Here is a 70,948-nt window from a genome sequence, read left to right on the forward strand (position 1 = left end):
GTGTCAGTAGTACTGATGGTAGTAGTGTCAGTATTGTCAGTTGTACCTTTCTCTTACTGAAACAGGAAGTAGAAAACCAGAAGGGACTTCGAGCCTGCCGTGATGTCGCCATCGTCACCGAGACGCTGAGCTCCACCCTCCAGAGGCTGGGCGGCGTGGGCGCTCTGCCATTGGACCACAGGTGATGATGTCAACAAACCTTTAACAGTAACAGAAAACCATCCACTGAATCAGGTCCGGTTGAGTATGTTGGTTCCAAATGTTATTTGATTTTGAGTATGTGAGAAATGTCCAGACGTGCAGATTAACGAGAATGTTTTCAGTATACGGTGTAGCATCATGTTTTATAACTATTCCCGCCCTACCATGCTGTGATTGACTGGTACTCCTTGCCTTGTTGCATCCTGTAATTGGATGCTAGCTGTGTGTGTGAGTGTAGATAAACAGTTGGGGGACGATGGTGGGTGGATGGAGTCAGTTCTGATTTATTTCATACTTAGTTGACTTTTTATTCTCAGGGCTTTTTATTATTATTTTCAGTTTTAAATCAAAGTTTGGAACCAAAACTTCTTGATGATATTTTTAGGTTTGGATCAAAACAGACTTTTCTTTACAACATTAACAACATGTTAGAAAGTCTTTCTGACATCATAAGGACGCGTCGAGGTAAAGTGTGAATGGACCTGTCTCTGCTTCTACCAACCAATCAAAGCCTCACACGTGCCTCAACACATTACAGGAAGTAATGAACAAGCCTAAAACTTTAAATAGGAGTTATTGTTGAGTGTTGGTTTTTGTGGAAAGAAACCTGTCAGTCAAACTGAGAGGGACAGCAGGGTCCAATCACATTGCAAAGATTTTGGTGGTGGGTGGAGCGTGTTGCTCAGATCAGTGACGGAGACGTTAATGAGATTTATTTATTGATTCTGTTTTTATTGCTACTATAAAGCAGTTTGTAACTCTGTTTTAAAAGGTGCTACACAAAAACAAATACAGATTATTATTATTATTTTAGAACTGGCCATACTGGTGCTGAGCTCATGTCTCTATATCAGAGATCTGGATGAAGGTTTGATCAGTCGGACCAGGAGAGACGGTCTGATCCAGACGTGATCCTGATCACTAGACTGAGCATCCCCCCTACAGGCACATAAACCTTCTCCAGGTCCACAAAGGGTGTTTGTTTGTTTGTTTGTTGTCCAGAAGGGAGACGTCTTGGATGTTTAACATCGACCAGAACACCTCAGAACAAGTCCTCACACCTCTGCTCCGCTTCCTGTCTGCAGGTCACTGCTACAGGTGGAACAGGCGACAGGTGACTGGACGCAGATGGAGCTGACAGGCACCGGAAGCTGTGACATCATCAGCCTCAGGTCTGCAGTGGGCAGAGCTTCAGACACATCAGCATCCTATCTTGAACTTCCTGTCCGATCCTCCCTGAAGACGAGAGATAACTGCTCGCTCCCCTCCTCTCCTTACCTAGGGGGAAGGAGGAGGCTCCCCTGCTCTCTGCCCTGCTCCCCTCTGCTGGGGGGAAGACACTGGAGGTCCTCCCAAATCCCCCCCTCTCCTCCCCCGGGTTTGTCCCGACTCTTGGTTGAAGCAGCTCTGCAGAGAAGCAAAAACATCCGACCCTCTCCGCCATGTTCCCCACAGGTGAGACAGGAGGAGCAGGAGGAGCAGGTGAGGAGCAGTTTGGGGGAGACAGAAGAGGACGGTGAGGAGGAGGAACAGAGTGATGAAGACAAAGTGAGCACTGTGAAGATTGTTGGGATCAGACTGTCGGACACCGTCATCTTCAGACCACTGACCTCTTCCAGTGTCTGCGGGAGGGAGGAGGAGCAGCAGGAGGAGCAGGAGGAGGAGGAGGAGCAGGAGGAGCAGCAGGAGCAGGAGGAGGTCTTCAGGTACTGCCTTCTGACTCCCTGCGTCTGTTTCAGGTATGAAAACTTCATTCAGGTGATTTTCCTGTAAATAATTGAAAGAATCTCTGATGAAATGTCGTCAGTTGATCATCTGTAATATTGAAATTGACTGTCGCTCTTTAATATCAACACTGACTCTGATGGACTTGTTCTGAGTTGGACTTGAAGTTTTTTAGCTCTGAAACAGCAGAAACATTCACCTCCTCATGATCAGCTGATGTTCTTCAGACTGAAACAAACAATTTGCAACCAAAAATCTAATCTCCCGTCAGGTGTCCCAGCGCTCCTCCGTATGAGGCTCAAGTTTTCTCAGCAGGAGACGTTCAAGCTGTCTCTTCATTCAGCTCCGAAGATCGAAAACACAACAGGAGTTTAACTCAGCTGTCTCACAGGACAGACATCATGAGATCAGACACCATGAGGACAAACGAGCAGAGGACAGAGGGGGGGAGTGAGCAGAGTTTACACAGAGACAGAGCTCCATGGTGCGATGAAAGTCCCCGTCTCTACCCCAGTTTGACTCTGTGGAGGGCAGACAGTCAGGTGAGACAACTCGTCTCTGAACGTTTCCGACTTTGAGATGTTTACGCTGTAAAGTGTTTCCCGTGTGACCTGAACAGGTACGTCTTTCTTTCTCAGACTGAACTGAACAGGAAACAGGAAGAGGAAGTGAACTCCTTCGACTCCCCGCTCGGACCTGACACCATCCAGTCCTGTTTCCATGGCAACAACACTGATGTTCACCTGCAGCAGCTCTGTGAGGTGATCTCAGGTATTCCAACACACACAGGAAGCTACCTGTCTCCACCTGTCCTCACCTGTCTTCATCCATCATCTCCTGTCCTCACTTGTCTCCATCTGTCCTCACCTGTCGCCACTTGTCCACTCCTGTCCTCACTTATCTCCACCTGTCCTCACCCATCATCTCCTGTCCTCACTTGTCTCCATCTGTCCTCACCTGTCTCCATCTGTCATAACCTGTCCTCACTCGTCTCCACCTGTCAGGTGTATCAGGTGAGCTGCAGACTCTCTGCTCCGCAGATCTGAGCTTCACCCTGAAGATGTTTGAGTCGACCACCTGCAGTAAGAAAACAGGTGGGAATCTTACAATTACTAGACATTTCTTCCTTTATATACAACTGATCAATGATATATCTGAGTCCAGGTGTTCAGGTGAGATGCAGGTGAGTTGAGTCCAGCTGTAACCTGTCATGTCATTTGTGTTTTAGCAGCTCCTGACGACTCCTGCAGCTTCTGTTCAGCCAAACTCAGCATCCAGAACAAGAAACACCTCTGCAGAAACTGTGACCAGGTAAATACTGACCAGGTGAACCCTCACCTGTGACCAGGTAAATACTGACCAGGTGAACCCTCACCTGTGACCAGGTAAATACTGACCAGGTGAACCCTCACCTGTGACCAGGTAAATACTGTACACCTGTTCTTTGTGTTTCAGGTGTTCTGTGGTCGCTGTTTGTGTCACTTTGTCTCTTTACTTCGGAATCATCAGTTCAGTCAAGCTGCTGCAGTCTGAACCTGTAGGTCACCTGTCTCATCCAGGTGTTCACCTTCATCAGGTCATGAATAACTCTGTACTGTTTGAAATGATAATGAAAGCTTGAAGTTAAAGCAATTAAATGTTTAATTATTAAGATCCACCACATGAACTCTACTCTGCTGCCTCATTACTCTTAAAATAAGAACAAACGATCCTTTAAATGTCTCAGCGATCAGGGCCGAAGAAGAAATTTCACCTCTGATCTCTGAAGATTTATAGATCGTTTCTACGTTTCTATCAAAAGTTGTTCATGATGTAAAGATGAATAAAGATCTGCAGATCTGATGGATCACCTCCACAGTTAAACGTTTCTATTTTTGTCTGTCGTTTTTTCCCCGCTAAATAATAAAAGCCTCCAGCTGAGGGATCTTCTCAGGCTTTTAAGTCTCCTGGTGCTTCTGCTTCTCTGTCCAACAATAACTGCTCAAAAATGAAGGAATTAATTAATTAATATCATAGAATCAAAGTTGTGAGGCTGGACAGATTCTGTTTGTATCAATTGACACTTAACTCCCATCATCTGATGCAATCATCATCTGTCTGTTTGATCACTGTCAATAAAGTCTGATCAAAGCAGCGACACAGTCCTGATCAGTTTGTCCAATAAGAACGATCGTCCAACATGACTTTGTTTCTTATTTCAGGTTATTGATGGAGAGAAACAAACAGAGACCAGTACGACTCAATTAGAAACGGTAGAACTCAATTAAAACCGGTTGAACTCAATTAGAACCAGTACGACTCAATCAGAACTGGTAGGGCTGTGTATAAACCAGTAAACCATACTAATGATCCAATTCAGGATCAGTTTAACAAGCATTTTGATCAGTTACCAAATTAAAACAGACCATTTCCTGTTTACACAATAAAAGCCTTGTGATGTTTCAATGAGTTTTATTTTTTATTTCAGACATTTTAGACTCAACAAAGTTGACATTCTTTAAAAAATAACAGATTTAATTCATTAATTCTGTTTCCTCTCTGGCACTTCCTGTCCAGATGGAGGCTAATTAGCATGAAGCTAACAGTTGTACCGTGGTTTTATTATGAAACTTAAACTAAATAAATAAAATCAACCTGAACCAACAGAAACCAGTAGATTCCAGTAGTCAGCCTGAAGTCCAGCTGACCGGTGCATGATGGGTACTGTAGTGCTGAGCTGTGACCCGACGCAGAGGGAGCGCTCCTTTCGTGGCGAGGGACATCCGGCTGGGTCTCGCAGAGTCTGCTTTAAGACCAAACCTTCATTAATGCCAGCGGCTGAACGTCCCACTGAGCCAGGACACCTGAACACAGCACAGCTGAGGAGAGAGAGACACACACAGGTGAGAGTAAAGCCTGATTTATGCTTCTGCGTCGCGGCGACGGCGTAGCTACGTCGTCGACGCAGACCCCTACGCGGACCCTGTGCCGTAGCCTGACGTGCGCCTCCAAAAAAATCCTGACTATGCGTCACGTCGACGCGTCGAGACGCGAACGGCAAGGACTGGGATTGGTCAGCTCAGACCGCCATTCCGGCAGTTGCTTTTCCGGTCAACAGTATAACAACACCGCCAGTTACTTCTGCTGCTTGCATGCTTGTCTCCTATTGCTTGTGAACTCCATGCTTTGTGAGATCCCAGCAGGGCAGGAGGAGTATTGGTGTTGTGCAGCATGTAGCTTGTAAGCTCCACACTGTGACCAGAATGCTACACAGCATATCTGCTCTGACCGCAACTGCAGTGCAAGAGAGCCAGAACCCCCCGAAACCAATCCCCCCCCACCCCCCCTCGCGGCTTGGCGGTGAATTGCAGACCAACACGTTCCCTCGACGCAGAACTTCGAATGCTCAATGACGGCGAAGGGTCGACGACGTAGCTACACCGTCGCCGCGACGCAGAAGCATAAACTAAGCTTTAGAGAGGGACAGGTGAAGCCCCTGACACACCGGGCTGTAAATCAAATCAGAGAGCGTCTGTGTCACTGCCACTAGTCGGTCCTTGTTGGCAGCTTTTTGGCCAATTGAGCGTATTGAATTGGCTCAACTGTTAGAGAAAGCACTCTGATTGGTTGTTCAGCTCAGCGAATCAGAGGAAGAGAACTGTTATTCATGACTATTCATGACGCTGCTTCATCTTATCAGTTAGTTTATCTTCTGATGATGAAACTGACTTCTGCCACCTGCTGGTCTGGAGGTTCACACATATCATACCAGCTGGTTGGTCGTCAGCTGTGGTGTGTTCAAGTACAACTTTACTGCTGAGACACAGGAGACCTTCATCACTGTTGCTTCTTTAATGTTCGTTTGGTGACAGCTTGCGGGCGAGTCTAACTGACGAGTGAGTCTACCTGATGGATGAGTCTACCTGACGGGTGAGTCTACCTGACGGGTGAGTCTAACTGACGGGTGAGTCCACCTGACGAACGGGTGAGTCTAACTGACGGGTGAGTCTACCTGATAGGTGAGTCTACCTGACAGGTGAGTCTAACTGACGGGTGAAGCATCACTGTAGAATATAAAGACTGATACAGTTAACCCAGCTGCTTTGTTTACCTGTGTGTGTGTGCGTGCGCGTATGTGTGTGCTTGTGTTTACCTGTGTGTCTCTATGACGAGGTGAAGCTCATTGGATCCACCTGGTTTATCTTCAGGTGGTTGTCGAGGATCTGAAAGATCTCCTGGATGTTCGGGACGTAGCCCGACTGAAGCTTCGACCACAGCGGGACGTCTGAGAGATACAAAATACACTGTTACACCAGGAAGTACCTCCTCCGCCTCCTTCTCTCCTCTACTTCGTCCAGTCCTCATCCAATCAGAGCTCAAAGTGATGTTGTGTTTTGGACCAATCAGAACTCACCGTTCAGAGTGACCTCGAAGGCTCCTGTAGACAGGAAGTGAGTCTCCATCATGTTACAGAGGAAGAAGGCCATCAGACAGGAGAAGATCTGACAACACAGACGATCAATCCATCAATCAATCCATCCATCAATTAACACTTGAAGGTGAAGAAAGCCAAGCACTCTGTGACATCACAAGAAGCTTTGTGGACACTGTCAGGTCATGCTGGATAACATGAGTCAGCAGGTTTTACACTAACTTGTGGAGTCCATGCAGCTTGAGTGCATGAAGGGAGATATTCTGACTTTCAGGAACATTTTTCAGAAGAGTCAGAATAAATGTCAGTAATGGTTTTAAAGAGTATACTTTTATTTTGTTCAATAATCTTTTGTCCTCATCGTACAGACGCCTCCTCACCAAGCACTGTGACACACAAACCTCTCAGCAGGTGGAGCAGCTTCACCTGTCTCCTCCTCAGGTAAACATGTTACCTTGTTGTCCTGACTCCAGGTCCAGGCTCGGGGAGTGTCCAGGCCGAGGAGGATGAAGGGATTCTGACCGCTGACAATGAGGAGGATGGAGAGGAGCTTCAGGTAGGAGACCAGGTTACCAACACACCTGAGGAGAGACACAAGCTGTTACAGCAGGTGTGCTGGTTTCAATTCATCAGTGATGTTTTGATATTGTGAGTTCCTGGGAGCCACCGGTGTCATCTGAGTCAGTCACCAATAACATTTGTGATTTCTGACAAAACTAAAGAAATATAAACAAATAAAATACCAAATGTGGAAACAGAACAATGACACATCTACTGATGAGTCAGTCAGAGCACGGGAACAGGATGAAACATGGAAGCTTTCAAAGGGATCACGTCTACATGAGGAATATATATATAAAGGGAACCACAGATATACTTTTAGATCAGCTGCTGGATGACTTAATAAAATCCAACCAACCATCCATGTGATGGTGTTTAACAGATGAGAGAAGCTGAATGTATGTGAGCTGCTGTGAGAGACGCAACGTGTCCCCTGGGATTTCTGAACCATGAGCAGGACTTTAATCTGTCTGAGGCTGCAGGTAAAACAGAAGTTCAGTGTGATGAACTGAAAACAAAAAAAAAGACAAATAGTTTAATCTTTTTTTTGAAAAGCCAAATCTGACTGATAAAATCCTAAATAAAGTCGTCCTGCAGCCTCGTCACATCCTGCTGATACTCGTGTTTCTCTCTTTGGTTTCGACACGTCAAGTCTCCTGATCAGTAAATCATCATCTGTCATCATCGTCACTTGTTCAGTGTTTCATTATCAGGGATAAAATATGGTCGACCCCTGGACACATCGACGGTGAGGTCACTGCATGCTTCTGGAATGTAAAGGGTTCACCTGTTGTTACCTGCTCATGGTGTTCAGATGTACACAGGTGTTACATTACTTGCCTTTTGCTTTTTTGATTGATTGATTAAATTTTTAACGCATTTTTTCTGAATGGGAGCAGGAAGAGCTAAACTCAGCCGACTTCAAAATAAAAGTCAACATGGGTTTCACCAGTTAATGCTTTTAATGTGAAGGTGGAGGTGGAGGAAATGTTCCTTTTGTTTTAACACACCCTAACCGACCCGTTCTACAGATGAGCTCACCTGTATAAGGGGGTCATGATGTCAGAGCTCACCTGTGTAAGGAGGTCGTGATGTCAGAGCTCACCTGTGTAAGGGAGTCGTGATGTCAGAGCTCACCTGTGTAAGGGGGTCGTGATGTCAGAGCTCACCTGTATAAGGGGGTCATGATGTCAGAGCTCACCTGTGTAAGGGGGTCGTGATGTCAGAGCTCACCTGTTGAAGGGGGTCGGGGGGTAGTTTTCCCCCTCGATGCGGATGTCCGGGTACAGCTGGCTGATGGCTCGAGAGTACTCCTGGAACACTTTACTGTAACCTCAGGAGATGCTGGAACATACAGAGAGGACACACCTGTCAGGTAACATCTAGAGCAATCATTGATGGTGACATCACTAACTATGGTGCTGAGATGCATCAGAGGTAACAGACGATTATTAAACGTCTCAGATGTTAAATGATGAGTCTGCTGCACTGATATCAGATCAATACTTCTGGTCAGTTCTGGCTCGAGGACTCTGTCTCCACATTAAAATACTTCCTGATGTAAAACTTTGTTTATGTGATGACCAATAAACACACAGGCGTTGTTTGTCTCTGCTAACTGTTAGCCTGTTAGCACAGTTAGCAGTTCACCGTCGTGCTCACCAGTACTGGAACTTAAGCACAGGCCCGGTATACACGGAGGACTTGGCGGGTTTTCCGGGGTCTGTGTCCGGCAGGGTGTCCGGAGAGAGGTCTGGGCTGTCGGCCGGCTGGTGACCGCGCTGCGGGCTCGATCTGCCGAGATAAATGTCCCGGACCGTCAGAGCCGTGAAGAGCAGCAGAGCCGCCAGGAGGCCCGCCTGGCTGTACTCCGCCATGTCTGCTGTCTGACAGGGAGGACTGGAACCGATCTGCCCGGAAACACGATTTCCCACTACACCACTTCCGGGTAGACGCTTCATAATAAAAGAGCGGTCTGTGGAGGTTTTGTCTAAATAAATACATTGACTCAAGTTCAGTCTTTGAATACTGTTTTTATGTACTTATACTGCACTTGTGTTTTTGATGCTTTAAATTCCCACTTCAGTTCAGTTCAGAGTGAAATATTGAATTTTCCTTCACGACATTTGTCTGTTAGCTTTATTCAGTTTCATTACATGGTGGATTTATTGTCATTGGACACAAATATTTAGAATGAAATAAAATAAAACAACAACAGAAATGTACAAACACATTATATATGCAGAGAAGTTACAAAATGAGATTGAACAATGAAGACTTTTATATTTTTATATATTCAGATTATTTAAACTAAGCATATGAGTTTATATAATATGATACATTTTAATAGATTAAACCTCACACAGTGCGTTGAGTTTTTTAAATGACTTCCAGCCACAGGATTAAAAGGCTTCTTACACATTTCAAAACTCTAAATAATCCAATAATATATGTTAATATAAATCAGTGTGCTTTGTAATGAGTATATTTGTTGCTTTGATACTTTAACTTAATTCAAGTATATGAATATTTCTTCCACTTTTAAATTTGTTCCATTTGTGTCGTCTTCACGTCCTGATCACACCAGATGGTCACCACAGAGGTTAATGTAGACAAATACAACTTCTGATTCAGGGATTCAGACTCTTTATTTGCCACGTTCACAACAATCACGTTAGAACACTTGTTGGCAGTGAAGTTCTTGTTTTTATCCTCCAACACGCTCAATAAGAAAATCACACGAAAACATGAGGAAAGATAATCTTAATATTAAGACAGGTATAAACACATTTGATGAAAAGGATTTTTACGTTTAGTATCATTTAAACTGAATATCGACACAGAATATTCTTTTATTGTGAAGGTACGGTCGTGTATTTCCGATAAATCTTCGTCTGTCAGCTGATTATTTTCTCTGAAACTTGAACGAGGTTTTTATTTTCTCTATTTATTTATTATTATTATTGTTGTTGTTGTTGTTGTTGTTGTTGTTGCTTTAGTGACAAGTTTTCTTTTCTCTACGGCATCTCTGACGTCAAATTTGCCCGACACGCGGTGGTAAACAGTGCGACGTCATATCTGTGGGACGCAGTGCTGCCCGTGGATGGAAGAATGAAGGTGAAAGAATGAAGAGGAACATCTGAGTTCTGATCATTTGTTCTGATACTGTTGGTACAGCAGAGACCCGGGTACACGTCACCTGACGGCTGACGTCACACAGGTATGTTCAGGTTTTGTTCTCAGCTGTGGACTCATGATTCAGTCCGGAGACACCCGGCGGCGTCTCGTCCTCAGGTTCACCCAGTGTCGGCAGCGGGAGGACGGTCCGCTGCCTCCGGAACCTCCCAGAACCTCCGCTGCTCTGATCAATAAATGACATGTTTTCTTGTTTGTTGTTTATTTTTCATGAATATATTTAATGAACAGAAACATCTAACACGTGAACAGAATATTAACATCAACACGTCACGTGTGAGATAAACAGTCGACAAACAACAACACTTTAGTTGAACTGATTGATTCTGTATCAGCACTTTTTACAACCTGACAGGTGAGTCGTAAAGAAAGAAGGTGCACAGGTGTGTTTGGAACGTCACAGTAGCCCCTTTTAGTTAGAAAATGCGCCACATTTGCAGCCAGGTAACGGCTGCAATCTGCCGCCTTGTCTATGTGAAACGGAGGTGTAATAATAAAAAAGCCGCCACTGGGGTATGCGTAAACATGTGACGTGACGTGAAGCACGAAGTTGGGCGTGTACAGTGACGAGTGATCTGGTTATTGACAGTTCTCTCGGCTGTGATGGTTAGCATCTCCTGGATCTCAGCGGCTTTCCAGTTGCTCATCTTGACGTCCGCGGATGAAGTGATGAACTGACTGCTGTGATCAGCTGTTTCCTGCTTATAAACTCCCGGTTGTGGGTCGCACAACAGTGCACGTCATCGACACCTACGCCCATCTCACGCAATTGCCGGTGTTGTGCCAGAAAACGACTGCTTGCCAAAAAACGACTAACTACCTAACAACTAACCCTAACCCCAACCCTTACCCCATTCCCAACCCCATGGGCGTTCCCATTGGGGAGTGTTTTTTTGGCAAGCAGTCGTTTTCTGGCAGGACACTGGCACATCGATGACTTGGATTTACATAGCAATGGAGGTGGCAGGTTGCGGACCTAGCTGCAAAAAGGAAAGCCAAATTGGCGGGTTGCTGTCCAGTATAAAAACGCTTAGTGAAGCCTGTTGGTCTGATCACCACACAATGACACATGTTGAAGTGTTGTTGGTCTGTGCTGGTCTTTGTTGGTCTGTGCTGGTCTTTGTTGGTCTGTGCTGGTCTTTGCTGGTCTGTGCTGGTCTTGTTGGTCTGTGCTGGTCTTTACTGCTCTGTGCTGGTTTTTGTTGGTCTGTGCTGGTCCAGTCTTGTCTTTAGTTTCTGATCAGTTTCAGGATCATGAACTGGTCTCTAACCTTGTTGTCTCCTCATGTTTCAGAGGGTCACCATGTTGACTGTGGGGTCATCGCTGAGGTTTGGCATCCTGCAGCTTCCTGTACAAAGAATCTGTCCTGCTGTGTTCAACAGGAAGTCACCTTTACCTGGTCACACCTGCTCTGCACCTCCGTCTGCTGGACTGTCTGCTGTCTGCTGTCACACGTTACCTGTCAGGACGCTGTCAGATTGTTCGACCAGGTCAGGTCTGAGGACACCATCAGGTGTCAGGGTACCGTCAGGTCCGTGGAAATCATCAGGTCCGTGGACACCATCATGTCCGTGGACATCATCAGGTCCGTGGAAATCATCAGGTCCGTGGACACCATCAGGTCCGTGGACATCATCAGGTGTGAGGAGGCTCTCAGGGGGTGGTGGTAGTGCAGGAGAGGCTGGATGGTACAGCAGCCTGTCGGACTCTGCCCCGGTTCACCTGTGTGAGCACTTCCTGGTGAGCGTTCAACAGGTGAGCGGGCTGCCGTGGTGGCTGAGCATCGTCATGTCGACGCTCTGCGTCCGGACACTCATCACGCTGCCGCTCGCCACCTACCAGATGGTCATCATCGCTAAGGTGAGACATGAGAGGGAGGAAAGGGTTAACCAGACACAAAACTTTACCTGGTCTGATGATCAATTAACTGATTGATTAGTCGAGAGATGAAAGCTGCTCTTCCAGGTACTTTCCCTTGCATCTTGTCCCCGCCCCTTTTTGTGCAACTCTAATTTGATTGGCGGTTTATAAAAAGTCTTTACCAGTTTAATATTTTCAAATAAGACTGAGTCAGTGAGCTGACGGACCAATGACATCACTGACATCACTGAACGTCAGCTGATGGAAACCTTCATTAAAAACAAACGTGTTGATATGATGAAGGTTCAGTGTTGCACAGTGATTCACATCATTCTAATAATGATGTCTTTTGAAAACAACATGAGACATTTAAAAGGATTTCATTTAATGTAGGGCTGTGACCAGCAGGGGGCGTACTGCACTACACTATATTAATCCTGATGGAGATGATGAATAAACCCAGTGAACATAATTTAAGATGAAATCATAATCATACATAATTTTAATACGCTGAATGACACGAAACATTCAAACTTAATTTTAAATGTTTTAATTAACTTTATTTTATTTGCACAAATCAGAAGGAGAGTAAACACTGTTCAGAGCAGGAGGCAGAAAACACAAAGAGCTCATTCAACATTAAGACAATACAACCGATAGTAAACACATAATTAGCCTCTGGAAATTAATATGAATACATAAAAACATGGTGGACTAATAATGACAAAATATCAAGAGTAACAACAACGACAGTCTGAAACTAATAACAGAAAATGTGACTGATGTTTGTGTGATACAAATAAATGATGAACACAACAGAACAAGACTTTAAAACAGCAGCTTGATGATTTGTTTTAAATCAAATCTAAAGTTGACGTCTTCATGAGGAGGATGAAGATGAAGACTGACGAGTTGAGTGAGAATGGACCTGTGAATTTAAAGTAAGAATATCTCCTTCCCTTGAATAAATCTTATAAATAAAAGCACATTTGAGAAATATTGATGTCATAAATGTTAAGCAGATGAGATGTGAGACTTTCTGAAGGAGCAACAGTTTATAGAGCTACAGGAAAAATTAAACTGTAATAAAGAGCAAAGATGATGAACTCTCATTATTATACCAACAGATTTTTTGATGTGTCACTTTGTTCATTCAATCAAACAGAATTCCCCAAAATCTTGTTGTTGACACCTTCAACAGATTCAATTGTGATTTTAGACAAAAAATCCTCAGAGGACGATTTTCTTCTATAATATTCAAAGATTTCACATCGACAGTGAAAGAAACATGAGCATCCTAAAACGATGGATTGAAGTTTGAATGTGAAAGAACAAAGTCGTGTCGTCTGCAAACATCAATTTTTAGACATAAATAAAGATCAGCAATATTAAAGGAGCCTTTTAACACAAACAAACTATTCTGTTGGACAGATTATTGTTTTAAACATTTGTACGTAGAATCATGAAAACCAGCAACACTGCAAACACGAGGAGCAAATATATATGAATTATTATTTATTGATCCCAACACATCTCTGGTGAACCTCTGTGTTTTCTAACACTCACTAGTTCACCACATGTGGATTCATCTGCCGCTGAAAATAGTCCGCAGCAAAGTGACTGTTCCCTCCTGTGTGATAGAAACTTCAGTGAGCAGCTGGTTGGAGATTACCTGAAGCTCAAACTGTAGATCTACATCTTTAACAGGAACCAATGAGCTGAGGACAGGAAGTCCGACAGTATTCAGAGACGGACCAACGTGTTGCTGTTGATCAGAACCAGAACTGAATGCTCTGTCCTCCGACACCTGAAATATGACATCAACTCCTCCTCTCTTCTACCTCCTCTTCTACCTCCTCCTCCTCCTCCTCCTCCTCTCTTCTACCTCCTCATCCTCCTCATCCTCCTCATCCTCCTCTCTTCTACCTCCTCTTCTACCTCCTCCTCCTCTCTTCTACCTCTTCTACCTTGTCATCCTCCTCATCCTCCTCTTCTACCTCCTCCTCCTCCTCCTCCTCTCTTCTACCTCCTCTACCTTCTCATCCTCCTCATCCTCCTCTTCTACCTCCTCATCCTCCTCTCTTCTACCTCCTCTTCTACCTCCTCCTCCTCTCTTCTACCTCTTCTACCTTCTCATCCTCCTCATCCTCCTCTTCTACCTCCTCCTCCTCCTCTCTTCTTCCTCTCTTCTTCCTCCTCCTCCTCCTCCTCTCTTCTACCTCCTCTACCTCCTCATCCTCCTCCCCTTCCTTCTCTTCTACCTCCTCCTCCTCCTCCTCCTCCTCTTCCTCCTCTCTACTACCTCCTCCTCTTCCTCCTCCTCTCTTCTACCTCCTCCTCCTCCTCCTCATATAAAGTTACAGTTTACAGTAGCCTGTTGTCCATCCTGGTAACCATAGTAACGTGCAGGTGCTTTGCAGGTGGAGGCGCTGCAGGTTGAGATCAACCAGCTGGTGAAGAGGCTTCGATACGAAGTGTCTGTCCGAGCGACGGAGAGAGGCTGGACGGACACACAGAGCCGGTAGGAGGTGTGTGTGTGTGTGCGTGTGTTTGTGTGTGTGTGTTTGTGTGTGTGTGTGTGTGTGTGTGTTAGTGTTTTTCTGTGTGTATGTTAGTGTGTGTGTGTGTGTGTGTGTGTGTGTGTGTGTGTGTGTGTGTGTGTTAGTGTGTATCTGTGTGTGTGTGTTTTAGTGTGTGTGTGTGTGTGTTAGTGTGTATCTGTGTGTATTAGTGTTTGTGTGTGTGTGTGTGTGTGTGTGTGTGTGTTAGTGTGTGTGTGTTAGTGTGTATCTGTGTGTGTGTGTGTGTTAGTGTGTGTGTATGTGTTAGTGTGTGTGTGTGTGTGTGTGTGTGTGTGTGTGTCTTATTGTGTATCTGTGTGTTAGTGTGTGTGTGTGTGTGTGTGTGTTAGTGTGTGTGTGAGTGAGTGTGTGTGTTAGTATGTGTCTGTGTGTGTGTGTGTGTGTGTGTGTGTGTGTGTGTGTGTGTTAGTGTTTTTCTGTGTGTATGTTAGTGTGTGTGTGTGTGTGTTAGTGTGTATCTGTGTGTATTAGTGTTTGTGTGTGTGTGTGTGTGTGTTAGTGTGTATCTGTGTGTGTGTGTTAGTGTGTGTGTATGTGTTAGTGTGTGTTAGTGTGTGTGTGTGTGTGTGTGTGTGTGTGTGTGTGTGTGTGTGTGTGTGTGTCTTATTGTGTATCTGTGTGTGTGTGTGTGTGTGTGTGTGTGTGTGTGTGTGTGTTAGTGTGTGTGTGAGTGAGTGTGTGTGTTAGTATGTGTCAGTGTGTGTGTGTGTGTTAAAGTTTGAGTGGTCTGACTCTGGTTCTGAAGAGTTCAGTTCTCAGAACCAGCCTTCAGGTGGGGAACAACAGGAACGTGATGTTCTGTCTGTTGGTTCTGTTCAGGTTTCAATTCCAGAAGAATCTGCGTCGGATCGTCTCTCAGCTCTACGTCAGAGACAACTGTCACCCCTTCAAAGCGTCTGTGCTCGTCTGGGTTCAGCTGCCGCTGTGGATCAGCCTCTCTCTGGCCCTCAGAAACCTGAGTCTAGACCAGTCCGGTAAGCTTACACTGAGTCTGGATCAGTCCAGGACCAGTCCTGGACCAGGACTAACAGTAAGTTCTGTTCTCTGCAGCACTGCAGTCCAATCTGGAAGCAGGGGGCGTTTTGTGGTTCCCTGACCTCACCTTACCGGACTCCACGTGGATCCTACCTGTCTGTCTGGGACTCACCAACCTCCTCGTCGTAGAGGTCAGTCTGTTCAGCAGGTGTGTGTTGACCCGACTTGATGATGTCATCCAGGTGACACTCTTCTCTTCTTCTTCAGGTGTTTTCTCTGCAGAGAACCAACCCGTCTCGTGTTCAGAGGTTTGTGACGAACTCCATCAGAGTGTTCTCCGTGTTGATGGTTCCCATCGCTGCTTCGGTCCCGTCTGTGAGTCCAAGTCCATCATTGATCGGATCAGAGCAGCTGGTTAGTTCAGTCTGGAGGTTCCTGAGCGACTTCAGGTTCAGGTTCAGGTTCAGGTTCAGGTTCAGACTCGTGCAGGTTTCATGTTCAGATCTGTTGACCTGATGAATCGTTGAGTTCTTCACATTCCTGTCGCTCATCAGATTAAAGACACATTCAGACACGTTCCATTGGTCCGACATCAGAGCTGCAGCTCAGAGTTTCAGCAGAACAACGATCATCCACTGACCCGTCTGACGAGCTGACAATACAAAGCAATGTTTAGTCACCTGATCATTTTCTCTCTGTCAATTAATCGATCTGTTGATTAATCGATTGACCCGACTGATCCTCAGGTTCCTCCAGGACTGACTGTTGCTCTCTTTTTTAAATGTATTGATACAAGTTGTTTCCATGACTTCATGTGTTCATGCTGCTGGTCTTTAAACAGTCTAATCACCAGAACCTGCAGCAGTTCTGGATCTCTAACCCCAGTCTGTCTCTTCCCCCAGTCTATGGCTCTGTACTGGTTTTCCTCCAGTCTGGTGGGATTCAGTCACAACCTCCTCCTTCGTTCTCCTGCCATCCACAAAATCCTCAAACTGAAAACTCAGAGATCAGAGACTCCGTACAGAGACCTGCTGTCAGCACTCGTCTCCAAGTACTGCAAGTAGTACACACAGTACTGCAAGTAGTACACACAGTTCTGAACAGGACATGTTCCAGGAAGCGTCTTGTGTTCAGCTGATGATGATGTTAATCAGGAGAAATGTTGTATTGATCCGGTGATTGATCTGTGATTGATCCGGTGATTGATCTGTGATTGATCTGTGATTGATCTGTGACTGATCTGTTCACCAGTAATGACTAAAACATGTGTTTGTGTCTGTACATTCAGTTTTCTACATTTAACTGATCCATCAGTGAATTCCTGTTTCATTGTGTGAGAACTAAGCTGTGAACAATAACAGGAAGAATAAACGTGACCTCTGACTCTGAAGTATTTCCTGTTTATTAGTTTCCCACCGACCAGCCGACGCTCACAAACTGTAAAACTTTCCCACAACGTTTCTGAAATGTTTGAAGGTTCATTTCAAGAGTCAAAATGGATCACTGTGAAAAGTGCTACATTATAATGTGATAACACAATATAAAACATTATAATACAGTAGTGATAAAACAAATCCTCATCCAGAAGTCTGACATGTTCTAGTGTTGACCCGCCTACACTGACGGCAGCTCTGGGATCAGGTCTCGGTCTCAGAGGCGGGGTCAGCAGCTTTAAACACTCTCAGTCTGCAGATCAGATCTCAGTTTGTTTAGACTGGGACACAGTTCAGACCAGCTGATCTCCATCAGGCCATCATGAAGTCCTCCACAGTCTTTCTGGTTCTGGTTCCGGTTCTGTCGGTCCTCTCGGTCCTCCCGGTGTTATCGGCCCGGGTCCCAGCAGGTCTGGGCTGTGGACCCTGTGACCCAGCTCAGTGTGCTCCTCTCCCGGGGGAGGGCTGCCCTGCCGGCTCTCTGCTGGATTCCTGCGGTTGCTGCTCGGTGTGCGCGGCTGCGGAGGGAGAGCTGTGCGGTGGGCGCCGCGCCGCAGCTCGCCGCTGCGGCTCCGGACTGGAGTGCGTCAAAAGGGACGAGGACAAGAAGAACAAGCTGGGAGTCTGCGCCTGTAAGAGCAACTATGAAGTCTGCGGAACCGATGGGGTGACGTACCGGAGTGGCTGTGCACTGAAGAGCGCCAGCCTGACAGCCGAGTCTGAGGGCAGAGACCCCATCAACATCCAGAACAAGGGCCGCTGTGCCACAGGTGAGTCTGACGTACAGGTGAGTCTGAGATATTCAACATATTATTATCGTTGAGATTAAGATTATTAATATTCTGTTGTCTTCAGTCTGAACTGTCACATCTCTTAAACAACAGAGAACTGAGTCTGTCTTTAGATGGAGCTACGGCAACATTTTCCCTCTGTTTCCAGTCTTTGTGCTAAGTTAGGCTAACATTTCCCCTCTGTTTCCAGTCTTTATGCTAAGCTAGGCTAACATATCCCCCATTTTCAGTCTCTGTGCTAAGCTAGGTGAACATTTCCTCTCTGTTTCCAGTCTTTGTGCTAAGCTAGGCTAACACACCCCCTTTTCCCAATCTTTGTGCTAAACTTGACTAACATTTCCCCCGTTTCAAGTCTTTGTGCTAAGCTTGGCTAACATTTCCCCTCTGTTTCCAGTCTTTATGCTAAGCTAGGCTAACATATCCCCCATTTTCAGTCTCTGTGCTAAGCTAGGTGAACATTTCCTCTCTGTTTCCAGTCTTTGTGCTAAGCTAGGCTAACACACCCCCTTTTCCCAATCTTTGTGCTAAACTTGACTAACATTTCCCCCGTTTCAAGTCTTTGTGCTAAGCTTGGCTAACATCTCCCCCTGTGTCCAGTCTTTGTGCTAAGCTAGGCTGAAATTACCCCCCGTTTCCAATCTTTGTGCTAAGCTAGGCTAACAACCCACCCCCAATTCCAGTCTTTGTGCTAAGCTAGGCTAACATCCCCCCCAAGCAAAGCCAATAATATTTATTACGCCTTCATTATTTTATTTTAATACTAACCGTATTAATGTTCATCCTTAATATTTGAATAAATGTTAAACTAAAGAAAAAAGTTTAGTTGAATCCACAAACGACTGATCAGAGACCACATCAGTCAGATTGGTACAAACATTCAAACTGAATCAACAGCAGATAATAGTTTTATTTTCAGTATTTATTAATTAATCGGACCAATCAGACAATTAATCAGAATCACAGCTCTCAGATCAGTAACGACTGAATATGGTATGAATGTGTTTATGTGGTTGAGATGAAGCTGAACGTGTCGCTGCCTGAACCTCTGACAGTAACAGACAGTGAGTGATGATAATCCACCTTCATCCCTCTGAAAACACTGAATTCCTTTCTACATGAAAACCCTCACTGAGCGCTCAGAGCAAACTGAATTCCTCTGAGGTCACCGAGGATTTTCTGTCTCTGACGGATTCCTGTGACCTGTTTCATCCTGTTAGAGTCCAACTCGAGTTTCATCCTGTTAGAGTTTCATCCTCTCAGAGCCTGAAGGGGAAACTTCTCTCCAACCAAACCTCAGCTCAGTTATCATTACATTAACTGGCAGTGACCTGTCTTCTATCTGTCTGTCTTCACCTGTCTGTCCGTCTGTTTGCAGCTCCGATCATCGTCACTCCTCCAGGTGAGGTCTACAACGTGAGTGGCTCTCAGGTGTACCTGAGCTGTGAGGCAGTGGGCGTGCCCACACCTGTCCTCACCTGGAAGAAGGTGAGTTTGTCTGTCTGTCTCAGGTGCTGAGCAGCCTTTGCTTTAAATAGAAATGTAGGAGTTTTTAAAGTGTTACTGTGTTTGCCAGCTTCACCTTAAATATTAAATAAGTATAAATATTATGATATAAATGTAAATAATCAGTCTGAGCTGACTCATCGTCAGAAACAATAAGAGACTGAAAACATAAAAGTGGAAATCGACCTGAGAAGAAGAGAAACATTTAACTACAGAAACAGAACGATGATCTCCACGAGGATTCATAAACACAACCACTGATATACATGAGTCAATATTTCCTGAGACACAAAGCAAACAGTGTTTTCATAAAATATATAAAGAAAATACTGTTGCGGGAGAGGATGGTGATGGTGATGATGATGGTGATGATGATGAGGATGGTGGTGATGATGATGATGGTGGTGATGATGATGATGGTGATGATGATGGTGATGATGATGATGATGATGATGATGGTGATGATGATGATGATGAAGGTGATGGTGATGATGAAGGTGTCTTCCTTCAGGTCCTTGGTGGAAGAAAGAGGATGGAGCTTCTTCCTGGAGACAGGGACAACCTGGCGATTCAGACAAGAGGAGGACCAGAGAAACATGAAGTGACCGGCTGGGTCCTGGTTAGTCCTGTGATGTCACTCTGTCTGTAGAATGTCACATAATACATTATGCAGTATCTATGTGTTCTATCAGGACTGTAGTCGTTAAGACACAGCAGACAGGTTAGAGTTAGAGTTAGCAGACAATGCTTTCTTGATGCAGGAGGGTACAAACGCTCTCCAATGTCAGTATTAACATCGGTTAGCTGAAGTCAGGCTACCAGGTGGAGATGCTCCTGCAGGGGGCGGAGTCAGGAGCTATTTACCTGTGGCATCCTGACCGGGTGTTGAGAGGAGCAGCTACAGAAACGTAGCTGTGCTGATCACAGAGATACTGAACTGAAGGATATAAAACATCTAGAACAAACATTTATTCAATCTTTGGTGACAGGAAGTGATGTCATGACTACAGTTGTGTATTGGAACAAGCAGCATGTTTGTATTTCAGATCTCCCCTCTGACCAAAGAGGAAGAAGGATCGTATGAGTGTCACGCCACCAACTCCAAGGGAGAAGCTTCAGCTGTTGGAGCCATTCACCTGGTCGAGTCCATTGATGACATCATCATCAAGAAAGGTAACATCGACCCTACATCATCAACAAACAACAACAAACAAACAAACGACCAGTAAAATCAGTCAGTGAGCACCATTCAGTCTGAACGTCTTTTCAACAAAACACAAATTTGAGGGTCAGAGACGATGATCATGATGATGTCATGGGGTCAGAGACGATGATGATGATGTCATTCGGTCAGAGACGATGATGATGATGTTATGGGGTTAGAGACGATGATAATGATGTCATGAGGTCAGAGACAACGATGATGATGATAATGTCATGGGGTCAGAGACGATGATGATGATGTCATGGGGTCAGAGACAACGATGATGATGATGTCATTCGGTCAGAGACGATGATGATGATGTTATGGGGTTAGAGACGATGATAATGATGTCATGAGGTCAGAGACAACGATGATGATGATAATGTCATGGGGTCAGAGACCATGATGATGATGTCATTCGGTCAGAGACGATGATGATGATGTCATGGGGTCAGAGACAACGATGATGATGATGTCATGGGGTTAGAGAGGATGATGATGATGTCATGGGGTTAGAGACGATGATGATGGAGTCATGTTGCACTGGGAGGTGAAATGTGGTGTCAAGTCGAAGTTTAATGTTTCTTATAAAATGTTTGGTTTAATGTTTCTGTTTAGACTGAACATCGACAGCGAACTCTTCCTCAGTCTCAGAGATTTAAATAAAACCATTTAAATTTGAATGAAGTTCTGTGTTTGGAATAAAAACAGTGACACATTCACAGGAAGTAACCAATGAACCCTCCTCTGACTGATGATGTCATTTCCTTTCAGTGACGAAGGAAGACGAGCTGTGATCAGCTGATCAGAGATCAGTGAAGACGATCGTCAGCAAACAGCTGAACAGGATGTTTTTATTCAAATTTTTCTTTTCATGTAGTTCTGAATAAACAAACTCTTTCAGTTTGAACTTAAATCTACATTTGTTTATTGTTGTTTTAGTTTCATGATTTATATTCTGTTTTTTTAGATGAAATTGTTTCTTGCTTCATTACTTATTTCAGGACTGAAATGTTAGTTAAACCTGTTTTAACAGTTTATATTTCTATCATTTATTATGTTTTGTTTGGAAAGATGTAACCATAGCAACACAACGTTCAATAAACGTGGAAATGTTGATTCTTTAATCAGGCTCATTAATTCATGGTTTATTGTTTGTTATGTAAACAAATATTATGTATATATATATATATATATATACATATATATTGGGGGAAACAATGTCGCTGTGTTCACAACTTCTGTTATCTGGAGCGACGAGCGTGAAGAGAAGCGTGAGGACGAAACCTTTTCTGTCATTTCTGTTCAACTCTCCATTAAACTTGTTTAATGTCTACTTGTTGTCATGGTCATGACCTTCCGATATTTAGATTAATAGATTTACCTGGTTTATGAGGATGTGTTGTCTTTTTAAACAGAAGGCATGAAGGCTCGTCGTCACACTCACTGTTTCTTACACTGGACCAAACAACGGTGCCATGATGGCGCTCAGGTGTGTGATTTTAGAGCATGTGTGTGACAGGTGGACTGAGCTCTCTTACGCCCTCTGCTGCCGGGTTAAAGGAGGAACAACCATGCCCTCCATTCACAGAGAGAGGGTTAATTCACAGTGCAGGTTCAGAGGATGATGAAGAGGAAGAGCAGACTCTGTGAGGAGGGTTGACTTTGTTCTTTCCTTCTGAGCGAGCAGCAGAATAATAATAAAACAAAGACAGTCGCCAACATAACTCCAAACTGTGAGTGCACAGTGGAGACATCAAGAGATATGACTGAGACTCAGACAGTCTGAGACAGTTTGAGACAAAGACAGTCTGAGACAGTTTGAGACAAAGACACAGTATGAGACAGTTTGAGACAAAGACAGTCTGAGACAGTTTGAGAGAAAGACAGTATGAGACAGTTTGAGACAAAGACAGTCTGAGTCAGTTTGAGACAAAGACAGTATGAGACAGTCTGAGGCAGTCTGAGACAGAGACAGTTAGAGACAGCTTGAGACAAAAACAGTTTGAGACAAAGACAATTTGAGACTGTCTGAGACATTTAGAGACAGTTTGAGATATTTAGAGCTTCGGGATCACTTTGGACACACCATCAGTAGTTTTCAGGGTGAACAACAGGCGGCCCTAATGTAGCAACACACACGGATGCCAGCCGCCATGAAACTCCGCAGAAGAAGAAGAAGAAGACGACCGGAAGTGACATATATGTTCCGGGGCGCGCTGTTCGTCACAACGTCGTGCCGGAGTTTTCAGTTTGTTGGATTTAAAATCTTTTGCAGATAAAACATGTACGACCAGGACGAAGGTGAGCCGCTACCAGTTCACACCTGCACAAATTGTAGTAACACAAAGGCCGAATAAACTTTATGAACTCAAAGGCTGACTGAACTTTATTAACACAAACTTCATTAACACCATCTGAAAACATGAACCTCCGACAGCACCTAGCTGTTAGCTAATGTTAGCTTCTGAAAACGTAATTGTTAGAGTGAACACACATGCTAACATCAGTTAGCTCACATTAACGTCTGAAAGCATAGACTTACACATTAGCACGTTAACTCCATCTGAAAACGTGAACTTAACTGTTCGACATGCTTGTAGCAGCTAATGCTAACCGCGCGCTGCTTTGTTTCAGCTAGCAGGCTAACAGGCTAATCAGAGACTGTTGTGATCAATAACGCTGATTCAGAAAAATCTAAACTGAATTACAAACTGAGATACACTGTGTTTATGATGGAAAGAGTAATCAGATACTTCTGTGAAAGTATCGATACTACAGTAACAAAGTAAACAAGGAACGTCTTAAGTTACATTACTCAACTATGTTCAGCAAAATGTACTTAAATAACAACAATTAACGTTTAGTTGATCAATTTAATTAGTTCAATCTGTGTCAGCTTTACCAGAAACCAACAAGAATATTCAAATAACCTGTGAAAATCAAAACAACAGATATTGCTGAGTGATGATAAATATTGATGAGTCAGGATGTCTCATGTTTATTTGTGTGTTTGGCAGATAATCAATACGATGAGGATGATGATGAAATTACTCCAGATTTGTGGCAGGAAGCTTGCTGGATCGTCATCAGGTAAACTCACCTGGATCTCTCCACACCTGTGTCAGTGTACTGTCGATGACACCAGCAGCAGACTGAAAACCATCAATAATACTGATGGAGTCATCATCAGCAGGATCTGTGATGCAGGGTTAACGTCTTACTGTGGCTCATTCATCAGCTTCAAACGAAGCTTGATGTTCACACAGTTCTTTTGACTGTGTGATAATACTAGATACTCCAACGCTGCTTCAGCCTGCTAGAATAGACACTAGCCACATCAGATATGCTAACGCTAAGTTCAACAGGAAAACTCACAGCTTCAAAGTTTCAGCTTGCTAGCTGTCCTTTCTTGAGCTTGAGTTTTAAAGCTTATCCTGCTTTTACACACTACACTTCTGTGCACACTCACAGCTCCCTATGTTGTCCTGTCGTCCTCCTCTGTCGTCCTGTCTCCTCTGTTGTCCTTCGGTCTAATGATACATAGCCCTGGTGTGATGATACAGAGCCCTGGTCTGACAAAATACACACTTCTGGTTTCTTTCAGCTCTTATTTTGACGAGAAGGGTCTGGTGCGTCAGCAGCTGGATTCGTTTGATGAGTTCATCCAGATGTCGGTTCAGAGGATCGTGGAGGACGCTCCGCCCATCGACCTGCAGGCTGAAGCACAGCACACCTCAGGAGAGGTGGAGGAGCCGGTGAGGAACACCTGGACTGAATCTGGACCAGATCTAGGTCCAGCTAGGGTTGATGCAAACAGTGGCAACAGCTGACACTGACCTGCCACTGCCAGCATTTGAGCTCGCCGTCAGCTGGCGCTGGTAATTCCAGTCTCCAGTGTGGCAGCGGACCACACATCCATGATTAAAGTAAAACGACCATAAGAAGTCGTCTGAAATCAGTCATCACCTCTGATTACATTGAAACCAGTGAAAGTCCCAGTGGACCAGTAAGAAGGTTTGAGTTCAGGCAGGACAATTTAGTTCAGTTTAACTTCTTGTACATAGTTTGTTCATATTTTAATAGTAAGTGTCTAACGCTGTAAAATTGCATCATTCATAATTGCCTGTTTCGCAACCTCTGGTTTAGATTTGTTCAGAGGAACCTCTTTCAGTCCCAATCTTTAGGGTCTGGGTAGGACCTGGTTTAAGATAATTAAAGATAGTATGTGTCACTGCAATATCGCTCTGACCTCTGTTTCCTATTTCAGCCTCGTTACCTGCTGAAGTTTGAGCAGATCTACCTGTCCAAGCCCACCCACTGGGAGAGAGACGGAGCTCCGTCTCCCATGATGCCCAACGAAGCCCGACTACGAAACCTCACGTAGGTCATCAACTCACTTTCGTTTATTATCCTCACTTCTACCCCGAGAGCTGGTACCCCTCTACCCCCAGAGCTGGTACCCCTCTACCCCCAGAGCTGGTACCATCTACCACCAGAGCTGGTACCCCTCTACCCCCAGAGCGGGTACCCCTCTACCCCGAGAGCTGGTGTCCCTCTCTGTGTTTCACCTGATCTGTGTTTCTGTGTCACACCCTCCAGGTACTCGGCCCCCCTGTATGTTGACATCACAAAGACCATCATAAAGGAGGGCGAGGACCAACTGCAGACTCAGCACCAGAAGACCTTCATTGGAAAAATTCCCATCATGCTTCGCTCCACCTACTGTCTGCTGAGCGGCCTGACAGACCGAGATCTGTGTGAGCTCAACGAGTGTCCACTTGACCCCGGAGGTTATTTCATCATCAACGGCTCTGAGAAGGTACGCTGTGACATCATGATGCACCATGTGACCCCACTCAGAGTGTTTATGTCGAGCTAAGCTAACCAGCTGCTGGCTGTAGCCTCATATGTGACTAACAGACATGAACAGGTGTGTATATATATATTTTATTTTTTATTTATTAGAGCTGTCAATTTAAATGTTTTTATTGCATTAACTTTGACAGACCTAATATATATATACACACACACACACACACACATACACAGAGTATAGAATGATGATGTGAGGTGTTTACAGAACCTGTCCTCAGACTCATCGGGTCGCCTTGATAATATCAGACAAGTTTTATATTGAAAATCTGGATGATTACATCTGTATTTTCCAAAGATGACCACAACAAGCAAACTGGTGTGTTACTGGTTTTCCTCATCAAACTGGTTCTTGTGCTGGTTTGCAGGTGCTGATCGCTCAAGAGAAGATGGCCACCAACACGGTGTACGTGTTTGCAAAGAAGGACTCAAAGTACGCCTACACAGGCGAGTGTCGATCCTGTTTGGAAAACTCTTCCCGTCCTACCAGCACCATCTGGGTCAGCATGATGGCCAGAGGAGGACAGGTGAGTCCTCATGTTCACCTGGATACAGGATCCATTATTATTTTGTTATCCATTGATATAATAAATGTTAATTTTAATAACGTGAGGACAGAGAGGTCCTCCATCATCTGTAACTCTTGAGACACTGAGCCAGAGATTCACGTTAACGTCATCTCTTTATGCAAAATTACTGATCGATCAGGGGACAAATGTGATTGATCAACTCACTGATTACTGATTGATTGTGTCTCTCAGGGAGTGAAGAAGAGTGCCATTGGTCAAAGGATTGTGTCCACGCTGCCCTACATCAGACAGGAAGTTCCCATCATCATTGTCTTTCGAGCGCTCGGCTTCGTGTCGGACAGAGATATCCTCGAACACATCATATACGACTTTGACGACCCTGAGATGATGGAGATGGTCAGTGTGATTATCAGTTATTGATCTGATAGTGACAGATTTTCAGTAATGGTTCAGACAGAAAGCACACTGAAGGAGAATCTACTGGTTGAGTCACTGTTAGCCCCGCCCACAGGACTGTCATATCACCAGTGATGTCACTGTGTTTCCAGGTGAAGCCGTCTCTGGACGAAGCGTTTGTGATCCAGGAGCAGAATGTGGCTTTGAACTTCATCGGTTCCAGAGGAGCGAAACCTGGCGTGACGAAAGAACGGCGAATAAAATACGCCAAAGAAGTTCTGCAGAAAGAGATGCTGCCACATGTGGGAGTCAGCGACTTCTGTGAGACTAAGAAGGCCTACTTTTTAGGGTAAGTCCCACCTGAGAAACGCCTGCACAGGTGTGTGCGAGTCCAGTAAGGATGAGTCACACCCAAGTTGGTGTCATTGTGTATGAAAGTCTTCTAATAATCTACCGTGTCTGTTAGTGTGCGTCAGTGAGTACTAACATATATCTCTGTGTTTCAGGTACATGGTCCACAGGCTGCTGCTGGCTGCTCTCGGCAGACGAGAGCTGGATGACAGAGATCACTACGGCAACAAGAGGCTGGACCTCGCCGGGCCTCTATTAGCCTTCCTGTTCAGAGGGTGGGGCTTCTTCACTCAGTCATCATGTCTTTAAAGTTTAATTTGATTGAATTTGTGTGAATAAAAATAATAAAACTGTATTTTTCTTTTTTGAGTTCAGCATGTTTAAGAACCTGCTGAAGGAGATCCGGATTTACGCTCAGAAGTTCATTGACAGAGGAAAAGACTTCAATCTGGAGCTCGCCATCAAGACCAGAATCATCTCAGACGGCCTGAAGTACTCACTGGCTACTGGAAACTGGGGTGACGTGAAAAAGGCTCACCAGGCCCGAGCTGGAGTGTCACAAGTGAGCACACCTGTAATGAAGAAGTCTGACACACAGATGTGGTTCAGCTGAAGCTTCTCTCACAGTCAGAGTGACGTCTTCAGATTGAAGCAGCTCAGTTTTAGGACAAAGATGTTTGCAGACCTCACAGATGGTCTCAGCCTGTCCCTGTTAGTCTGGATCAGGACCAACGGGGACAGACCTCAGCTCAGCATCTGAACATCAACCTCTTTTATTTTTCTGCTTGTAGGTGTTGAACCGTCTGACCTTTGCATCCACCCTCTCTCACCTCCGCCGAGTCAACTCCCCGATCGGCCGAGACGGCAAACTTGCCAAACCCAGACAGCTGCACAACACACTGTGGGGGATGGTGTGTCCGGCCGAGACACCTGAGGTAAATTTAAAAAAAAACCCACTGGACGCAAACAATCTTAGAAAGTCCTGGACCTCCAAATCAACTTATGACAACACAGGACCAACAATCTTTATCCAGTTTGATTAAAGAGATGAGTTTAACTCTGTCAGCCAAATGTCTGCGTTGGTGATTAAAAAATAAATTGTACCTGAGCTTCATTCATTACACAATCAGCCATGTTAATGACTGATTAACAAACAGTGTTGTGTTTCAGGGTCATGCTGTCGGTCTGGTGAAGAACTTGGCCCTCATGGCCTACATCTCTGTGGGCTCTCAGCCATCTCCCATCCTGGAGTTTCTGGAGGAGTGGAGTATGGAGAACCTGGAGGAGATCTCCCCTGCTGCCATCGCAGAGTCAGTTACAGCTTGATGTGTTCTTTTACAGCTTTCACAACAACAAAGTCTTCACATTGTCTTTTGTTTGACTCTCTTATATTTTTAGGCATATCTAACTGAAAGATGTGTTTCTGCAGTAACAAAGTGAATTCATTCTGTAAATGTACTCAAACTGTCCTTCAGATGGCAGCATCACATCAGCCAAACCTCCAGAATATAAAGAGTATTTCCTGTCAGCTCGGACTTCAGTTAATATTCCACAGTTTTAAAATTGTTATGATTAATCAATCATCTTCAACTGACTGTGCTGAAACTCTCCCAAAATGTACATTTTAAATGTGGTTTTAATGTTTTAGTGCCACTAAGATCTTTGTGAACGGCTGCTGGGTCGGAATCCACAAAGATCCCGAACAGCTGATGAACACATTGAGGAAACTCCGCAGACAGATGGACATCATCGTGTCTGAGGTAGATTATCTGAATCTAATCAGAACAGCATCATACTGTATATCTTGAGAACTGCAGTGGCCAGCTGTTTTAGGAGATAACTTCATGTGTGAGGTGTTTCTCAGGATCATTGGGCACACAGGGCAGGAAAGTCCTTGTGCACTATGGATTAGATGACAGTAAGAAACGATGTCTGAACTCAGTGTTCCTGCTTGTTGTGACGTTTCAGGTGTCGATGATTAGAGACATCAGAGAGCGTGAGATCAGAATTTACACAGACGCCGGACGAATCTGTCGACCGCTGCTGATTGTCGAGAAACAGAAACTACTGCTGAAGAGACGACACATTGACCAGCTGAAGGAGAGAGAGTACAACAACTACAGGTGAGACGGAGAAATTAAGTTTTTCTTTATTGATTATTGATTGATTGTGTAGATTTAGTCAGTTACTCCTCTTATAGATTGTTGGTTTCTGTTCTGAAGTTTCTGTTGAAGTAAAGTTTTGTTGTTCGCCTTTTGTTTGTGTCGTTGTTTGTGGTGGTCAGCTGGCAGGACTTGGTGGCGAGTGGCGTGGTGGAGTACATCGACACTTTGGAGGAGGAGACGGTGATGCTCGCCATGACCCCAGACGACCTCCAGGAGAAGGGTGTGGCCTACTGCTCCACCTACACACACTGTGAGATCCACCCGTCCATGATCCTCGGAGTCTGTGCTTCCATCATTCCCTTCCCCGACCACAACCAGGTACAAAACAATCAAAAAACAAAAGTCATCTTAAAACAAAGTAAGATGAGTTAGTTTTGTAACCATGGTTCTATGAATCCATGATGACCACCAGAAGCAGAGCTTAACACTAGAAGTAATCCTAACACTTTGATATGAACAAGGTGACGCTGCCTCAGAGGACGGAGAGTGTGGGAACAATCATAACCTCATCATGATCCAGATGTTCCAACAGAACCGTCTCACCAACATTCTGAGTAGCAGAACTGTGGCTGTATTTATAGCAGGGCTTTTCAATTCAAATTCAATGAGGTCCAGTTAGAGAAAATGTCCTCAAGTGAAGGTCCAGAACCTCATAATGTCTGAATGTGTCTTTTGTCTTTTGTGTCCGTGTCCGTGTGCGGTCAAAATGAGTAGAATAATTGCATTTATCATTAAAATAAAATAGCCTCTAAGTGCTTAATTTTAGAAAATAATACAGTTTCTCCTTTTTTTCTTTTAACTCCACTTCACTTCTAAACATTCTCAACCAACTGGATCAAAACAATCAACACCTCTTAACAACTGAACAGTGTTACTTTCCTCTGATGCTTCACTCCCCACTGCATCTTGTTCAGTGAGAGAAGTGAGCCTCAGATTTTCCAGCCAGGATTTTAAGTCTGGGCTGTACTGGTGTCAGGCCCGTCCTCATAGTACACCTGCTCTTTGTGAGCCTGGAACCATATTTATTTTAAATCATCTATCAATGATGTCAACCTTTTTTGTCTTTGACATGTGACATCAGTTGTGTCTTGTTCTTCAGTCTCCCAGGAACACGTACCAGTCTGCTATGGGAAAACAAGCCATGGGTGTCTACATCACCAACTTCCATGTACGAATGGACACACTGGCTCACGTGTTGTACTACCCTCAGAAACCACTGGTCACCACCCGATCTATGGAGTACCTGCGCTTCAGAGAGCTGCCTGCAGGTAGCCCATAACTGTTAGTCAGACTGATAGTTTGTACAGCCGGACAAGACTCACCAGAGAAAAAACAATTTCTGAATCAGCAAGTTTTACATATGAAAATCCAGGTAAAAAGCTGTGATGCTCTTCAAAGGTTCAGGTGTATATTCTGATGGATGAGATGGAGGCCGGCCCATTATGTCCTTCTTACAGAGACTTTCAGGGGAGCCTCAGTCAGGGCTGTGACGGTATGGATTTGAGCTTACTGTCTTAAATCAGGTATCCCTGTAGTTTGGCAGAGTGAAAAAATTACAACCTTGAACCAAATGAGTAGCGGGGTTCCTTAGAGGGAAGTGAGCGCAGCTTCTGAAAACCAGTCTAGTCTCGTCTATTATTTCCCAGCTGAATTGATCCCAGAAATAAATCCATAACGATTAATTTAGCACTAAATGTCTTCTGGGAGTTTAAAAGCAACATAATGTAGAATTTGGCAATTTGTGTGATTTGGCGCCCCCTTCAGTTTCTGATTGCAAGACCACTGTGGTAACTATTTGGTACATGTAATTCAGGTGCAAGCTACAAAAAAAGACATGTGACGCTGTGATCTTTCCCTCACTGAAGGAACAGAGAACAAGAGACACCAGTCACCCTGTGAAAGACAACTCTCCTTGTTTTTCAGGTATCAACTCCATCGTTGCGATCGCCTCATACACAGGATACAACCAGGAGGACTCGGTGATCATGAACCGGTCGGCCGTAGATCGAGGCTTCTTCAGGTCAGTTACTAACTTTTACACCTGGTTTCAGTTACTGATGTAATCTGAGTGTTAGTTACTGATGTAATCTGAGTGTTAGTTACTGATGTAACAGTGTGTGTTTCTGTGGTTAAAGCTGCTCTTTACTCTGCAGGTCTGTTTTCTATCGATCCTACAAAGAGCAGGAGTCTAAGAAAGGTTTTGACCAGGAGGAGATTTTTGAGAAGCCGACACGTGAAACCTGCCAGGGTGAGAAACGCTCAGCTGACGTCTGTTTGGTTGTAGTCTGGTGTTTGCAGTATGAAAATTCCTGTCGATCATCTCGGGTGTGATAGCAGCGTCCAGTCTCAGGTGTTGGATGTTAGTGGTGGGCGGGCCAATCTTACATCAGAGACTGAGAACATTTTTTAAATATCCTCAGGTATGAGGCACGCCATCTATGACAAGCTTGATGACGATGGGCTCATTGCGCCTGGTGTTCGCGTCTCTGGCGAGGATGTCATCATCGGGAAGACAGTGACGCTGCCGGAGAACGACGACGAGCTGGACAGCACCAACCGGCGCTACACCAAAAGAGACTGCAGCACTTTTTTGAGAACCAGCGAGACCGGCATTGTGGACCAGGTGATGGTGACTCTGAACCAGGAGGGCTACAAGTTCTGCAAGATCCGGGTGAGAGGACACCTGACAGAACACCTGTTACACCTGACACACCTGTTACACCGGACAGACCACCTGACAGACCACCTGACAGAACACCTGTTACACCTGACAGAACACCTGACAGAACACCTGTTACACTCTTTGAGGAGATACGTTTTTGTTTTTTTCTGTTTCCTGTTTCATGCAGGTTCGCTCAGTCCGAATTCCTCAGATTGGAGACAAGTTTGCCAGTCGACACGGACAGAAAGGAACCTGTGGGATCCAGTACAGACAAGAGGTAAACGACCTGTTCATGATCATAACATAAGGTTCACACTGATCAGCTGATCAGTGATGGCGATCAGGTGCCAGTCACTGGAAATATTTTTCATCAACAGTCAGATTGTTTAATCTGTGAAGTTTAAACATGACGCTGGTGAACAATGATGATCTGATTGCCTTTGACTTCTCTAAGGACATGCCGTTCACCTGTGAGGGAATCACACCTGACATCATCATCAACCCTCACGCCATCCCCTCTAGAATGACAGTCGGCCATCTGATCGAGTGTCTGCAGGGCAAGGTACCAATCATAAATCACATATTTGCAATAATAATAGTAGCTCTGATCACAGGCTACAGATCAATTATATAATGGTATAAATCATTGACTTTAACGTAACGTGCAGGTTTATTTACATACATATGAATATTTTGTCTGTTTTGTTTCAGGTTTCTGCAAACAAAGGTGAGATCGGTGACGCCACGCCTTTTAACGACGCCGTCAATGTGCAGAAAGTGTCGAACCTGCTGTCAGAATACGGATACCACCTGAGAGGAAATGAGGTCACTTACATGGTTTACTCCCTGTTAAACTTGAACACATGATCCCTGCCTGTGTGATGCCTGTGTGATGCCTGTGTGATGTCAGAGTGATGCCAGAGTGATGCCAGAGTGATGTCAGTGTGATGTCAGTGTGATGTCAGAGTGATGCCAGTGTGATGTCAGTGTGATGTCAGAGTGATGTCAGTGTGATGCCAGTGTGATGCCAGAGTGATGTGATGTACGTTTGAGCAACTTCAGTGTTTTCAACACTATTGATCTGTGATCAGGTTCTGTATAATGGCTTCACGGGGAGGAAGCTGACGTCTCAGATCTTCATCGGTCCAACTTACTATCAGCGTCTGAAGCACATGGTGGACGACAAGATCCACTCGAGGGCCCGGGGCCCTGTCCAGATCCTCAACAGGCAGCCCATGGAGGGACGATCACGGTTAGTGAGACATTTGTCTACCTGTCTGTGTTACCTCTGAGTGATCGCTCTGACTCACCTGTCTGTCTCACAGTGATGGCGGCCTGCGGTTTGGGGAGATGGAGCGTGACTGTCAGATTGCTCATGGAGCAGCTCAGTTCCTTCGAGAACGTCTCTTCGAGGCGTCTGATCCATATCAAGTTCACGTGTGTAACCTGTGTGGACTGATGGCCATCGCCAACACGCGGACGCACACGTATGAGTGTCGAGGCTGCCGCAACAAGACACAGGTAAACATGATCAATGACTAATCACAACAAGACACAGATAAACATGATCAATAACTAATCACAACAAGACACAGATAAACATGATCAATAACTAATCACAACAAGACACAGGTAAACATGATCAATAACTAATCACAACAAGACACAGGTAAACATGATCAATAACTAATCACAACAAGACACAGGTAAACATGATCAATAACTAATCACAACAAGACACAGGTAAACATGATCAATAACTAATCACAACAAGACACAGATAAACATGATCAATAACTAATCACAACAAGACACAAACATGATCAATAACTAATCACAACAAGACACAGGTAAACGATCAATAACTATTCACAACAAGACACAAACATGATCAATAACTAATCACAACAAGACACAGATAAACATGATCAATAACTAATCACAACAAGACACAGGTAAACATGATCAATAACTAATCACAACAAGACACAGATAAACATGATCAATAACTAATCACAACAAGACACAGGTAAACATGATCAATAACTAATCACATTTCATCATTGGTATTAATATTGATCTTTTTATCAGTATTAATATTGATCTTTTTATTGGTAATAATATTGATCTGGTGTTGGTTCTGTGTGTGTCCATCAGATCTCTCTGGTCCGGATGCCGTACGCCTGTAAGCTTCTCTTCCAGGAGTTGATGTCAATGAGCATTGCTCCTCGTATGATGACGTCATAGAGTGGCACGGCCAATCACATGCCCCCACGGGCTGAAAATGTGACATCAGCAGGAAGTGAAAGTAGAAGTTTGATGTTTTTATAGTTTCATGTTGTCTCGCTTTGTTTTGTTAAAAGTCAAATAAATTTGAATTTGTTCTGATGTTGATTGTTCGTCATATGGGTCTCCAATGGTTTACACTCATGTAACGAAACACACGGGTCACAGGAACAAACAAACGGGTCACTGTGTCCACGGTTGATGTCATAAATTAATATGTGGATTATACCACTGGGTTTATTTATAACGTGACCGCTGCATTCTGACATAGCCGATATAAATATTATACATTTAGGTCCGACACTGTCCCACAACTTAGTTTTTAGAGAAATCAGAGTGACATACTATAACTTTATTGATTGAATATTATCTGTGCTGAAGACTAATTGATTAATCAATGAGTGCTCTTTGAGCTGTTTGACCAGCAGTTTAAATCAAAACCAAACAGAAGGACATAAAGTGCAGCTGCTCCTCGTTCAGTCTGTCGTGTTGAGAGGAACATTTAGCAGAACCTGAAGAAAACGGCATCATCAGGTGAGTCGTGTGGGTTCTCATAGCAACAGAGCACAACATCATTCATACAGCTGATGCTGCTGTAATTACACGGCTTCGCTCAGTGATGTCACCAATCAACAGGTTTGTATATAATAATAAATAATATATCAAGCCAATTGAATTGAACATCATGTCTGTCCTCAGTGGAAAATCTATACTGCTCAGAAAGAATATTCTCATAAATGTACCAACATCAGTGACCATGGTGATGAAGCCCGGTTCATGTTATAGTCAGTATCATCATAGTAATAATCAATCAGAGGCAGCAGTTTACCATTAGATCTTAGACAGCACTGAACTCCTTCTGTGGTGTTCGTGTCTGCTTTCAAAATAATGTAAATGTGCTTAGATTGATGTGAGAAACATTTTGAACTCATGTTTCTGCTGTTTAAATAAGTTGTTCTGACCCGTGACAGAGCCACACTTGTTTTTCTGCTGTTTAAATAAGTTGTTCTGACCCGTGACGGAGCCACACTTGTTTTTCTGCTGTTTAAATAAGTTGTTCTGACTCGTGACAGAGCCACACTTGTTTTTCTGCTGGTTCTGTTGGGGTCACTCGGTGTCACTCCTCTTCCTGATGGTTTTTGCTGGTTCAGCTAGTTGCCGGCACAGACAGAATGTTGATCCCGAGATTAAAGTGTGAACAAAAGAGAGCAGCAGCCGTCACAACAACACCGAGCTCGTCCTCTATATGACAACAGCACGCCAACACCAAACATCACAGCCACAGAGGACCTGCACACAGACACATCAGCAGCCAATCAGACGGCACGAAAAACCAAAGACTTCACGTCATCTCACATATCTTCCTGAGTTTTGATCCAAGATGTTTGGCAGGACTCTTCTGCTCATCTGTGTCGCTGTTTTCTTCCATACAGGTAAGACTGGACGACACCAGGGCTGACACGTCTACACAATGTGTACATATAGAAACCATGCGTTTGCCTTTTCCTGCACATAAACTGCATTTATAAATGGAGATTGTGTGATGAGAATGAACGTGCCTCACGTAGACTGCAGACCAGCGTACACTCTGACTTTTAGTGATAGCTGCAGGGGAAATGATGAGCTGGTCATGACAGATGAGGTTTTCCAGTTTCATTGACTGCGTTTCTGTTCAGTCTACACAGTGCTCAATAAAACATCTGCCAGAGGAACATTTATAAACTGAATTTTAAATTATGTATGAGTGAAGAATTTACATTGAAAACATTACTTCCTGTTAATGATTGTGTTCATTTGATCCTGGACTGTAAAGTCTGTTTCAGTCAGAGCTGCATAGATGAATCTTTCAGCACTTTTATGACGTTAAATAATGATGACAGAGATATTACTGCGGTGATGGTTTTCAGGTATGTGCGCAATGTGACGCAAAGAAAGCATCTGCATTTGTCTGAGCGTACACCCAGGGGCCACAAAGGGTTAAATTAACATTCACTCATCACTACACTGAAACGTGTTGCACCACACAGATCATTTGTTAATATCTCATCAAAGCGTAACAATGATGTAACTTACTGAACGTATTTCACAAAAACTAAATTACAGATCATCTTGTGAGGATACCACACTAGCAGCGACACAAGTCAACCTGTGGACATGCTGACTCATGAGTACTCAGCAGTCATTACTGTATTATGAATGAGACCACACTCATCTTCAATCTTGGCCTTAATTTTAATCTTATCTACACAACTGTAATGTTGCAGCACTTGTGACTGTTGGGATTATTGCTCCTACAAAAATCTGTCCACTGAACGACAGACAGACAGCTACAACAGGTGTCTCCGTGCTGACTCACATACAGACGATCATTGTGTAATAATGTGTAAAACATCAGCCTACAGGACCAGATAACATCAGCTGGTTACATAACGTTTCCTTCTCAGTCCAAACTGTATGAATCTAACGCAGATACCCAGATTTTTGTTGTGCCTGATAGAAATGAAATGATATTTTCTATATATATATATTGGTTTTGTTGTTTAACCTTCTAAAACTGTTATACAGCTTGTGACGCTGACATCACTTCCTGTTTACATCTCTACAGATATTTCCCACAAAGTGATTCACACAGAAATTCTTAAGCATCTGATATTTTTCTTAGTTTCAATGGGGCAAATTGTTTAAGCAGAAACTAGTTTGAAAAAAATTCATACTTGCTGGAAACAGAGTTCATAGTCCAGGTAAGATGTGCAGGTCAGGTATAGGAACAGTGAATACTGGAAGATAAATAAACCTGAGAAACTTAACTGTCTCTTTTCAGATGCTGAGGATCCATCGAGGCTCAACAGGAGGGTAAGAACCAAACAAAAAAACATCCTACAAACTACTACGACTTCTTCTATTACTACTACATTAACTGAAATACATTTAAAAAGTAAATTTAAGTTTTGGTCTTAAATGAGTACGTACTGTGGCCAGCAGAAATGATGTCCACTAATAGATAATCATACTTTAGCCTCTACATTAAACACAAGTATGACACTGCACCAGAAAATACACTGCTCAAAAAAACAAGGGCACCATTGATGCTCACAGTAAAAACAGTCAGTCAGTTAAACCTCAGGATGTCAATCTGTCCATTTAGGAAACACAAGTGATTGTGAGTCAAGTTCATCTGTTCTAGTGCAAATGAAAGTGACACCAGGAGCAATGGGGAGGCACAAACAAGACAGCCCCCAAAAAGGGAATAGTTCTTCGTGTGGTGCCCACAGACAGGTGCTCTCTCCTGATCCTTCCCGACTGATTCTTCTCTAGGTTTGTGTTCTGCTAGTGTCCTTGTCACTACTGGTAGCATGAGGCGGTATCTGCGGCCCAATCAGGTTGCGCAGGTAGTCCAGCTCCTGTAGGATGGCACATCCATACGGCGGCCACAAGAAGGTTTGCTGTGTCCTCCACCACAGTCTCAAGAGCACAGAGGAGATACCAGGAGACCGGCGGTTACAGGAGGAGAGCTGGACCGGGCCGTAGAAGGGTATCAGCGAGGGTATATGCGAGGAGGAACAGGAGGAGCACTGCCAGAGCCACACAAAATGATTTTCAACTTGAATAAATCAATCATCAAGAGCTGAAGTGTGATTAAAGTTTTCCCTTCATTTTTTTTTAGCAGTGTCTGATTTTATCTTCACCTAACTCATCGCTGAGTGAGTCTAAACCTGATCGTAATCTGATTGTGAAGTCTGGCTCTGAGTCACAGACATGTACTGTCAGAAACAATAACCAACCCTAACCTGAACTATCTCTGTCTGTTGTTTTTAATGCAGCCCTCCTGTGTGGGGATGTCTGTGACTCAGATGTGTCCTCTGAATTACTCTCCAGTGTGCGGCAGTGATGGCAATACCTACCCCAACGAATGTGCTCTGTGTGTCCACAGACTGTGAGTTGTGATTCATCAGTAATTCTGATTCTGGAAGGTTGTTTTTTTCAACCCCAGTCCAAACCCTGATGGTCTGGAGGTGCTTTGCTGCTAACATTACTATTCATAGCTGTGTCTAAATTCAGGGGCTGCATCCTTCGAAGGACCCGGCCTTTGCAGCCCACGAAGGCCGGGTCCTTTGGAGAGACCTTCGACGGCCGCGTCAACCATTGTTAAATTGGACGGTCTAGCCTTCGGAAGATTTCCTGGTTGCGTCACCAGATGTTCCCGCCCTTACCCTTACGTCACGATTTCTGCTGCCCAGGACCACGAAAGAGAGTTGACTGAATGGATTTTATGGTTTTCTGAACGTCCAACATTTTGAAAGTGAAGGCTTTTAAAGCTTTACTTCCAACAGCATAATGCTAATTTATGCCGTATGCTAATGCATTACCAGCGTCACGTATTTTAACTGAAAGTTAAAATTTGGAGGTTTTCCAAGTCCCCTGAAGTTTTACATATTTGACCCAATACTTACATTACATTTAAATTACAAGTCTGCGCCACCTGATGCCGCCATTTTTCTTGCTTTCCCTCTTCTTTTTCGGGACTGAGCAGCGGCGCGCAAAGGATCTTGGGATATGGGAGGCCGCGAAGGATAGTAGCGGTGCGTCCTCCGAAAAGGGGGAAATGAAGGCTGCATTTGTGGGCTGCATTTGAACGAGCCTTCGAATTTGGACAGCCTTCGCGCAGCGTTGCGACGTAATTGGCCTTCAAATGCGCCCTTTGAAGGATGCAGCCCCTGAATTTAGACACAGCTATTGACAGCGTTACCTGTGAGAAGGTGTTTATTCAACAGAAACGTCTGTTTAAAACCTGCTTGTTCTACCTGCACACAGGCACAAACAGCTGGTATCAATACATCAGCACTGTTGTAATCCATCATTGTTTTTGTTTGCAGGGACACAAATGCCGACATTTTGATTGTGAAGGACGGCGCCTGCTGAGGATGACATCATTGTACTCGTCCCTAACTGATAATGTCATCGGACTTCTGTGTAAACGATGACATCATGACATGCATCTTTGACTCCTGTTTGAATGTAGCTGTTAGCTCGTAGCGCACATACACACAGACACTTACACACACACTTTCTTGACTGCAGCCATATGTAGTAATAATCTGAACGCATTAATTTTATAATGCTGTGTTTTATATTTTCATATGTTTGTAAACACACTTGTGATTGTAATCTTCCAACAATAAAGATTTGTTTTCAGCTGACGTCAGCTTTGTCATTTCTGTGAGACAAATGTGGTGTGATGAGGTGTTCGGAGGGGGTTGTGTGGGTGATGTGTGGAATCAGGCGAGTCCCACCCCCAGGGTTGGAGTTGGGGGTAGGAGTGGAGGAGGTGTTAGGGTTAGAGTTTGGGTTCGGTAGGGGGTAAGGATAGAAACCCTTGATCGGGTAGGGGGTGGGGCTTGCCCGGCTTGAAGGACCCGGGGTGTTAGGGTTAGGGTTAGCCTACCCTCTTTTCCGGAGCTGTGAAAGAGGGTTTTGGTGGCTGTTTTAAAATCTGAGGTTGTGGAAGAAATGCGGTGGAAACAGATGAGTTGTGATTTGATTATGCGTTTGAATGTGTGTTTGGGGTGGTAGCTGGCCTTATGGAGCTGTGAGTGTGTGTCCGTTGTCTTGAAGTAAACCTTGGTGAGCATTTTGTTGTGTGGCGTTTATTGATTTGAAGTAAACTGTGCAGTCTAGGAAGTGGTGACTCGGTGACCTGGTGTGGATCTATTGTGTATTTGATCTTGATGGATGGGTGGTGGTTATTTAAGGTGTTTATGAAATCACAGAGAGTGAAATGTCATGTGGCCAGGCTCCAATGATATCGTCCAGAAAGCGCCAGAGGGTTTGTGTTTGCATTTGGCAAGTGCCTCTCGCTCCCACTCGCTCGTGTACAGGTTCGCATATGATGGTGCAAATCTCTGTCCCATGACTGTCCCATGCACCTGCAGGTAGTGGTTGTGATTGAAAAGAAAATCATTGTTAGTGAGACAGATCTGGAAAAGTTGTGTGGTTTCTGTCGGGTGCCTGTTGAAGATCACTGCAAAAACTGATTTTTAAGAAAGTAAAAAAAGCCTTGTTTCGAGAAAATTAGTCTTATTTTTTGTCTAAATAGAAAAATAATCTTGTCAAGCATTTTTCACATAAGAAAAATATTCTTATTTAAAGAAATATATCTAACTTTTTATTAATAAGATTTTCCAGCTAATATCAAGCTGGATTTAACCAGTAACAAGACTGTTTTCCTTATTTTAAGACTGAGACCACTTGCACAACTTCTCAATTTAAGAATCTTAAGAAATGACAGCAATTAAAGTTTTTTCTATTTATTCACTGTTATTCACAGGCGTAAAAGCATGACAAAAAAATGATAATACAGTTTAACATGACCCTTGACTAATTTGATAAAATGTATTAAACAGACAGTAGACAATATGCACAGTTGCGTGCTGCCCACTCCCTTTTTACAAAATAAATTCCAAAACCTTCCATGACATCTCTATAACTTTTTGCCCAATTTCCATGGCTGTATTTATGAGTCACAGCTGCTGTAATAACAGAAAGAAATCAAATTTGATAGTGCAAGATCAGCCTTAACATGTATTCCGAACTCTTAGAAGTAATTTGCAATTACAAGCTACAGGCACTCAGTTAGTTAAAGTCTCATGAAATGATAAACTCATTTTCTTTCTTGCCAAAAAGTGAGAAAAGGGAATTTAATCACATGACAAATCATTAAGTAACAAGAAATTTCAATGCGAAAGTGTCAAGAATGCATACCCTTATTTCAGCCACAGTTTGCCCACTAGATGACACAACATGAGACAGTGTGCCTTTTACATTACATCAGATGAGCCTTTATGTAGCCCAATCACATCCCCAAGGTGATATTTCATTGGGACATATATCCTTGTGTGTAAAGCTGTAATACGGAGTGAAATCTACAAGGTTATTGCCCTGCTTTAATCTATTGTCACTGGAATGTGCTGTAGACTATAGGGCTGTGTTTATCTCTGACATCAAGTGGAGAGTAGGGAAATCCAAGTGTAGCCCTGGCTAAAATACATTTAGACATCTGGAGATAAATAATTAATGTGACACATCAGCCTGTAAATAGTCTTTAAAAATAGTTTTAAAAATGTTTAAATATGGTAAAAACATTGATGTAAAAATGTAGAAATATAAGAGTCTTAAAGCTGGCGGCGTAAAGTTTGAAAAACCATCAAGTTCAGGCTAGATTTTGAAAGTACCCAGCCAGTAAGTCCCGCCCCCTGCACTCAGGCCTCTCTCCAAAGCCACTCCCCCCAAACCATGAACGCACCGTCTGAAAACTACCGAATACCGCCGACGGAGTCTGAGTCCTCACGAGCGCTGTGAAGAAGACTATCAGTGCATCGTCTTCATCACGTCTAACAAGTAGCTACCTCATGTCTCATTCACCTGTAAGTAAACACCTCATATTATCATATTAAACGTAAACAACCAACATAGCTATTGCAACCTGCTAACGTTAGTGTTGGGTGAATACATACGACAGCAACATAAGGAGCTAACGTTAGCTACATTGTCTAAATAATGCAGAGTAATAATACATTTCCCCAACAAAACAAACAAGCTCATTATCTGTCCAACAGAGACACAGCTACCATGGAGTCTGTCCTCTGGGGTCCGTTTCACAAAGCAGGTTCAACAAACTCTGAGTCTAACCTTGAACTCTGAGTTGATCTACTCTGAGATAGGAAACTCTGAGTTTTCGGTTCCAGAACAGCTGATTTGAGTTAGTTTGATCAACTCGGAGTAGTTTCACCTGGAGTTAAGCGCGTGCGCCACAAGTATAAAAAGACAGCATCAATGGAGCCCCGATTCGACGAGTCACCATGGCAACGGAGAAGAGAAGGGCTACGGTTTTTTTTAATTAATGCGCTCATACGGTGAGTTTGAGCACGTTTTTAGAAGGAAGTGTAAGCAGCTTAAGATGAAACATAAAAACATTGTTCAAACAGGTAAGACCTCGGCATAATCTCATGGGGGTACCTCATTTTGATCATGTTTTACATTGTAAAGTAAATATTAAGTGGCTGTTTGACTGTACAGTTGTTTTATCCCCAACATAATGCTGTTTTCACACACATACATGTCTTCTCATCTATATCATGTTCTGTTAAATAACTAAGCCTATTTAAACTAACGACTTCTACTCAGCCAACAGAAAGAAAGCAGATGCCCGTAAAACGGGTGGTGGCCCAGCACCGCACCTCTAACAGAGGCAGAGGAGCTGGCCCTAAGCCTGGAGGGAGCTCATCCTCTGAGCTCAGCCCCCAAGACACAAGCGCTTTTATAAAATTTAATATGCCTAGACCTATCTATATATTTTAAGCCTATTCATAAAAATATTTATTTCCCTTTCATGACTTTTTTTTACTTTTGTAAAGTGCTCTGCATCTCCGACGTTGTATAAAAAACTCCCATTTGCAAAAAAACGCAGCGCAACACACAATATCTGCTGGGATGTGAGAGCATGACTTCGGTTGGTAATGTTGGAAATGTAAGGACGGATTAGGTTGTGTATGTAAATGATGGACTGTGACGTGAAACGGTACCGCTCAAAAAGATAATTGTCTGGAAATGCAAGAACATCTATGCGCGGTCTGATAATCATCTCCCGACGAATATTTAATTCTCTGCGCAGTAATGCTGCACCTTCATCCACGGGATCATTATCAAAAGGACATGCCATGGTAGTGAAAATAGTCGCCACCTAATATAACTTCTAATGTAGGCCTACTGACTGATTTTTGCAATGATTTTCTCAAAAAACAGACGGCAGAACTATATTACGCCAAAACTCGCCTGCTGACTGAATGAATGAGGAAATCAAATACTGTGTGTGGCTGAAAGAGGGCGGAGACAGAGAGAAACTCGAGGTTTGTTGAGAAAAACCTGGTCCCGACCAGGTTAGGTTCATAGAGTATGTTACCACGGTAACTGACCGAGAGCTCAAGTTACCTCTCTCTGTGAAACAGGCTGGAGTTACCCCTCTCTCTCTGGTTTGAGTTACCTCCCTTTGTGAAACGGAAAACTCAGAGTTTCCCTCATTTCAGGGTTAACAGACTCAGAGTTTTCACTAAACCTGCTTTGTGAAACGGACCCCAGGTCTTCTCGAGTTCAGTCTTTCTTTTCTTTTTTTGTTCAGCAGGGTAAGCTGCTGTAGGTACCGTTGGTGATGAGAAGTGGTGTGGCTGTAGTTTCTCTGCCATTCTTGATGTAAACAGTCCGCCATTGCGCTAGTGTAGAAAGCCGGGCACGCACAATGAGTAATGCGCGGAGAGTCATCACAGGGTGGGCAGGGTGGTCAGGTAAGGGCAGATTGATTGACAGGTAGTCCGTCCATACAAAATTGTTGGGCCGGTTAAATTGACAGGATGAAGTTTTTACAGCCCTGTGGCTGCCAGAGACCATGGATTTATTTTGTTTTTTTTTTTTTTCAAATCATATCATATTTTGATTGCTGTCAGGATGTTAAGAAATGTTATACAAACATGATAGAAAATGCTTTTGAACAGAATTACCTACCCAAGCTTTAACTGTGTTTATTGTTTTCTATTAACTTTGTAAAAAAGTGTATATTGGACTCTAAAACATGGACGCTTGCATTGTCGTATGGGACAGTCAGCTGTAAACAGCCGTCGCATTTTCCGCAAGGACTGGAGGAGACGAGGACTTCACTGTATTGCCATGCTAACTAGCATTTGTTGCTACTGCTCGTGAGGACTCGCTGAGCCGCTGGACCTGAGTCGAGATACCTGTTCACCTTGCCTTACTGCATCAGCTACCAGCTCGTGGACTCTTCTGGATTATATGTATTTTGGTCGCATGAGTAACTGACTGTGTCAGCAACGTGATAAGGATTTATGGATTTGTTTACTCACATGTGCACCAACTTATGGCCCCCAACGGTTAGAAACCCAAGCGCTTGGTAGTAACTGAACTGTTCTAAAGGTTGAACTGATTAACTACAAATCATTGGACTGAAACTGTTCTGTTGTGGTGAATAATTTGGGTGACAATATTACCTGTTTTGATATGTCATTGGAGTTTTTCACTCCAACCCACTCACACACACATAGACACTAATACACATTCACATACACATAGGTTGTTTTGGTTAATTACATATTTTCCTGTGTCAGAAGCAAAGTAAGTGTTAAGTTTGACTCCACTGGCACCCAGCTGTTCATCTTAGTGAAGACTAGCCTTGATTTATCCCCTGACATGGTACCTTCAGAAATAGGTATTGAAGGAGAAGTTGGGCCATGGGCTGTACATGTTGTGGGCAGCCTTGTCACTGTAAATGTTGATCCTAAAGAGGATACTTTCCACACCAAGCTAATGTTACTATTACAAGAGGAAGGCAAATCTATGGAGGATTTTCAGGACATAGTAGCAGAAAGTCAAGCTCCAAAAACAGATGTGAATATGGATTTAGTGACAGCTATTGGCAAACTAGTGGACAAATGCAACCAAGTGTCTACTGACGGGCCTAGCTACAGAAAACTGAGTCTATTTTCAGGGCTGAAACCTGTACGCCCAGGTGAGGAAGAATATGAAGCCTGGATGGAGCATGTTACACAAATGATCAGTGAATGGCAATGTACTGATGCTGCCAAGAGACAGTGTATATTTGAGAGTTTACAAGGGCCTGCTGCTGATATTGTTCGCTTTCTAAAAGTTAGTACCCCCACTGCCACAGCCACTGATTACTTATCTGCTCTTTACACAGCATATGGCACTACAGAGAATGGAGCAGACATCTTGGCCAAGTTCAGACACACATTCCAGAAGGAAGAAGAAAGACTGGCTGTTTTCCTATATTGTCTGGACAAACTTCTACACTATGCCCTTCTTAAAGGAGGAATTCAAGCTGCTGACATGAACAGAGCTCGGATGGAACTGCTGGTCAAAGGTGTACACCCTCATGACATGGTTGCACTGCATATCAGGATGAGCCACACCCTGGATAAACCCCCTTATTCTTATATTTCTTATAGTTGTAGTAGTTGGCAGCATATAATACAATTAATAATAGTAATACATATTTATAATAATTATAATAGCTTTAATTATAATAATCATGTGTGGAGGAGTAGTGGTGGATCTGGGTCCTGCAGCTCTGGGGTCAGGGATAAAGTTGGAATACTCAATATGGATGCTGGAGTTGAAAGTGAGATTATGTTGATGTTTGCATGTAGGTAGAAGAAGAAATGTGGTGGATGTCATAAGTTTATTCAGAGACTTGATTAAAAGTGTTGAGGTGCAGTTGCTAAATGGACTGCTTTAATATAATGAACTTTTTTAATGTCTTTGTTTGGGTTTCCAGGCAAACCAACACCTTTCTGGTGGCAAAGGCTATGTGCCACGATCCCAACACCACAGAGAAGTTTTATGTGGCTCTGCCAGACAAACAGACGTCGTATAAAACAAGACAATTGAGACTAAAAGCCCTGCAGGCAGCGGATGCTCACTCAAGGGGATGACTGTTTTGATGATGAGGAATCCTTGTCAGGCGATACAAGCTTGGATAGTGAGGAACCCATCTTGCATGATCGACCTGAATCCAGCTCTTCACTGTCTTCTGAGGAGTTGAGGATCATGCGACAAAAAACGTGAAAGGTCTCAACAGGGAAGTCGAGTAAACATCACTTTTACCACTTTTGAGGTTTCCTCATCATCAGAAGAAGAACTCCCATCAATTCAACCTCCGCTTAAAAGGAGGTTGGGTTTCTTATCTGAATCTAACCAATCAAGACTCAGAAAGAAGAGCCTGCAAATAGATGTTGTCTCACCTTCCAAATGTCTGGTGAGGATTGCTGTCAACCGCTTGCTGACTACTATCTCAGAAAAATGAGTGCCTCCAAGTCCCTGCGTGGGCAGAGACTTGGACCACCAGGTTTATTTATTTTTATTTATTCCTGAGCCTGAGATCCAGCAGACACCCCAGTGTGCACCAGAACCTGGCATGTTGTCCTGAGCCTGAGATCCAGTAAAAACCCCAGAAGAGCAGATGCCAGAAACACCAGCGGAGCAGAAGACACTTTGGTGTGCGCAAGATGTACCTTAACATCCTTAAACACTTCTTTTGGCCGCGTGTCAAGCGGGATGTTTCCACATATATTAAAACCTGTCATGTGTGTCAGCTCACAGGAAAGCCTAATCAGAAGGTCAAGCCTGCACCACTACAGCCTATTTCGGTTGTGAGTGAACCATTTACACATCTCATTGTGGACTGTGTGGGTCCGTTACTATCTTCCAAGTCTTGCTGTAAATATCTGCTCACAGTGATGTGTCAGAGCACCAGATATCCGGCGGTGTATCCCTTGAGGTCAATTACAACGAAGTCTGTGGTTAAGGCATTGGCTCAGTTCATTTCGATATTTGGCATTCCTCAGGTGGTCCAAAGTGACCAGGGTTCAAATTTTTCATCTAAAATGTTTCGGCAAGTGTTGAAGCTTCTGCGTATTACGCCGAACCAATCATCGGCTTACCATGCGCAGAGCCAGGGTGCTTTGGAGCGGTTCCACCAGACTCTTAAGTCTCCTCTGCGTGCATATTGTACAGAGTTAGATAGAGACTGGGAGGAGGGGTTGCCATGGCTTCTGTCGGCTGCTAGGGAGGCAGTACAGGAGAGTACAGGCTTCAGCCCAAATGAGTTGGTCTTTGGACATGCTGTGCGTGGTCCCCTGGCTGTGCTGAAGGGGGACTGTGTGGATATGAATCCACCTACTAACCTGGTGGAATATGTGAATTGGTTCAGACATCGTTTGTTTGTGGCCGGTTGCATGGCGAGAGAAAAGCTTGGCCTGTCCCAGAGGAGAATGAAAGAATTGTATGACCGTCGTACAGAGCGCCATGAGTTCAATCCAGGAGAAAAGGTCCTTGCACTTATGCCTATAGTTGTATGTTGTTGCAACACCAGGACAGAGGAAGACTAAGCATCTCTGCCATGTAAATCTCTTGAAACCGCATTACAAGTGTGTAGTTGATGCAGATTTGGGTTGCCACCTGAAGGATGGCGTGCGTCCAGCTCTTGCTATAGCTTCAGAGGGTTTGGCACATGAGGGAGATGGGGTACCGGAGCCTGATGAAAGCTTGTTGTATGGGAGGCTAAAAAATTCAGAGTCACTTGGTAACTTAGACAAGTTGTTGGCTCACCTGCCAGAGTCCAAGCGTGATGAGCTGTCGGAGTTGGTGCATAAATTTTCTTGCTTGTTTGGTGACATTCCTTCGCAGACTGACTGGATCGAACATGACATCGATGTCGGAGATGCTCGACCGATTAAACAACAGTTTTACTGTATGGCCCCAGGTAAACGTGATTATTTGGAGGCGGAGGTCGCATACATGCTCCAAAATGATATTGCTGTTCCATCATCGTCCAGTTGGGCTTCTCTGTGCATTCTAGTGCCAAAACAGGATCGAACACCTTGGTTTTGCACTGATTTACGGAAAGTGAATACTGTCACAAAATCTGACTTGTTTCCATTACCACGCATGGATGACTGTATTGATCAGGTGGGGTCCGCGAAGTTTGTGAGCAAGTTTGATTTGGTTAAAGAATATTGGCAAGTGCCACTGTCTAAGTGTGCGCGAGAAATTTCTGCATTCATCACTCCGTCTGGCCTTTATTCCTATAAGGTGATGCCTTTTGGGTTAAAGAATGCCCCTGCGACCTTTCAGCGTTTGATGAACCGCGTTGTTGCAGGTTTACAAGGTTGTGCAGTTTCTCTGGACGATTTGGTCATCTATAGTGATACCTGGGACTCGCATCTTCAGCGCATTCGGGCGCTGTTCGAACGCTTGGCTGAAGCTCGGCTCACGGTGAACTTGGCTAAATGCGAATTTGCGATGGCTACAGTGACGTATCTCAGCCGTGTAGTGGGGTAGGGTCATGTGGCTCCGGTCCAGGCCAAGGTTATGGCCATAGCCAAATATCCACAACCCACAACAAAGAAAGAACTTCAGAAGTTCTTGGGTTTAGTGGGTTACTATAGAAGCTTCTGTAAGAACTTCTCTACCGTCCGTTTCCTCTGCGTGTTCACCGCGGAACAGCAGCTAAACGTCCGCGAACAACTGACACACAACTGAGACGATGTCACACCGTCTCCTCTGTTTGTTCACCGCGGAGCAGCAGCTCACTGTCCGCGAACAACTGAGACATTTCACTCCGTCTCCGCCCCATGTTCACGGCCGAGCAGTGGTTCACCGGCTGGTTAGAAGTGATAAAATCTCAATATCCTAATTAATTTTCTCAATTCACCGTCATGTTTTAAAAGAGTGCTGATATGACAAATTAACGTTTCGTATCATTAACATTATCGTGAATCCTACGGCCAGTAAGCTCAACGTTGATAACTTCACATGTAATGTTAGTTCAGCCTCATATTTACACCCACAGTTAGCATTAGCTCATGTGCTAAACGGCCAAAGTAACACAAACTATACTGTTTTTTAAATACTTACAGTTCAAATACAGTTCCATCATTGACAGTGGGTATGGATCCATCTTTTAAGGGGACAATCTCGTTGCCAGTCCAGCGTTATACTGACCTTGGTTGCTGAAACAGTCCGGCGTGAAGTGACTGGCACAGACCATAACGCTTCTGCTCACTGAAGCTGGGACCCTGATAAATAAAAAGTAGCCTCTTCGCTCTGATATCCTCTTTGGTAGGGAGGCGATGTAGCGAAACATGAGGATCCGTGCATCCGACGACAGAGCAGCAGTGTCTGGCTTTCGGGTTGTACATGGTAGCGGTCAGGCTGTCGCGTACAAGTTAGGGAGAACGAGAAGGGTGAGGTAGCTGGCGTAAGGTGGGAGGAGATACCCAGCGCGAGGGCTGGATTATTCAAATCACCCGGACTGTTACGTTACAATCCGGTCGAAATCCAAACGGCTCATTTAGAGACTCAATTCCTGACTCTGCCAGGTACAAAAGATTGACTTAGTTGTCAAAACTCATGCTTAAGGGGTGGGGAGGCACTCCGGATACGCAAATATACATACTAAAGCAAGGAAAAAGTCAGTTTTGCATAATATGTCCCCTTTAAGGATGGATGGAAGGGGTCAGATCCACCCACTAGCTTAATTGACTATGTCAATGGGTTTAGGCATAGGCTATACACCACTGGGGAGCTGGCAATGCAAATGTTGGCTACATCACAGGCTAAAATGAAGAAGAGGTACGATCGCAGAACTGAGCTGCGTGAGTTTAGTGAGGGCGATCAAGTTTTGGCTCTGTGTCCATTGGTGAGTTCTATGGAAGAATTATCCTATCTTTATTCAAAAGCGTAGATTTTCAGTTTGAGAGCATGATTTCATTCCTTTTCAGTGACACAGCTCCTTCTCGTGCTCAGATTTATTCTCCTCACGCTCACATTTTGTGCTCGTACTGAGATGTTTGCTGCTTTCTTTCAAGATGTGTGCTTGAATTCAAAAATCACATGCTTGTGCTCACATTTCTTCTTCTTGCACACAAAAATTCTATACAACGTCCAGAAAAGACGTATAAAAAAACTTTCATTCTGGCTCCCCAGAGGACATCTTTTAGACGTTTTGGATGTCCTTAAATGATATCTAAAAGACGTGATCTAGACCACTCTTTGCTCACTGGGATGGGACGCCCGTTCGCATCCCGGCCGCCGCACTATCCCTTTTCCCACTCCCGTTTACATGCGGGGATCCTGCGCCGAATACGGAGGTAGTATCAGAGGTGCAGTATTGGCGAACCGAACCAGTGTGAACGGATAAGCCGGCGATGTGGAGCGAGGGTGTGTCGATATGATGGTGTTCACTGTCTGATAACTGAACAGGTCCATCACTCAACAAAATATAGAGAAATGTCACGGTGTAAAAAAACACCACGACGGTCAGCCCTCCTGACCGAGACTTAAAGCTCTGGTCTACGATCTGAGAAAGGTTTGAAAAAAGCATCCCCCCCACACACACACCCCTCCCCTCTGTGCTCCTTAACCCCTCCCCTCCGAGCTTGTATCGCTCTCCCCTCGGAGTCCCGCGACACACCCCCTCCGGCTACAAGCTTTTTTTTTTTCTCTCTTCAACGAACTTTATACGTCCCGCAACAAGCACCAAGAGCAACAAGCCGGCAGAAACCAAATACAGCCCAGCTTTGAATGCGGAGTAACGATGTCGGATTCACAGATAAAGTTATTACAATGCACGTTGAAACTAACGTAAATCTTGTAAGTCACTACAATGTCCACAGCTAAGCTCCACAGTCAAGCTAGCGTAACGTCATTAGCATGCTACAGCTACGTTGCCTTACAGCTACGTAATAAGTTACAACAGCTAAGTTAGCCACTTCTAAAAGTTATTGAGGGCCAAGAGACTAACAGATGCTGCCGCCAGCTTTCATCACAACGATCGCTTCCACATTGTGGCTGAAAAATAAACCTGTGTGAGTCTCGGAGCAGCTGTGTGTGTCCCAGCTGCTGTCTGGTACACACACAGCTGCTCCGAGACTCACACAGACCGCGACACAAACGTAATCTCTTGTTTATGACAGATAAGACACACAAATACACACATCGTAACGCCTATGTGATAATCCATCATATTGATTTAGCAAAGCCTTCGTTGAAAACAATCTGACAAGACCGGGAGGAGGGTTAGCAAAACAGTTGAGTAGTGACCGGCGAGAGGTTGTTATGGAGAAATAAATCCGGACAAATAAGATAAAAATCCGGAAATAAATCCGAAACCCCTCCGCTTCGCGTTGGGATTTCATCCATCCCTTCATTCATCTTACTTGCTGCTTCATTTAGCTGCCACGAGCAAATAAATAGGCTGATTTGGTGTAAACATGTTAGCAATGTTAGCTTGTTGTTAGCTTACAATGCTAGCATAGAGGCTAACGTCTCCGTCGAACAAGTAAACAAGTGTTGACAACACTGCAGAGACAGACACCGTCTAATAACACAGAAACAAACTAACGGCAGCTTTCACAGTCATAAGCAGCATCGGCATGAAAGTTATCTGTGTCACAACATCCACAATAAAGACAAAGGTTACCTGCTCAACAGAAACTCCGCTGTATCAGCACCGGGTCCATATCTTCACGGACCTTTCGCCACCGTTCAAATGATGACCCGATGTTTATTCCGTTTCGAGCCCTCTTTGTTTCACATCTCCGCTTTGTCTTTTCAGTGACAGACTTTCTTTCTTTGACTCTTTGTCGGTGGGGCGAGCAGAGGCAGCTGAACTGCTCAGGGCAAAACAAACCTCTTGTCCGCTTGTAGTTTCAAATGCGGAAGTGGGTCGGGACCAGACGTGAGCAGGAGCAGGAGAGTGAGCGAGGATTGGATCGGAAAATTGATCCAATAGGAGCCATCCGGGCCGGATGGTTCCTATTGGATCAATTTCTTTTCAGTTTTACAGACACTAGAGAGAATGGATTTTTTTGGTTCCTTTTACTCTTCACATTGTGTGGGTGGTACTATTGGGTCATAACCACCATCTAAATGATGTTAATAATAATAACAAATCTTTCAAATCGTAGACCATAGCTTTAAGTGAACTTTCCCCCCAGAAAAAAGCCTCCCCCCGCGAGTGAAAGAGTCAGACAGTCTCCTGTTTACTGATGGCGATTATGTAGGCTAATTATGTAATTCAGAGAAAAACGTAGGACATTTGGTGGGTCAGGATCTCAATCACAACACATTATAACAGCATCCATATGATTATAAACATGTTTAGATTAACAGGAGGACACCGGGGAACCAGTTGAAAAAAACACACACGTCATCTTCATGACGGCGCGCCGGCGCCGGCTTTCTATGTGAATTACTCTGGTTCCTCTTTTACACCGGAGCTACGATTACTTTAGATTAATTATACAAAAATATGCTGGCGTCTTAAATAGGTGACCATTGAAATAGCTGGCTAATGTGGTAAATTGGTGTATTTTGAGAGAAGCAGTTTTACAAACAGACCATATACCCGCCCCTACGGAGCGCTCAAAAAAAGGGCGAAGGAACGCACCCAAGGTGGCATCCATCAATTGATTGGTCCACACTGTAGCTGTCTCCCTATTGGCTGGTGAAACACAATATTTTAAGCGCAGGGAGGGACAGCCTCGAGTCTGAGCAGACTCCTCAACCTGAGAGGAGGTGCTTGTTCTGAGTGCGTGCACATTAGATTTGAGCGCGCAGACTTTAGATCTGAGCGAGCACAGGACATATTTGAATGCGAGCGAAATTTTTGTGTGCAAGAAGAAGAAATGTGAGCACAAGCATGTGATTTTTGAGTTCAAGCACACATTTTGAAAGAAAGCAGCAAACATCTCAGTGCAAGCACAAAATGTAAACGTGAGGAGAATAAATCTGAGCACAAGAAGGAGCTGTGTCACTGAAAAGGAATGAAATCATGCTCTCAAACTGAAAATCTACGCTTTTGAATAAAGATAGGATAATTCTTCCATAGAGTTCACCCTTCCAGGCAAAGTTTATGGGTTCTTATACAGTGGTTAAACATGTTTCAGACCAAAACTATTTAATTTCAACTCCTGATCAGAGGAAGTCAGTTAAACTGTTTCATGTGAATCTGCTTAAACTCTACTATGCTCACTCTTCCAGTGCATTCGGTGCTGACCAGCAGGGATCAGTTGCAATGAGTCCTGCCTTAGTAGTTGGTACAGTGGGAGTGGTTTCAGGTGAGTGTCTGGATGATGTTCTTGAGCTTGATGAGGGGGTGTTGTCGGGGGCAATTTTAGGATTCAAGAACATCAGGGGAAAAGAACGGGCTGAAGTTGTGCGCGCTGGAAAATGTTTGGTGTGTGTGTGTGTGTGTGTGTGTGTGCGTGTTTTAATTTGAAAGTTGGAGGAAGTGATTCCTCTACACACATGCAAATTCTGACGAAGTATGTTTGGTTTTGGAACTTGATCACATCACACACACAACATAATTTTGCCATTTTGAGGAATACTTTCCTTCAACGGATAGCCCGGTGCTGCTTGTCTGGACTAAAACAGAAGATAAACTAACGTAGCTAACAGGTTGTTTGGAACATCACGCGTGGAAGGGCATGTACAGACTTGCGTGACATGAGTAAACAAACCGGCTGGTTAGCCGCTTAGCCTATTTGACAGCTCCTGAGTCGTGCAGGCAGCTGTGCTAAACAGTTGCCTTGCCAAGTAACGTTAACGTTATGTCATGTGGTTGCAATTAAACTGAGGTTAAGCTGTTGTTGCGACTCTCATAACAAAACACAATATTTTACTGCTAGTCTAACTGTTACTCTGTTTCCACGTTAAGAGAAAATACTACTGTGCAGATGAATAGCCTACAGGTGAGGTGCTATCTAACGTTATCGTTACCTAAGGTAATGTCACCTGAAGTTCGTTCTTGATTCTTTGCCAGCATTGCCTTTGGCCTGAAAAAGCTACGGATATCCATGTCTGCGACTGCGACGTCTGCACATGCTTGTCATACTCTGTGAGGGAGGTACTTTTACGAGAGGCGACTTCTCACGCGCAGTGATCTGTGCAGTTAGTTCTGGGCTCGTGTGGGCGGGTGAGAGTTGTGACCAGAGTCATTGGGTTGTGACTGTCTGAAGTGGGCGATTTGATGTGTCTATTTCTGTATTAAAAACTGTAATTCTTGCCGGAAAAAAACGTCCGGGGCTAGGTTTAAAACATCCAGGGCTCTAGCCCCGGAAGCCACCGGGTGTTGTCAGGCTGGTTGAAAAATTCAGAGACCTAAAAAGGGTTGGTTGACCATTTGCCAGAAGCTCAAGCTCTGGAATTTGAGAAACTGATTTTGAAATACCCTGGTTTGTTTGGTGACGTGCCGTCCCGCACCGATTGGGTCGAACATGACATTGATATGGGTGAGACACCGCCTATTCGTCAGCATTTTTATAGAGTTTCTCCTGAGAAGCGTTAATATTTAGATGCTGAGGTTGAATATATGCTTGAAAATGATATTGCAGTGCCTTCCTTTTCAAGCTGGGCTTCTCCTTGCCTTTTAGTGCCTAAGAGTGATGGAACACCTAGGTTTTGCTCAGATTTCAGGAAGGCTAACAAGGTGACAAAGCCAGACTCCTTTCCACTGCCTCGCATGGAGAATTGTGTAGACCAGGTGGCTATTGCCAGATATGTCAGCAAATTTGATCTGCTGAGGGGCTACTGGCAGGTGACCTTGTCCAAACGAGCACAGAAAGTGGCAGCTTTTATCACTCCTTTTGGGCTGTATTCTTATCAGGTGATGCCGTTTGGGTTGAGGAACCAGCCACGTTTCAACGCCTGATGAATCGTGTGGTGGCTGGGCTGGCTGGGTGTGTAGTTTATTTAGACAATTTGGTGGTTTACAGTGACTCTTGGCGTTCTCACATGCAGCGGGTTAGGGCGCTGTTTGATCGGCTGACCGAGGCGAAGCTCACAGTAAATCTAGCGAAGTGTGAGTTGGCTCATGCTACTGTGATTTACCTGGGTCAGGTGGTGGGACAGCGGCAGGTAGCTCCTGTGCGTGCCAAAGTGTTGGCAATTGAGAAATTTCCACAGCCTATTATGAAGAAAGAGCTCATGAGATTCCTGGGGATGGTTGGATATTATCAGTGCTTCTGTAGGAATTTTTCATCTGTGGTGGCACCACTCACTAGCTTGCTGAAGGCCAGGGCTCAGTTCATTTGGTCAACAGAGTGCCAGGAGGCTTTTAGTAATGTCAAGTGTCTTTTGTGTTCTGCACCAGTGCTGGCTGCACCCCGTTTTGACTGTTCTTTTGTTTTACAGGTGGATGCAAGCCATGTAGGAGCAGGAGCGGTGTTGATGCAGGCAGATGAGCAGGGAGTTAACAGACCAGTCAGTTTCTTTTCTAAGAAGTTTAACCGACACCAGATTAAGTACTCCGTGGTTGAGAAGGAGGCTCTGGCTTTGGTCTGGGCCCTGCAGCACTTTGCGGTTTATGTGGAGTCTGGTGTGGCACCTGCTGTGGTCTACACAGACCACAATCCACTAACCTTTTTACATTCTTTGCGGTGCCCCAATCAAGGGCTGATTAGGTGGTCGCTGTTCCTGCAGTCTTGTAATCTGGACATCCAGGTGTGACGACCCTCCCTGTTCTCGCTCCCTCTTCTGACCTCAGCAGGGTCGTCAGCAGCATTGGCACCACCTGGGCTCTGAGAGTCTGGGTGCTTGTAACTCTCCTGTAGCTCCTCCCAGAGACACCTTGTTCGGCTTTTGTTTGGCGTTTGGGTTTCTGTACTCCTTCTTACAACATTACACACACACTTCTCCACTCATGCATCCACCTACAACCCTGATTCCACTGACTACACATGCCATGATTAGTTTAGGTTACTTTTCCTTCAATAAATACTAAGTTAATTGTCTCCTGTGTGCATCTCCTTCCTTTGTCATGGCCGTGCGGTCGGGTTTGTTACATACTGATTTTTTCTACAAAGGTATGAAGGCACCTTGCCTCTAATACCATATCCTTAGGGGTTAGGGTTGAAAGTTCTATAGGAGTTCTATGTGGCAACTTAATGGTGTTGAAAGTATTATGGATATTATTGTAAAATGTCTCGGACTTTATCAACACTCACAGCAGGAAGCAGACACAAACATGTAAATTACTGTCAGAAACATTTACTTTTTTGAACATTCTTTCAAACATTTTTGTGCTGGTATATTTTAATTTTTTAATGAAATAAACAGCGTATTCAAAAGCAAAATGTTGAATTACAATACCAAAAAACAAATAAAATAAATAAATAAAAACAATGACAAAAAAATAAGAGTGGCAACAAACAATGCCAACATTCTTTTCAGTATAAAATTATTTAAAATGAAGAAACCAATATAACATAAAAACTTACTGTTACATATCTGTAAAATATGAACAGAAAACATAATCCAGTCTTAAAATCGAGAAGAACATGTTTTTAGAACATTATTAATAACAATATTTGTCTGCCCTTGATAAACAATTTTACCTTTATTAAACATAATTAATACTCATCCAGGGTTAATCCCATCCTAGGGGAGTAAACAAGCACCCTGGGCTCTCCTCAGCTGGGCTCTTGGCACACATTGGGGGTGTCGGCTGGCACGAACCCAAGTCCTCCTTGGCCGGGCTTTCTGGCATTTGCTCTGCTGGGGTTTTTAGCACATACTGGGGTGTCTGCTGGAGCACAGGCTCAGGAACACATGCCAGGTTCTGGTTCACTGGTGTTTCTGGCATCTGCTCTGCTGGGGTTTCTACTGGATCTCAGGCTCAGGAACACATGCCAGGTTCTGCTCCGCTGGTGTTTCTGGCATCTGCTCTGCTGGGGTTTCTACTGGATCTCAGGCTCAGGAACACATGCCAGGTTCTGCTCCGCTAGTGTTTCTGGCATCTGCTCTGCTGGGGTTAGGCGCACACTGGGGTGTCTGCTGGATCTCAGGCTCAGGAATAAATAAAAATAAATAAACCTGGTGGTCCAAGTCTCTGCCCACGCAGGGACTAGGGTGCACTCATTTTTCTGAGATAGTAGTCAGCAAGCGGTTGACGCAACTTGTCAATCCTCACCGGACATTTGGAAGGTTAGGCAATATCTATTTGCAGGCCAGAACATGTGAGCGGAGCGGACCGGGTGAAAATTTCCACTCCTCGCTCACAGACCTGTCAATTTGCGCCGCTCATCAGCTCCGCCTGGTTCTGCAGATTCTCCGCTCCACTCCATCATTATCCCACTCCATTCGCTCACCACTCCGCTAAAAAAAAAAAAAAAAAAAAAAAAATGCATCTTACAAGCCTCATCTGTAATCTTCTATTCACAAAGAAAACATGAGCTTGGCAGTTTTTCCCCAGGCTACTTAATTTCATTTCATTTAAAAAATACCACAACCCAACTCAACTAAGACATAAGGGTAATGTTTAGTTTTTAAGCCGACAAAAACAGTGAGACCATAAGTTATTAATATATATTTTTACGGAGGTCCAAATTAAATTAAACGAACATTACTACACATATAAAGTGCATTTTTAACTAGCATTAGTGACTAGCTCACCTTTTGATTTCACATTGTGTTCCTGTAGTAGACTGCCGTGTTTCTGAGGAATGTGTCTTTAGATTCCAAAGCGACTCTTTACCGACTGCAACAACGTCGCCGCATTCTTTTTCTTGTTCCACATTATCCCCATCGGTTACTTTTACAGGAATAGTACACTTGTATGACTTGTCAATTTCTTTTCTGAAGTACACTGTAAACTTCATAGTTTTGAAAGAAAATAGTGTGGGTGTGCGCGCCGGTGCAAAGATGCATTCTGGGTGGGTCATGAGCGACAGATAAGGCTCCGCTCCACCTTTTAAAAAAATAGCCGCTCCTCACTCAACACAAAATCCTTCCGCTCTCCGCTCCGCTCATATGCTCTGTTGCAGGCTCTTCTTTCTCTAGATTAGCTAGATTCAGGTAAGAAACCCAACCTCCTTTTAAGCGGAGGTTGAATTGATGGGAGTTCTTCTTCTGATGATGAGGAAACCTCAAAAGTGATGTTTACTAGACTTCCCTGTTGAGACCTTTCACATTTTTTGTCGCATGATCCTCAACTCCTCAGAAGACAGTATAGAGCTGGATTCAGGTCGATCATGCAAGATGGGTTCCTCACTATCTAAGCTTGTATCGCCTGACAAGGATTCCTCATCATCAAAACAGTCATCCCCTTGAGTGAGCATCCGCTGCCTGCAGGGCTTTTAGTCTCAATTGTCTTGTTTTATACGATGTCTGTTTGTCTGGCAGAGCCACATACAACTTCTCTGTGGTGTTGGGATCGTGGCACATAGCCTTTGCCACCAGAAAGGTGTCGGTTTGCCTGGAAACCCAAACAAAGACATTAAAAAAGTTCATTATATTAAAGCAGTCCATTTAGCAACTGCACCTCAACACTTTTAATCAAGTCTCTGAATAAACTTATGACATCCACCACATTTGGTACCTCTACCTACATGCAAACATCAACATAATCTCACTTTCAACTCCAGCATCCATATTGAGTATTCCAACTTTCAAATTCTATCCTATGGCCAGATTCCCTAATCCTGGAATGGGAGCCAGATCCACCACTACTACTCCATACATGATTATTATAATTAAAGCTATTATAATTATTATAAATATGTATTACTATTATTGATTGTATTGTGCTGCCAACTACTATAAGAAATATAAGAATAAGTGAGACTGTTTGAATGCAACAGTTTATATAGCTGTTGAAGCCACCCAAACTCGTCCTTATTGAGGGAAAGTGCAGTTTGACCGAATGACCGCACTGTTTTGTGGTCATCCACCTTGGGAAATACTATGCAGAAAATTAGCATATTTCTGTGGGTAGGTGGACTTAAATTAAGCAGAACAAATCATTAATGACTGTTACTGTTGTTAATTACTAATAACTAATGGAATGTTTATTTCCTGGTCCCTCCCCACTTAAAAAATACTAACCAGGACATGGAATCTCTTCCCATGATTCCAGCTCTCACAGTTGACCACATTTTCCTTGGTCATGTTGATGGACACGACAGATCTGTGACCGGTGAGGATGGACAGGTAGCCCATGAGCATTGAATGTTCATTCTGCTGAGATCCATCACGGGCTCAGCATTCTTCAAAACACACTAAGATATATAAAAAATACAGATTGTTAAGAATGCAAGCATACAGAGTTACGTGGGTATGTCGAGCAGGATGGCGCCACATTAGACGAGCTCTCCTCACCCAATCTACCAAACTGTTTTATACCCAATTATTTGCCACTTTCTTTTAGCAAATCTGCCTCAGTTGGCATTTTTGCACACATTACAATTGCCCAGTGAATGTTTTGGAATTATAATGACTTCTACGACCAAGCACTCAAAGGGAGGTCAGGCGGCAGGCCACATATCCACTAGGAATAGCCCCAGTCATTCGACAGAAGAAGCGACACCCACGTTAGAGTTGGATATACGGGATGTTGAACCAAAGAGCATGGAGAACATTTTCGCTAAGATAAGTAAAATTAGTGCTACACTTCAGGGGGTCGCAGCAGATACCGCAACCATCAAAGTTACGACCATGGAGCTAAAGAGCGTGGTGAACAGCATACACGAGAGACTGGAGGAGCTGTAGATATGAATCTCTAAACTCGAACATACAGCCAACATGTTGGTGAGCGATAATGACGGCCGTGATTAAAAGGTGGAAATGTTACAGAACCTTTTGCAAGAGCTGGAAAACCATTGCAAGAGAAATAACATGAGACTTGTGGGACTAAAGGAGACTTATGGAACAAATGGCACCATGGAGGCATGTGTGAAGGAAGTTTTGCGCAAGTGGCTCAACATTGATGTGGACGGGGAGTTTGAGGTTGAGAGAGCGCATCGGATGGCTGCGCCCAGACCAGGTGAGGACCAGCCACCCAGACCGGTGCTTATTATATTTCTGCGACAGTCGGTGAGGGAGAAAGTGCTTGCCTTGGTGAGAGAAAAACGTGGTATATTGTGGGAGAACCTTAGATTGTCAGTATTCCCAGACGTGTCAAGAGAGCTGGCCCTAAAGAGAAAAACTTTCACCACGGCGAGGAAAGTTCTGCAGCGCCATAACATCAGGTATAAGCTGACATACCAAGCCACCCTGCGCTTTACATGTAAGGGGAGGAGCTGCAGCTTCACCAACGCCAAGGAGGCAGAAAAATTTAAGGAAAATTACAACAAATGAGTGAATCTACGAGGCATTACTTATATAACATATGGAAAATGTATCTATACAGGTAATAGATTTAATGTTGTGACGTTGAACAGGTGGGGGGCAGGGGGCCCGCCTCTGTGCAGCCTGAGCAAAAACCAGGGAAAACCCCCAACGGCTTGGTGTACGATACTCTATGGACCAAAGATGTATGTTTGTACATACATGTGGTACTGACTGAAGTTAATAGGGAGACAATTTCCGGTATTAATACATGTGAGACATTAGTTTTAAAGCGCGACATTGGTGATATCAGGTCACAATGTAGCCAGTCTTCTCTTGCCAGAAATATTTATGTTTACTAATTTTTATTTCCTACGTAACTGCGAGAGGCAGCAGGTTAGGATTATGAAGCCTTTGCTCTGACACTGAGGGAGGATCTTAAATACTACTTTGATTTTAATTCAGGAAGCACAGCCACAGGGGCAATGGAATGGGAAGCATCAAAAACTTTTATCTGAGGAAAAATTATAGGACAAGCTGTGAGGGTTGTTTCGTGTAGTGTCCGCTGTTTTTCTCCGCCTTCTCCTTTCCTTCCCTACAGGGCTTGGCAGGCGGGGCTGACGAGGCACACCTGCATGCAATCTCCTCATCACCACCTCCCATAAAGCCTCTGGTTCACTCACTACTCCGGTGCCAGATAATTCCGTCTCGTCGGTAGAGCTGACCATTCTAGTATATCTCAGTATCATTCTGTACATTTTTCATCGTGAGTTTGACATGCTCCTTTTTCATGTTTTTTCATTTTCGTTTTCCCTCGCCTGCCTCGTCGCCTGAGTTCGTTTCACCTCCGTGCCTGAGTATTTCCGTTCGTCCAGAGGACACCACGCTGCCGGGCTGGCAGCTTATCATTTTTGTTTTTTGAGACACTCTTTGTTAATAAACTTTGTTCTGCTCCTTAAGACGCCTGCTCATCTGTGCTTCCGGGTCCCACCCGCTTCAGCCCATAACACAAGCATCAAAACAGGAGAAATTATATAGAAGTAAAATCAAGGATTTGGAATGTCAAATTAGAAAATTGGAAACTATCAAGACACTATTCAGATAAATCATGTCAGGATATATGCAAACTTAAATTTCAACTAAAGGGAATTTAAAATAAAAAAGGTTGAATATGCATTATTCAGGCTCAGAACAACTTTTTATGAAGAGGGTGAGAAAACAAACAAATTACTTAGCAGGCAACTTAAACAACGGACCTCCCTCATCGTGATACCAGCAATTAAAGCTATGGTCTACGATTTGAAAGATTGATCATTATTATTAACATTATTTAGATGGTGGTTATGGCCCAATAGTAAGAACTACACAATGTGAAGAGCAAAAGGAACCAAATAAATCCATTCTCTCTAGCGCCTGCAAAACTGCAAAGAAATTGACCAATAGCAGCCATTGGTCAATTTTTCCATCCATTCCCCTCGCTCACTCTCCTGCTCCTGGTCACGTCTCGTCCCGACCCATTTCCGCATTTGAAACTACGAGGGGAAAACAGAGCGACAGTAGCATGCGCCCTCTGCTTGCCTCACCGGCAAAGGCCAAAAGAAAGCACAAGTCTGTCACTGAAAAGGCAGACACAAAGCGGAGATGTGACATAAAGAGGGCTCAAACCCGAGTAAACATCGGGTCATCGTTTGAACGGTGGCGAAAGCTCCGTGAAGATATGGACCTGAAAAGCGATGCTGATACAGCGGAGTTTCTGTTGAGCAGGTAATCTTTCGTCTTTATTGTGGATGTTGTGACACAGATAACTTTCATGCCGATGCTGGCTTATGACTGTGAAAGCTGCCATTAGTTTTTTCTCTAAACAATTTCTGTCTCTGCATTATTGTCAACACTTGTTTACTTGTTCGACGGAGACGTTAGCCTCTATGTTAGCATTGTAAGCAAAATTGCTATCATGTTTACACCGAATCAGCCTATTTATTTGCTCGTGGCAGCTAAATGAAGCTGCAAGTAATGCAAGTAAGATGAATGAATGTAACCCCTCCATTTCGCATTTGGGTTTCATTCATCCTGTCCGGATTTATTTCTCCATAACAACCTCTCGCCCGGTCACTACTCAACTGTTTTGCTAACCCTCCTCCCGATCTTGTCAATTTGTTTTCAACGAAGCCTTTGCTAAATCAATATGATGGATTATCATCTACGGGTTACGATGTGTGTATTTGTGTGTCTTATCTGTCATAAACAAGAGATTACGGTTTACAGGGCATGTTTGTGTCACGGTCGTGGTGCTAATGACGTTTCGCTAGCTTGGCTGCGGAGCTTAGCTGTGGACATTGTAATAACTACCAAAATTACGTTGTTCTGCACTGTAATAACGTTACCTGGGAATCCGACATCGTTACTCCGCATTCAAAGTTCAGTCAGAGTGGAGAGAACTCATGACTGTGGTTCTGTTTATCTCTCCCTAATTGTTACCTTCTTTATTTATTTATCTGCATATTCTTCAGGTTATTATTATTGGCCGCGTTTCCCAGATTCGTTAAGAAGCTCTTAAGTGCTAAGATCTTCTTAGGAGCGCTCTTAAGAACGCTGTGAAAGAAGGATGTGTTTCCCAGAGTCGCTCTTAGCTTAAGAAGATCTTTCACTAAGAAGGAAATGTAAGATCGAGCTGACCCACTCTTAACAGCCTTCTTAGCGACCAAATGCTCAGTGATCAAGCCGCGTCAGGGAAATTTATATCCTCCACTTTTCGAAATAATAAAACAATGCTCAATGTTGAAATGCGCTCATAGCTGCGGACCACTGGCACAAGAAACATAGGTTAATAGAAGAAGAAAAAAAACAACTTTTTATTGAATTACATGTTTAAGTTTTCCACACACATCTGCATATATGAGTTTATAGTACTACACATTAAAAAAACAACAACCCTGTGGCATTTCACAGATATCAAGGAAACAGATGTAATTGAACTCAGCTGAACCTCATCCAGAGAGGCTTCACCTGCTACTCTATATAAATGCGTTGCCAAAGTCCGCACGTGTGAGAAACCATGGCTGCAATACAGCACGTTCTCGCCGCAAACCAACAGCATCGCCGTGCGCGAAGCCAGACGGTTTTACATAAATGCATATGTGCGTCAGCACTGCACCCCAGTGGACGTGCTGTCAGACCGGGCTGTCCAGGCAAAGTACCGGCTGCCCCGTGCGGAGATCCAACGGCTGATCACTCTGGTGTCTCCACACATCCAGAGAGCAACCCGCTGCAATTTTGCCCTCAGCCCGGAGGTGCAGCTCCTGGCTGCGCTGCGTTCTTACGCAGTGGGGAGCTTCCTGGAGGTGGTGGGGGACGGCACTGGCCTCAGCAAGGCATCGGTGTCACGGAGTGTGGCAGCTGTGACACTGATTCTCCTCCATGCCCGCACCCACACCCCCACACACACACGATACATGTGGGGGGACCACAGGGCGCTGTGTGTGACTTATGCGCTGATAAAGAGGTGGGTGATCGATTTGCCTGGCATCAATTGATTTAGTTTCAGCAGCACCGCGATGGACAGCTCCCACTAAGAGCTTCTTAAGAAGCTTCTTTGGCTTGATCTTAAGGTTCTCCTAAGAAGGCAGTTAAGAACGCGTCTGGGAAACACCCGTATCTTAGCGCTCCTTCTTAGCCGAACCCTTCTTAAGAGCCTTCTTAAGTCTTTAAGAACGATCGAATCTGGGAAACGCGGCCATTATCATTATCACTGTTATTACGGTTGTTGCTCTCGCTGTTATTGTTTTTCCTTTTTCCCCTTTTGTTTACTATTATTAATATTTTAACTTAATTAATAACTTGTTTATTGAATCATTTTTGGGAGTGATTGCTACCTGTGCCTTACCTTCTCTTTGGCGGATCTCCTTGTTCTATAGTCAGTGGATTTTATTGTTGTGGCTGTTGAAATGTCTCACCTGGAAGATTTCTATGTTATGTACCAACCCATTTAAAATAAAAACTTGAATTACAAAAAAGAATGCAAGCTACCAAAGAAGAAGGAATACAATGAGAATAATTAAGTCTACTTACCAAACAGTTTAGGAATGTTTTCTGTGGCAGCCATCATGAATGCGGTTTCCTGGGCTGCATGAAGCTGATTGGCTGTGAAAACAGGGTGACATGCACCACAAATTTATGAGGTTCCGAGTCCCAATTTCTTTAGATGACAAGATATATATCAGAACATACACATTAGCAGACTGGACGACATTGACAGCATTTACCTATCTTATACCGCAACATTTTCTGCTGGTGGACAACCCCTTTTTTTATGGACTCAGCCTGGATACCCTTCATTTCATTCTCAATGCAATTTGAGCTTACTAGCACACTGGAATGAGTTTTCAATGTGTTTGAAGAACAAGATCACGTTGGTCATCATGTTTTTCATTGTTGAGGGTGCATAGCCCTTCTGAGCCAGGTATGTTGGCCAACTATGGAAAAAGGTACACAAGTCACTAAATCTTAATTCCAATTCCACCACCAGATTCCACATTTCATATTGTAACTTCCAAATCCTCATCTATTTCAAAACATAATAGATTACAATGTGGAAGCCATAAATAAAAATTTGTAAGTAATTTGTGCCTGGATAACTGAAACATTTTTTTAGATCAAGAAAAATATGACAGAAACATTACTTACGCGCGCAGCTTGTCCATTTGGTTAAGGAACCTTAGGTCATGGGAGACGGCACTGGAAGGTAGGCCATGTAGAAGCAAAAGCAAAGTCATGGCTGGATGACTGCTTAGCATTTTCCCTGTCCTTCTTTCCTGTCCGTGAGCCCAGGTGAAACTTTGCAAAGTGTTGAAGAATTTTTTCTGCAGTTAAAAAAAACAATAAAGATTAGTCGTACAATCCGCCCCACCCCCCTTGCCTACATGTTCCCGTTTTTGAGCCAACAGAGGTGCTTTACATGGTGTACTGTTGGGTGTCTGTGACTGCACTGTCATCAAATGATCCACCTTTTGTTCCAGCTTCTGCAACCTGGAAGCAAACTGCTCCCAGTTGCATGTGCACGCCTTTGACATTAAACCAGTCAAATGTTCACTTTGGTCACTCAAGTGCCCTGGTAGGCTGAATGAAGGAAGCTCACTCTCAGAGGATAGGGGATTCGTGGACACAGGCAGAGGGGTGGAAGGGAGTTGGTGACTGTGAGTCATAGGAGAGTTTTGGGACCGAGAAACAGGGGTGGATGGAAGTGGCTGACTGGTAGGGGAGGCAACCGCCATTCCGATATAACGCCATTCCGAATGACAACACTTAAACCTTTGATGAAACATCCCATCATACCGACATTTTTTGCCTCCTGAGGTCGGAATGGTGGTATTTATTTCTTTTTTAAATGTCTTGCCATTCCGACACATCTTTTAAAAGGGTTATGGGTTGCGGATTATGGTGAAACTTTGTCGGAATGCCGGGACGTTCGCATGTCGGAATAGTGGTATGTCGGAATGGTGACATGTCGGAATGCCAGCATGTAACCGACTGGTAGATTGATGAGGGTCACTGGAGGAGGATATGTTGTTATCACTTCACACATGATTTCCAAGAGTTACAGGGGTGGAACATTTGTTGGTGGAATGATCACTGGAGGATGAATTGTCACTCATTTCAAGCCTCAGGAAAGGGGCATCCCTTTCGCTTCGCTTCTTCAGTTCAGAACTGAAAAAGTGAACTGAAAAACAAACTTCTATTTCTACATGTAGAGGATAAAACATTACAACAGATATTGCATATGTTTTTTGTCAAATTAAAAATTGACAAAAACATAATTCATAATAACACATAATTCGCAGTCCAAGTTTTCTGAAGCTCTGTGGAGAAAAAGAAAAAGAAAATGAGTCCAGGAAATCCATGCAAATAACAGAACAGGGTATCTCCATATAAATATGAAATGTTTTTCTCTTAATCTCACCGTGCATTCTCATATTTCATAAGAAGCTGAAACTCTTGTTTATTTGGAATGGTGTGGGACACTAACCCGCAGATTCCACTGGATACGTGTCCGCTACGTTACGACTGCGTTTCGTTGCGTTTAGAGTCCGCCACGGTGCAGCACCGCCAGACAGCCGGAGTTGCGAGACCGAGGAGTTCTTGCGATAATTAACATAATCGCGCGAAACCGCAGTTAAAGGTCTGTGTTTATAAACACAACAACACACAGAGAAAAAGTTTAGTTACCAACAAAGGAGTAGAGGAACGGTGGACCTGCTTGGATTTGTCTCTCTACCATGGTAAGTAGCCTGTTTATATATAAATGCTCTTAATTTATTTACTGTTTCTGTTAGAATTGCTATAGAAAGTGCTATGTTGATAAAGTTTACCTATTGTTGTTGTTGTCCTAGCCTACATTTGTTTAGCTATAGCCAACAAAAAGAGATAAAACTGTACCAGGAAAACATTAACAAAAACAAAGTTTCTGCAGTCCAGTTATGAGAGAATATACTATAATCTAGTGAATGTGTTTTAGTTTTTACACAGTAAAAACTTTGTCTGTATATTTCAGTGCCTGTTCATAGGAGAACAATAGCCCTTCTTCTCCTTGCAAGACTGCGGAGGAGGGGTAGAAGAAGGAGTTTGCATTGGGTCCATCCACTGAACCAGCGCCGGCCTCACCAAGGGGATTTTTATCATCTTGTGGCTGAACTGCGGCTGGACAGCCAACGCCATCATCACTAGTTGGGTCAGGTTGCCACACTCTTTGTTGTGGTAACTGCTGGGGTGCAGTGCCGCTCTCAAGGTCAGCCAGCAACTTCAAAATGCCTATTTTGGCTTGCTGGCGTTTGCTATGGTTGAGTTTATTCAAGAGAGGGACAAGGCTGAGGGCAAAATGATTCGTCCAGGTCTGTTTCTGGTCTCGGGGCTGGTTCCTGTAAAAGTGAAAGGAGCCGCTCTTCCTCGTCCGTTGGTTGCTGTTTGTTGCCCTTTCTGCTGGTATCAGCAGCACGTGGCGCTGCTGTTTGTCGCGGGCTGCAGGACCTGTGGGGCCTGGCCCTCTCCCCAGAAGTAGAGGGCTGTGGCCCTAATACAGCTGGAGACACAGACAGTGGTCTCACAGCTGTGCTGATGCTGGGCAGCTCATCTGACCCACAAAGTGATTGCGGTGTCAGTGACCTCTCCTCATCAGCTGGAGCAGCACCCAGACTGCTTTTTGAACTATATAGGAAAAAAACACAAACACTCAGTCCTTGTGTTCATTTATCTTATATTATTTGCTTAGGGATTTCATGATTATACTAATCAGTTTAATTCAGTTTATTTGCAATGTACCATGAATAATCACAAAGTTGATATTGTCGTCAATACTTTTATCACTGTTAGATCATTTCATACAGACCTTCTTGGCTGAATGTATGGCAAAATGAAGGACATGATGTCGCTATATTTCCAGTCCTTCTGGGTGCCTCCTGCGGAGCCACTGGCATGGACCTTCTTTTTGTGTTTCACAAAGCCATCCCTGAGATTCCTCCGATGGCGGGGTGTATGCAGGATCAGACTTAGGAAAAGGAATGGAGAACAAGACACTACATGTGCCACCAAGTGTCTCTCTGCCAGGTGCTGCTCACCTGGGGGATGTGTCTTTGATGTAGCTCTGATGTACTTGAGCCAGCGGATTAATATAATAATCTATATATTCAGCCACATGATACGACTCTGTTCTAGATGTCCTCTGTGGCTTAGATTGAGGTGTAATGACGCTATTACTGTGATTTGATTTTTCAAATGAGGAGTCGCTAAGTCATCTGTTAAGGAGGCAGCATGAGGTTCTCCCGTAGGTTTGGAGCAAAACACTTTAGGCATGTCTTGGGCTGGGGCAGGTAGCACTGGAAAGTCCGCATTTTGGAGCAGAGGAGACGGTCTGTTCACCACCTCACCGTTTTAAGAGGGCATAATCATAGAGCGCAAGATATTGACTGATGATTTAGTCAGTTTACGCCCATATCTGGAGTGAGCCCACTTTTAGCACTCTATTATAAGCCTCCAATTGGAATTCAGGTAAATCCAATAAATTTGTCGAGATAACCTCATCGTCATGATCCCTCAAGATAAGAAAGTTATTTCTTACCCACTGTGCTGTGTTTAACTCTACTTTAGCCAAAGTGGTTAAATTTGGGGAAGAGAATTTGATAAATGTTGACATTTTATTGACTTTGTTTGTCATTCCTTTTGGAAAGGTGTTTGTCTCCAGTGAGCTTGTGATAATTTCAGAGTAAGGAGTGATTTTTTAATTTTTTTTTACAGATTACTAGTTTCATGTAATGCTGTCTTTACATAGTGACAGTTTTAGCAAAAATGACAAAAAGTTACTTTTATAAGACTTACCAACTGCACCTTTAAAGTCCTCATGTCTTCATAAGTTAGATTAGGGTTGCAAAATTCAACTGCTCCTAACTCACCCTCTAGAATAACATTAATTAGTCATCAGCTCATCATCTGTGTCACCTGTATTGTTACCTGTGTTTGCTTTACTAATTGAGGCGCCATCTTGTGGTTACATAAAAACACAGCAATCCAGGCAATAAAACAAACCAAAAACTTCAAATCAAAGCTTAATACTTAAAGATAGGCCTTATTAAAAAGTTTATCTGTAAGCAAAATATAAACTAAGCTTGTAAGGAAAAAAACAGAAATATTTGTTGTTCTTTACATGCTTAGTTTATGTTATTATTTAGCTTAGATATCATTTGGAGAAACTGGAATTTGATTTTTTTGGTTTGTTCTTTGCCAGGTGTGTTTTTATTTAACCACAAGATGGCGCCTAAATTAGTAAAGCAAACACAGGTAACAATACAGGTGACACAGATGATGGCCTGGTCGTTGCTGTAGAAACGAGTATGGGTGCAACTTCCGGTTCTCGCCGGAAGTAGCAGTGAGCCATTGTTTGCTAGCGGTTTTCGTTTACCGTAGCGGTTTATTTGAAAGTTGTCTCTTACTGTTTTCTTTTCTAAACGATGATCAGCTCCGGTGGCATTTAAAAATGTCCTTGCGCAGCTCGGGAACATGTTGCGCTGTTCGCGGTTGTACTAATAACCAGACGAAGTTAAATCTGTGGCTACAAGAGCGATGTTTTGAACATGCGCCCCGGACTAAGAGAGAATGTTGTTGTGAGAATCGGTACAGTTTCCACCGCCTACCGAAGGATGAGGAAGCCAGAAGGATGTGGCTGAAAACACTTAACTTGGAAAGACCACCTAAAACGTTATACGTGTGCTCTTTTCACTTTGTTGACAAAAAGCCCACAGAGGAACACCCGCACCCTACTTTGTGGTTGGGATATCAGAGACCACCGGAGAAGAGACGCCGGGCGCTAAAGAGGATTGGCAGCAGTGTCACGAGAGTAACAGGTATGAGTTCATGTGTATGTGTATGTAGTAGCAGTTAGGCAACAACATAGAATACAATAGAAAATACTTAATTAATCCCTAGGAGGGAAATTCAGACCGTCCAGCAGCTTACATAACCTAAAATAATATGATATAAATGATATAAAATGATATAAAGTTCAGGGAAATGAGCCTGTTACTGCGGCTGCTCCTCTGACCTGTGACAGTCCTGTGTAGAGGGTGTTCGGGGTCACCCATGATGGCCTTCAGCTTACACCCCATCCTCCACTTAACCACAGCCTCCAGCAGCTCCGCTCCCGCTCCCTCTCCCATCACACAGCTACATTTCTTGATGAGCTTGTCTAGTCTGTTCCTGTCCCTGACTCTGATGGTGTTACCCCAGCAGACAATGGCAAAGAATGTAACACTTGCAATGATGGACTGATAGAACGTGCGCAGCATTGCATTAAATTTGTCAAAGGACCTGAGTCTTCTCAAAAAGAAGAGCCTGACTTGTGTGTTTTTGTACACAGCACTTGTGTGTGTTACCCTTTTCTGAACAGTTAAAATGTAACGTGCATTTGGACTGCTGGTCAGTATGAACCTAAAAATGCCATCATTTCAGTACAGACATAACAAAATGTTCAGCAATGCAGTAATTTAATCTTACTCTGAATTTAATATTGTAGCTGTTATTATGTACCAGGTTTTCCCTTGGTTTCTGGAGCGCATAGGTGATGCGGTTACCAGTGGGAAGTAGTGGGGTTGATGGAATATTAATGATGTGGGGGGGTGTAATAAAAGTGTTATCATGAAAACCCTAATGCATCACTTCTTGATAATCATGTACTGTATTGCTACCCTCAGATGAGCAAGATGAGATGGATCAGGGCGAGGAGCTGTGTGCAGCAGCGAAGTCATCCTGTGATGCCCAAACACAGTGGTCAGACCCAGGGATGGAGGATCACACCTATTCAAAAGGGCCCACCATCACGTGTGGAACGCACAGACCACCACCAGAACTGCCACGACCTGTTGCTGACTGCATATTAGAGAGTGATGCAGACTCCCTTCTGTATACAGGGATTCCACTCACAGAATTTCAAACACTTGTAGTCTGCTTACAACCATTTGCCCCAGCTTCACCATCAATGCCAGTTGTGGACCAAATTCTAATGACTTTGATGAAACTAAGACAAAATTTTGTCATGGCTGACTTAGCACGCCGATTTAAAATATCACAAGGTCAGGTCAGCAAGACAGTGGGAATGTGGGTAGACACTATGTGTGAACACATGAAGGAACTTATTGTGTGGTTGCCTCGTGAAACAATCAAAGCAACATTGCCAAAAGCTTTTAAAGAGCACTTTGCTAGTACAACCTGTGTAATTGACTGCACAGAGACAGTTTTACAAAAAGCAAAAAACCTGGATTCAAGAAGTGAGTCATACAGTCACTATTATGCAAATAACACAGTTAAGTATTTAGTGGCTGTTTCTCTCTCTGGAGTAATCATGTTTATTTCTGACACTTATGGTGGAAAATGCAGTGACAGATACATAACACAGAACTCAGGTTTTCTAGACCACTTACGCGCTGGAGATGAGGTGATGGGTGATTGTGGGTTCGAGGTGAGGGACATGCTAGAGGAGCGTAGGGTGAACCTCATCATTCCAGCATTCACACGCAAAGGGTGCCAGCTGACCAATGAGGGGGTCACGTGTACACACCGCATTGCTCATGCTCGCATTCATGTTGAACGGGCAATAAGGCGTCTGAAGGTCTACAAGATTCTCTCACAAACAGTGCCAATCAACTTGGTGTCCAAAATTGATAAGATTCTCAAAATCTGTGCAGGTTTAGTGAATTTAAGAGCTTAGCTTATTTCAAGTAAACAGTGAGAAGACATTTAATGTTGCACTTATACATACACACACAGATATGTAATTATGATTACATACATAGCTGCATATTACATACTTACACACAAATACATACATATTTCATTTACTGGACGTTCGTAAAACAACTGAGGTACAGCTCTACTTTATTTTTAACATATAATGACTGAACAGGTAAGGTGCTCTATCTTTTCAGAGCTGCATTTGTTGTTAGACTCCTTACCTAGTAATCAAAAACTATTTATTACTTTTTTATGCAAAGAGTTTAAGTAATGTGATGTGACTG

General features: G+C 43.8%; 5 protein-coding genes and 1 long non-coding RNA gene across 7 annotated transcripts; 5 read left to right on the forward strand and 1 right to left on the reverse strand.

Moving 5' to 3' along the window:
- Positions 1-2,948: 2,948 nt before the first annotated feature.
- LOC311257036 lies at positions 2,949-3,461 on the forward strand. Its single transcript, XR_014622563.1, has 3 exons — positions 2,949-3,020; positions 3,155-3,237; positions 3,382-3,461. It is a non-coding gene; the product is annotated as an uncharacterized lncRNA (long non-coding RNA).
- A 910-nt stretch (positions 3,462-4,371) lies between these two features.
- On the reverse strand, positions 4,372-8,811 carry selenot2 (selenoprotein T, 2). Its single transcript, XM_084352825.1, has 6 exons — positions 8,561-8,811; positions 8,132-8,242; positions 6,792-6,918; positions 6,320-6,407; positions 6,059-6,190; positions 4,372-4,784 (listed from the first exon to the last, which is right to left on the reverse strand). The coding sequence occupies exons 1-5, from the start codon at positions 8,773-8,775 to the stop codon at positions 6,069-6,071; spliced, it is 663 nt and encodes a 220-aa protein (XP_084208951.1). The 5' UTR covers positions 8,776-8,811; the 3' UTR covers positions 4,372-4,784; positions 6,059-6,068.
- Positions 8,812-9,971: 1,160 nt separating this feature from the next.
- cox18 (cytochrome c oxidase assembly factor COX18) lies at positions 9,972-16,901 on the forward strand. 2 transcript variants are annotated; one of them, XM_084353207.1, is made up of 8 exons: positions 9,972-10,118; positions 11,388-11,625; positions 11,698-11,954; positions 14,375-14,475; positions 15,356-15,510; positions 15,587-15,702; positions 15,779-15,886; positions 16,414-16,901. In XM_084353207.1, the coding sequence occupies exons 2-8, from the start codon at positions 11,397-11,399 to the stop codon at positions 16,573-16,575; spliced, it is 1,128 nt and encodes a 375-aa protein (XP_084209333.1). In that variant the 5' UTR covers positions 9,972-10,118; positions 11,388-11,396; the 3' UTR covers positions 16,576-16,901. The 2 variants fall into 2 exon arrangements, with proteins under 2 accessions (XP_084209333.1, XP_084209332.1); XM_084353206.1 differs by having other exon boundaries at positions 11,388-11,954.
- A 294-nt stretch (positions 16,902-17,195) lies between these two features.
- On the forward strand, positions 17,196-21,561 carry igfbp7 (insulin-like growth factor binding protein 7). The gene is made up of 5 exons (XM_084353208.1): positions 17,196-17,714; positions 19,111-19,220; positions 19,750-19,857; positions 20,285-20,411; positions 21,217-21,561. Exons 1-5 carry the CDS (start codon positions 17,267-17,269, stop codon positions 21,237-21,239), a joined length of 816 nt encoding a protein of 271 aa, XP_084209334.1. The 5' UTR covers positions 17,196-17,266; the 3' UTR covers positions 21,240-21,561.
- Positions 21,562-22,637: 1,076 nt separating this feature from the next.
- polr2b (RNA polymerase II subunit B) lies at positions 22,638-33,815 on the forward strand. The gene is made up of 25 exons (XM_084353948.1): positions 22,638-22,746; positions 23,463-23,535; positions 24,050-24,200; positions 24,713-24,825; positions 25,045-25,264; positions 25,686-25,844; positions 26,079-26,243; positions 26,396-26,592; positions 26,750-26,869; positions 26,970-27,156; positions 27,386-27,529; positions 27,765-27,904; positions 28,243-28,354; positions 28,563-28,717; positions 28,879-29,077; positions 29,859-30,027; positions 30,683-30,779; positions 30,913-31,007; positions 31,180-31,430; positions 31,609-31,698; positions 31,876-31,983; positions 32,133-32,246; positions 32,513-32,673; positions 32,747-32,942; positions 33,579-33,815. Exons 1-25 carry the CDS (start codon positions 22,728-22,730, stop codon positions 33,666-33,668), a joined length of 3,525 nt encoding a protein of 1,174 aa, XP_084210074.1. The 5' UTR covers positions 22,638-22,727; the 3' UTR covers positions 33,669-33,815.
- A 1,248-nt stretch (positions 33,816-35,063) lies between these two features.
- LOC311257874 (putative pancreatic secretory proteinase inhibitor) lies at positions 35,064-38,627 on the forward strand (the record flags this gene model as incomplete). The annotated part of the gene is made up of 4 exons (XM_084353816.1): positions 35,064-35,140; positions 36,529-36,560; positions 37,529-37,641; positions 38,582-38,627. The coding sequence occupies exons 1-4, from the start codon at positions 35,089-35,091 to the stop codon at positions 38,625-38,627; spliced, it is 243 nt and encodes an 80-aa protein (XP_084209942.1). The 5' UTR covers positions 35,064-35,088.
- Between the last annotated feature and the right edge of the window lie 32,321 nt (positions 38,628-70,948).

Source organism: Pagrus pagrus (assembly GCF_965226575.1).
Source record: "Pagrus pagrus genome assembly, chromosome: 5".
In the NCBI taxonomy this organism is placed as follows: domain Eukaryota; kingdom Metazoa; phylum Chordata; class Actinopteri; order Spariformes; family Sparidae; genus Pagrus; species Pagrus pagrus.

Bases quoted from the DNA above. Each gene is read 5' to 3' on its own strand.
- cox18 (XM_084353206.1), top strand. From the start codon at position 11,397: ATGTTGACTGTGGGGTCATCGCTGAGGTTTGGCATCCTGCAGCTTCCT. The intron at 11,955-14,374 runs GTGAGACATGAG...GGTGCTTTGCAG, and splicing joins AGATGGTCATCATCGCTAAG to GTGGAGGCGCTGCAGGTTGA. The intron at 14,476-15,355 runs GTAGGAGGTGTG...GGTTCTGTTCAG, and splicing joins TGGACGGACACACAGAGCCG to GTTTCAATTCCAGAAGAATC.
- polr2b (XM_084353948.1), top strand. The intron at 32,247-32,512 runs GTCACTTACATG...ATCTGTGATCAG, and splicing joins ACCACCTGAGAGGAAATGAG to GTTCTGTATAATGGCTTCAC. The intron at 32,674-32,746 runs GTTAGTGAGACA...TCTGTCTCACAG, and splicing joins CCCATGGAGGGACGATCACG to TGATGGCGGCCTGCGGTTTG.
- igfbp7 (XM_084353208.1), top strand. From the start codon at position 17,267: ATGAAGTCCTCCACAGTCTTTCTGGTTCTGGTTCCGGTTCTGTCGGTC. The intron at 19,858-20,284 runs GTTAGTCCTGTG...TTTGTATTTCAG, and splicing joins AAGTGACCGGCTGGGTCCTG to ATCTCCCCTCTGACCAAAGA. The intron at 20,412-21,216 runs GTAACATCGACC...ATTTCCTTTCAG, and splicing joins TGACATCATCATCAAGAAAG to TGACGAAGGAAGACGAGCTG.